We start from the raw sequence: 72,089 nt of genomic DNA, 5'->3' as shown, positions 1-72,089 counted from the left end.
GCAAGGTGTGTGCCCTTGGTCTCTTTGTTCTATGCAGTGCAACACTCGGGTTTGTGACATGGTTTAACCGCCTCTTATGGATTCTATAAGTCTAGTGGTTGTATCAGCCTTTTAAAGATCATTCTTTTGGTACAATGGCAACTGCACTTGTAACAAGTGGTATTAAAGCTTGGTCACAAGTTCAAACCCCTTTCTTGTGTTGGGGTGGATTGTTGCAAGGTGTGCACCCTTGGTCTCCTTATGTTGTCTAGCGCAACACTTGGGTTTGTGACATGGATTAACCACCTCCTATGGATTTTATAAGTTTAGTGGTTGTATCGGGCATTAATAGGTTGATCTTTTAGTACAACGACAACCACACTTGTAACAATCTATGTTTACATAAAACTTGCATAGCTTGCACTATATCCTTTTACCCCTTTATGATCATTTCACCATCTATACCATATGTTGGCATTATCCTTCTTCAACACTTTTAGAGGGTGAAATAATTTTAGTTTATGTCTCATTATTTGCTTGAAATGATTCTCATTCCCCTTTCACTCCATGTTAATACCACATTTTTTATATTAAATGTTTTTAATCATATTTAAATCATCCCCTAGAATCTAGGGTATGTATCTCATATTGCACATCCAATTCCATAAACCAATCCTATCTCTATAGTCACTAGGTACATATATAGAACATATGCCAAATTTATTTTCTCCCATATCTATGTTAATCCACACTGCACTATTGTGTGGGTATGTGCCATTATTAGAAACATATTGTGCCCCTTTTTTAGAGAATATAATTGCAGTCCCTCCTCTTCCTTTCTCATGTTCAGTGAAAAATTGTGTTGCATCTTTCAAGATGAATTTGAGATTGGTCTCTAGGGATAATCATGTATCCTTAACTTTAAAAAAAAAAAAAAAAATAGCACTTGCAAGTACATACCAAAGGAATGCAAGCTTGGAAACCCCAATTTAGTTAGTCATGAAAGTGGCACGAGTCAATAGGATTTGGCATGTAAGAAAAAATCAATAACTCCCAAATCTCACACCAAAAGTGGAGATTCATTCCAAGATGCCTTGTGAGAACTTCGAACACGTATCATACTCTAGAAAATTAAACATAGTAAAGAACTTGGGCAAATATTTAACAAATATTTAGGCCCTTATTACAAATTTATTTATTTAAACATAGCCAACTAGACCTTAGAAAGTAAAAAAAAACAATTAAATATTCACCATGGTTGCTCCTGCATCAAACACCCTGGGTAATAAGAAATGTTTCATGAGGGAAACTCATGAACATTTGAAAACTATATGTTGATATCAAATCCACTATTCATTCTTGTTTGCTTGAACATTCATCTTTGCCTTAGTTTGCACCTTTATGTCTCTTCCCTCTTTCATCCTTCCTCTCTTTTTCCCCTTTTGAACATAATCTATCTCCAACAAAGATGTACTATCAAAGTCTAGTAAGTTATAGGTATCCACTTTCTCTTCCTCAACATGAATGTTATTATTACCTATATTACTATTTCAACATATTTTCCATCATAGTATCCCATCTTTCCCATGGTTTTAGAAAGGCGTTTCTTTGTTGCAAACTCGTACTTCTTTACATTCAAAATACTATTAGCATAAAATATATGGGATTCATCATTTTCAATTTGCACTAAACTATCAATCTTTCTTATCTCCTCTTCTAATAGGAGATCCTCATCTTCATAGATTTCTTTATTAAATAGGGAACCATTAGGGAATCCCATTTTTTTGGTTCATTTTCTTATTCACTTCTAGTTGCACTCTTGTCTTCCAAAGTATTTACTATCATAATATACTTCTCCATCCCCACCTTATCCTTCTCATCATAGGAATCAGATTTTAGCTCATCCTTTTCTGCTAGAACTTATGATCTTCTTGCTTTCAATGTAGGTGTGCCATACCATTGTAACTCGCATTAGTAGATCATATTCTTTCACTAACCTTTTCATACCATTTCTTGTATTAGTGCATACCTTTTCTTTTCCTCCTTTAAGAGCTTCAACTTGTGGCGAACTTCAACCTTCCTCAAGGAGTAGGTGTTTTCATATCTATCATGTTTGCATATCCATCAAATTTCCACAGCCTCTCCAATAATATGTGACAAACATTCATTGGCATAATGTCACATAATACCTCATCATGGTAATTCCCAATCTCAAATTTCACCAAAATTTTCTCATTGACCAAAAATATATGGTCATCTTGCAACCATGCAATTTGGTATGGATTTGGATTTCTCCTTCTCTCCAACTTAAACTTACTAGACATCTCTTCTAACATGGTGGAATATTGTTAGTGCTACCACCTTCAATCATCACATTATAAACTATTGCTTTTCATTTGCACCTGGTGAAAAGCACTTTCCTCCTTTGAACTGGATCTACCTCTTTATTCACCAAGACTCTTCTAGTGCGACAAACTCTCCTCCTTTTGCATCTTCATAATGTGAGACTCACTTTGATCTCTATATGATTGACCTCTTCCTCTTTGATTGCTTTCAAATATTATATTCATCTTCTCCTCTACCTTCAAAGAAAGCTAGTATGCATCTTCAATAGTATACATTCTCACTAAACTTAGGTCTTCTTGGATACTAGGCTTCAATCCATTTATGTAATCGAAAACCTTCTCCTTTTTTGCCTCAGAATTTTCTATTCTAATCAAAACTTGGTAAGACTCCTCTATACACTCCTTTCTTCATTTTTTATCTTGCTTCAACCCTAGCTCTTTTTCAGGAGATCAAGCTCATAGTCCATAGGAATTAAATACCTCTTTAACTTATCCACCATTTGATCTCATCTTGTTACTTTTTTTTTTCCTCATATCTTCTCCGATTAGACTTCTTTCCACCAAATACTTGCATCACCCTTTATTTTGGTCTTAGCAAATTTGACCCTATCAGTTTCTTTACTTCTTTGTAATCAAAATACCTCTAGATCATTGATCCAATTGATCAACTCCTTGGGATTTAGCATAACAAAAAATGTAGATACCTCAATATTTGGTCTTTTTCCAATCTTGTAAATGGACCTTATAAACCTTTCCTCTTTAGGATTTCTTACTTCTTACTCTCTTTCAATTTTTTATTCTTCCTCTTCTAACTCAACATCACTTACATGTTGTCTTCTTAGGTATACTCTCGTATGCAACTCTTCCTGCATTGCATGCACTTGTCTCTTGAGGACTTTAAAATCCTCTTCTAGGACAACATTTATTTCACCAGCATTTCTTCCACTACATCTACCTCACATCACTTGTAGAGCCATTTTTTCCCACTTTCTCATGGTTGCACAACCAAAATCCCAATGCAAACTACTTCACATTTGGTGATTTGTTCACACACCCGAGAACTTTTCTTTGATACCACTTGATCATGAAAACTCTCCCACTCAAACCACATATGCAAATTTGCAAGGCAAAACTACAAGGAAATATCTAATCTTGAGACTTCAAATTTTAAAATAATCCTTCAATACTCGAGCCTTAGTTTTCTCCTTTAGATCTTATCTTCCAACAGCTTCAAAGATAAAAACTTCTAATGCAAAACCCTTTTTTAAAGATATTTTTAAGAGAAGGAATACCACTTAGTAATTCCAAAACTATCAACAAACCCACCTTAAAATTACATACCATTCTTGTGTTGGCATCTTCTAAATATACAATATTACCTTACATGACTTCCACATGATCTCCACTTTCTTTTCCAATTAAGTGGTTTTCATAAAGATACTTTGTAACTCCTCTAGGACCTAAAAAATAGTACTTACAAATTTACAATGACATGTCAAAGGAATGTAAGCTTCAATGCCCTGGTTAAGTTATCCATGCAAGTGGAATGAGTCAATATTCTTTTGTATGTAAGACAAATATAGTAACTCTTAAATCTCAAATCAAAAGCGGATATTTTCCAAGATGCCTTATGACAACTGATATATGTCTTACTCTATTAAATTACACATACTAAATAACTTGGGCAAATATTTAACAAAATATTAGGCTCTTATTACAAATTTATTTATCTAAACATAACCGCCCAAACCTTAGAAAGCAAAAAAAATGCAATTAAATATTTATAGGTGACGCAAGATTTCTCTCTACCCATGGATATTCCCATGTCATCCTTTTTGCTTTCCATGTTGAGAAATCTTTTGACAACATATTTCCTCTCAAGGTTTTCCAACCCTTTGACATTTCATAAAATGCAATCAAGGTCCATGGAAGTTCTTTTTTGTTGGTTCTCTATAGGATCCCTTAAACTATCATAGCATTTAGATATTCTATCTCCAGCTTCTTTCCTTTTCGATATAGGGCTTTCTATCACCAAAATGATTTTCTCTTACTTTTTATAGAGAAGCCTAATACACCTTTGCTAGAGGGGATAAGCTTCCATTTCTTTTCTTTTTTGGGCACAATAGGAGAACAAAACCTACAAACTTCCTATCCATTTGTGGTCATCTTATTAATTAAGACTCCACTGATCCCTATAGGGTTCTAGTGCTAAGATCCTCTAATTCAACCTCTCTTCCATCTATATCCATAGATTGCTCTATACCATCTTTTCTACATCTAGAAATCAACTCTTCTTATTTCTCTATATCTAATCGTACCACAAGACCATGCGATTCATTTGACCAAATGTATCCACAGCAAATTCAACAAAGTATTAATGATTTGAATGCAATCTAATGTTCCTAGATCAACTCTATTTCCTTGAACAACATCCCCCTTATCTCTAGTTGAATCATTAGGTATATTTTCATCTTGGGGGAATTTAGGCATAGAGGGTGTCTAATAATTTTCACTTGTTAGATTATAAGTAACCTTTGTGTCATTGTTAGTACATTATTCCAACCCCCCTTTTGTTCCAAGAAATATTTGTGATCAGTTGACTTACCTATAGCAATTTCAACATCCACCTGAATATTATCATCCCTATTTTTCATTAGGGAAAGAGGTGATCTGGTGTTGCATTCATTTGGATTCTTTTCCAAGTTGAGAAAGTTTGTATCAACAATCCTAACATCTCCATGAAGGTTAATAACAATTTTATGTTTGGATTTAATTTCCAATTTCATCTCTTTGACAAGAGACTTGATTTTTTTATTATTGATATTATTTACATCCTCTTTATACTTCCCACTTAAGTTGTTATCTATGTTATTATTAGGCACACATTTTTTCATTCTCTTTTTTTGAGTATTCTCCACAACTTTATTTTCTTCTAGATTATTAGTGTTGCTAATATTATTTAAACCTTTAATGGTAAAGTAGGAAACATTAATTTTAGAGACCCTAGAGTCATTATCAAGGGTTATATTCTTTTTTTTTTATCATCAAGTGCTATCAAGGTGCGGATAGCACCCTATATTTATCAGAAAAAAGATTACATGTAGTAGTTGACTGTTCAAACCAAGACAAACTAAAACAAACTAAAAAACTGATTACGTAAGCCTTAAAATGGTGGCCACACGCATGCCTATGGTCACCACCTTGTCAATACTCCCTTTTGACAGTCATTTGTCTTCTTTCATCATCATCCTTCTTAACGGACCCATATCTTCATTCCTAACTCCAACTTTGAAAACCTCCCACGCTTCAGCCATAAATTAGACCTTCCTCAATCTGAGAGCTTCGGCAGCAAGTTGGATTTCGTCCTCTGGGTCTGAACACTCTGCATCAGAAAGAATGGCCGCGGGGTTGAAATAAGGGCCAAGTATGCTAGCCCATTCCTCCTCCACCCCCAACACTGCTCCCCCCATGACTTCCACATCTTCTTCCCTTACGAAACCCTCTAGTTTCTCCACACAAGCTTCCTTTGATGGCAGAACATCAACCAATAGGAACAAGATAATCTCCTAAACATAGTCATCGCATCAGTGCCTCTCCTAACTGAATGCGTCGTTGAGCAATCCCTGAATGGATTTTTGGCCTTCGATGTCTATGTCAAATAGGCGTTCACATTGGGCTTCCAGGACCTCCTCGCGGCAGAGGTAACTTAGACCAAACCTATGCACCATCTTGCTTATTTAGAACATCGCACTCTGCTCTGGCTTCTCTTTTCTATAAAAAGATCTAGAACTTCTAGAACCCTCCAGTCTCTTTCCACTGCCTTCTTCTTCCTCTCACAGGATTTCAAAACTAGAATTTGAATGTCGAAGATTCTTCTATCACCCCGCGTGAACAAAATAGATAAGAGTGTACCCCTCTCATCCTAAGAACAAAAAAAGGCATAAATTTTATCCTATTCCCAACCTTGGAATATGAACATTGTCCTCGAACAATCTTTGTTGAATATCTTTGTTTCCTACATTCATAGGCGACAAGACTGTTGGCAAAGTCTTAGCTAACCCGTGATTAGCAAGGAGGTCTGCTACTTGGTTACCTTCGTGGAAGGTATGTTGAATGTGGTAGTCCATGAATTTTTGTAAATGTCCATAAATTCTTGGGATCCAAGCGTTTAACCACCAGTTCATGAAACGTTGATTGATGATCCCGCTTAGAATGAGATTTGAGTCCCCTTCAATCACCACCTTCGTGATACCATTAGCAGTCACCCATTTAAGTCCTTCCTCTTGTTAATGCATTGGTAGCTTCTACAAGATAAGATTTTCCTAACTCATTAATCTCCTCTATTCTATTTTGGTTTACTCATCTATGCTATTAGATTATCTGATTTATGCTTTCCAAACTAAATATGTTTATCAAACTGTATCTTTGATCTTGATTATGATATTGATATTGGATAAAGATGGATTAGATCGATGACCTTCTTAACATAGTTAAGCATCGATCTAAATGCTATCAGGCTAGTAACCCAATAGCATATTAATGTCGATTCATTTATGAATCGGCATTAATATACTATCGGGGTATTAACCCGATAGCATATAATGCTATTAGTTATTGTTATTGTTTATATTGATCCATTATAATATGCTTTAACACCGATTCATTATCGGGTATGTTTATATTGATCTGTTAACATATACAAATGGCACCGATTAGATATCATAAACACCAAAGTGAATCGGTAGACAGTCACGACCAAGTGACATCTTGGTCGGACATGTCTAAAAGACATGTCTGATCAAGGTGCCACTTGATCGTGACTACCTTGCTATATATACATCATTCAAAAGAAAAGGAATGACATTGAAATCGATACATGTTCATCCTTCAGACCTACAGAAAAGAAAGACAATATTATTATTGTCATAGTAATAATACAAAAATAAAAAATACACTATCTAGCATATAACTTGTTCATTAAATTGGAAATTGCAATAACATTTACATGGTATCAGAGCCAGGTTGATTGAACTTGAGGCTATTCAATTTTGTGAATAATTTAAGAACAAGGTCAAAGACGAGGCTATTTGTATGAGTTGTGCACAGAGCCCAACCTAGCCCTGATTCACGAAGCAACAAATGCAAATGAGGTCTGGCATAGAAGACTAGGCCACCTGAATTATAGAGCTTTATCATCTATGGGAAACCTTGTCACGGGTTTACCTAAGTTGCAGCAATATCATTCAGAGGCATGCAAGGGATGTGCCCCAGGTGAAAATATCAAGGGTGCCTTCCATAATAGTACTAGGAAAACAAGAAAAGTATTAGATTTAGTTCATTATGATGTATGTGGACCTATGTCCGCTCCCTCTCTAGGAGGATGTTTGTATTATGTAATATTTGTTTATGACTACTCTAGGAAAACTTGGATCTACTTTCTAAAGTGTAAAGAATCAGAAGAGTTCCCTAGTAGGTTTAAAGAGTTTAAATCACTGACAGAGAACTACTCAGGTAATAAAATCAAAACCCTAAGGACTGATAATTGGGGGGGAATACACATCAGAATTATTTAGAGATTTTTGTAAAAACTTAAGGATTAAGAGGGAGCTAACAATACCTTATAATCCTTAACAAAATAGGGTAGCTGAGAGGGAAAATAGGACAATTGTAGAAGCTGCCAAAGCCATGATTCTTGATCAAAATCTAAATATCAATCTTTGGGCAGAAGCAACTAACACTGTTGTGTATATCCAAAACAGATGTCCTCACTCACATCTTGAAGATAAAACTCCTGAGGAAGTATTTACCAAACTAAAGCTAGATATCAGCCACCTTAGGATATTTGGATGTCCTAACTATATACATGTACCTAAAGAGAAAAGACTAAAACTAGAACCTTCTGGAAAAAGGGGAATACTGGTAGGATATAGCGAAACATCCAAAGCCTATAGAATATATATACATGGTTAGAGAAATATTGAACTTAGTAGGGATGTAATCTTTGAAGAAGACTTAGCCTTCAAAAGACCCCTAAGTACAATAGAGCCTGAAATCTATATCCCCACTCCTAACATAGAAGAAGACCCCACTCCTGAGCTTCAGATGGAGAATCTTGAGGAAACCAAAGGTGAAACTTCAAACACACCTAGAGAAAACCTCAAGAAAAGACCTCTATGGGCCACCAAGATTGTAGCAGAAGCTCAGAAGTTTGCTGCTCCTTCAGGAACCTTCAGGGAAAGCAAAAGACCTAATAAATTCACTAGCTATGTTGCTCTTATGAATGATCTCTCTAAAACTGAACCAAACAATGTATCATATGCACTTAAACATCAAGTATGGAAGGATGCCATGTCTGAAGAGTATCAATCCATTATGAAAAATGATGTTTGGGAGATTGTTCCTAGGCCAACCAAGAAATCTGTGGTTTCATCTAAATGGTTATTCAAAATCAAACATGTTGCAGACGGCAGTATTGAGAAACACAAGGCCAGATTTGTAGCCAGAGGATTCTCACAAAGGGAGGGAATAGACTATGAAGAAACCTTTGCACCTCTTGCCAGGTATACATCAGTGAGAGCTGTATTAGCCATTGCAGCAGTAAAAGGATGGAAGGTACACCAAATGGATGTTAAGATAGCATTTCTAAATGGTGAGATCTCAGAAGAAGTCTACCTAGAGCAACCTAAAGGGTTTGAAATTTATGATGCAGAGTCTCATGTGTGCAGACTCAAGAAATCTCTCTATGGGCTTAAACAGGCCCCCAGGGCCTGGTATGAAAGAATTGACACCTATCTCTCAGGACTAGGCTTCTATAAAAATGATGCAGATCCTAATCTCTACTACAAAAGAAATAAAGATGATATGCTAATGTTGATTTTATATGTTGATGACTTATTAATCACAGGAAATGATCATCTTATAGATCAATGCAAGAATGATCTATCCAAAGAATTTGATATGAAGGACTTAGGACTCCTTCATTACTTCCTAGGATTGGAAGTATGGCAGAATTCTGACAATATTATACTAAACCAAGGAAAGTATACCTTGGACATTTTGAAGAGATTCAGAATGCATAACTGCAGACCTATGACGTCTCCCATGGAAACAAATTTACATAAACTTAGGGAAGCAGCAGCAGAGTCACAATCCACTGATCCTACACTCTACAGACAGATGATTGGGTCCCTGATGTATCTTGTGAATACAAGGCCAGATATCTATTATGTTGTCAATGCCTTAAGTCAGTTTATGTGAGCCTAAGGAAATTCACTTGATTGCAGTGAAACACATTATGAGATACATACAAGGTACTCTAAACCTTGGTCTCAAATATGAGAAAGTCAATCTAGACCTACATGGATTTACAGACTCGGATTGGGCTGGGAGTGTGTCTGACAAGAAAAGCACTTCAGGGTGTTGCTTCGATTAAAAATCAGCCATGATATCTTGGATCAACAGAAAATAGTCTTTTGTAGCTCAGAGTTCCACCGAGGCTGAGTACATTGTAGCTTCCATGGCTGCTCGAGAAGCAGTATGGCTTACAAAGTTGCTTGTGGGACTATTTGGTGAACCTATGAAACCCACTGTCATCCATTGTGACAACCAGAGCTGCATAAAGCTTTCTATAAATCCAGTATTTCATGACAGATCCAAGCATATTGAGATTCCATACCATTATGTGCAAGACATGGTAGACAAAAATGTGATCAAATTGGAATATGTTAGCACAGGAGATCAGACTGCAGATATTCTGACCAAACCACTCTCCAAAGTGAAGGTTGATCACTTCAGAAAAGGTTTAGGCATGATAGAAAGGTAATCTACTTTGTAAATAAGATGATTAATATGTAAACTTCTTTTGTCATGTTGGGACATTCTGGGTTTCACCCCCTGTGTTCATATCTAAGAGGTGACTATCTCTCAGATTATGAACACTTGTATGTAGACATCATAAGGTGATGATCTTATGATTCTCTAAACCAATTATCATGTTGGATCTCTGGTATGTCATGGATTTGCCATGATGGTGTTGTGATAAAATATTTGTATGAAATGTTTGTGCACATATCACAACCTGGATAAGATGAGAATCTAACCATCCTCGTATCTTTATCCTTAGTATTGCGTGCTTAGGCAATATTGATATCACGTGTTTAGGTGATATCTTGTCATAATGAAATGATGAATCTTATATATCACATGGTTAGGTGATACTCTATGTCACCTGCTTAGAGTGATACTTTATATTTGTATATTATGTCCTGATGATACTTCATATCATATGTATAGATGATATATATTCTTGGAAAATGACATTATGGAAAAAGAAATGTGATGCAGGTTACTTTATCTATCTTCCAAAGCTAAGAGGGAGTGTTAATGCATTAGTAGCTTCTGCAAGATAAGATTTTCCTAACTCGTTAATCTCCTCTATTCTGTTTTGGTTTACTCATCTATGCTATTAGATTATCTGATTTATGCTTTCCAAACTGAATATGTTTATCAGACTGTAACTTTGATCTTGATTATGATATTGATATTGGATAAAGATGGATTAGATCAATGACCTGCTTAACATAGTTAAGCGTCGATCTAAATGCTATCGGGCTAGTAACCCAATAGCATATTAATGTTGATTCATTTATGAATCAGCATCAATATACTATTGGGGTATTAACCTGATATCATATAATGCTATTAGTTGTTGTTATTGTTTATATCGATCCATTATAATTTGTTGTAACAATGATTCATTATCGGGTATGTTTATATCGATCTATTAACATATACAAATGGCACCGATTAGTTATCATAAACACCAAAGTGAATCGGTAGACAGTCATGACCAAGTGACATCTTGGTCGGACATGTCTAAAAGACATGTCTGATCAGGGTGCCACTTGATCGTGACTACCTTGCTATATATACATCATTCAAAAGAAAAGGAATGACATTGAAATCGATACATGTTCATCCTTCAGACCTGTAGAAAAGAAAGACGATATTATTATTGTCATAGTAATAATACAAAAATCGAAAATACACTATCTAGCATATAGCTTGTTCATTAAATTGGAAATTGCAATAACATTTACACCTCTAAAGCGGTGATTTCTGCAATATTATTGGAGACAAATCCCACTTGGCCACATACTGCCCCAACTAAGTTGCCCTCCTCATCTCTAACGACCGCTCCAAAGCCAGATAATCCTAGGTTTTCCTTGCTAGCTTCGTCAAAGTTCATTTTTTCCATTTGATAGGGAGAGGCTTCCACTTGACCTTTCTTCACTCTATTGATTTGACTCCTTAGGTGTGGCTACTGCTTTGTTTAAGCTTCCATACTTGCTCCATCTCCATATCCCACTTAGAATAGTATTTAAATTTGTTGTCGAAGATCTTACCGTTGATTGTTTCTTCTATAGCCACAAGAATTTTATTGATCAAAATATTGACCTCCAACTCTTCCTCCCTGAAAATCCTTTTGTTTCTCTCCTTCCACATGTGCCAGACCACCAATGATGGGCTAGTGATCCACAAGCTTCCCCATTTTGAATGCTTGCCCCCTGTCGGCCAAGCAAAGATGAAATCTTTGAAAGAATAGTTATAAACCATATAGTTCTGGAGTTGCAGCTGCAGCCAATCCCACCACTTCCTAGAAAAAGAACAATTGTACAATAAATGATCTACTGATTCTTCCTCATTTTTGCAAAGGCAACATCTGTTGGGCCTCGCTATACCTATTAATTTCAGTCTGTCACTTGTAAGGATTCTTCCATGCAAGGTGATCCAAAGAAATGCCCCCGCTTTGGGTAACACCCATTTGTCCCAACATAAGGCGGCAGACCAATTACCATCTTTCTGCCTCTTTCTTTGTAATTCATAACCCAAACTAACCTTATAACTCCCTGATTTGGCAGCATTCCAAATAAGGGTATCTTTTTCAGCTGTCATGTAGATAATTCTGCTTTTGAGGATATTGGCCACCTTCACACTATTTGCATTCTACATATCACCGATCCTTTTCCAACTTATTCGAGATTTTTTTCCAGATAGGCCTCGCCCCAGTATTCAATTGGTAGATTATAAAGATTGACCCATTTCGGGCATGAATAAGCTGCTAAAGGGATAGGGTTAAAATTAGGTGTCCATGATTGCGGGTACACCGTGTGCTTTTCTGCGAACCAGTTCTCTTGGTTAAGGATGTGATCTCTATCCGAATGATTTTCAAAGAGAACCACAAAAAACCCTTTCGAGATAAATTTAATTACAATGCGGTCTCCCCATCTTTCTTCCACCCAAAGTCTGATGTTTTTCCTTGACCAATTGAGGTCGATGATCCTTGCAATCACTGCGTGTTTTTCCCATAACTGGTTGTCTTCTTCTAACTCCTCCCTAAGATCCACCACCATCTCGTCTTCCTCCGAGCCTTGCCTCCCTTTCAGTTTACTTGTGTTTCCTCCTGCTCTACCATTAACATCCAACGGTATTTGCAGAGCCGGTTCCGCCATTTTTTGAAATATTGAGTTTAATTTGATCTAGCACTATTCATTCAAGGAATGAATAATAATATTAGTCACTTGATTTGAGGTGCTCTATATGCAATGATCGAAGGTATAGGGTTTACATCATGATCCTTTAGATACTCAAATAGAATACTAAATGGATTCGTAAGAAAGATATTGGCAGGGGTATTGGAAGATAGAATGGGTTCCTTTTCTATAATACATAAATTATTATTAGAATTATTCTTCATAGGAGAGTTAGGGTTACTAAATTCCAAATTCACATTTGGAAGGATTGGGAGGTCTTCATCATTAGGGACATCGAGGCCCATATGCCTCCCAAGAGAAGGGGGCTTGTTAGGGTTTAATTCATAATTAATATGGATAAGCTTAGTATTATTGTTATTAATATCTTGCACTGCTAAGGAGGGAACTCTTTAGGAAAACTATGCACATCATATTATTTGTCTTGTTGTGAGTTACTATGCTAAGAATGCTTGACATTAGTAGAGTCTCCATTTAAGACAAGGGATTCACATATATTAGGGTTAGCAAAGGGCTCAAATTGGGTGTTATTAGTTATTTGAAAACTAGAGGGGCTATTATTATTAACAGAGTCTTTGTTAACTATCAAGTTAGATGATTCATTATAGGTTTTACCCTTGCTATGGGTTTTTTCATTGAGGAATAAGGGACAATTTTTCTGAAAACGTGGTAAATAATTGTTCTACTTACTCATTTAATTTAAAAGTATTCATAAAAATTTGCAACTACTAATATTAAAATTTTCCTTCATAAGAATATAAAAAACCACTTATAGATATTTGTTCCGTTGTCTTTGTGCCTTTAATAACTTGGTCAACAACACATGAATGACAAGTACTATAGCTACTTTCATGTGAAATGGTGAAGATAAATTATTACTATTCAGAAGTGGTAATAAAGGTCAACAACACATGCATGACAAGCACTACTACTACTTGCATGTGAAATGGTGAAGAAATTTTCCCACACTCCTTTTGAATAACCATTTTTTGTATTTTATGATCTCTAATAAATAACAAGAATAACCTTTTTTAGACCATATGACAAATAAATTCATGTACCTCATTTCTTCTACCACACTTTCACAATCTAGTCAGCCAAAAACTAATGAGCGGACAATTTTGATAAATCTACAACTGCCATGAATATTGAAATGTTACTTAATCTAAGCTTTTCATTTTTAATAGCATTACACATTTGTATACTATAATTAATTTTTTTTCTTCGCCATTAGATATAAAAATATCACACTCTGCAATATTCAAATGTACCTACAAGAAATATGGATGACTATAAAAGAGTGGTAGTCTCATTATGCTTATCAATTTTACACCTCATCCTGATGAAAACATGGTAAATAATTTCTCTACTTACTCATGTAATTTAAAAGTACTCATAAAAATTTACAACTACTAATATTAAAATTTTCCTTCATAAGAATATAAAAAACCACTTATAGATATTTGTTTTTGATAATAAAAGCAGCCAAAAATGAGGGGGCTGACCCATGGGTACAATTAAGAGAACAATGGAAGGACCATTGTCTGCAAACAATCAACACAGAAGCAGCCTTTTACCTCTTTGTTGTGTTGTCTTTGTGCCTTTAATAACTTGATCAACAACACATGAATGACAAGTACTCTCGCTACTTTCATGTGAAATGGCAAAGATAAATTATTATTATTCAAAAGTGATAATAAAGGTCAACAACACATGCATGACAAGCACTACTGTTACTAGCATGTGAAATGGTGAAGATAAATTATCACTATTTAGAGGTGGTGATCTTATTATATTTAATTTCCTTTCAAACGATTCAAAATGATTGTGTATAAAGCTAGACACTGGTATTAAGATTTTCCTCCGTCACACCATCACCATTCACCACTACGCGTAGCAAGTACCTCAACACTGATTTTGAGCTTAGTCAATGTGCTCATGACAAGGTAATTGATGCTTGCAACATAAAATTTTGCTACTCAACATGCCCAAGTAACAAACTTGGCTTTCTCCTCCTCCCCAGCTCTTTATTTGCGATATTGCTGAAAGAAATTATTGCAATCTCTCAGTCTAAAGGGAAGAAAACCTACCGAAGTTAGCAGTTCTTTTGTATATTCTCGTCAGCATCGCCACTACAGCCTTTCATTACACCAATACCTCGTACTGTCACTGGGAGAATAAGCGAGAGGATCTATGTCCCCATGAAATAGATGGGAGGTTTCTTGTTGAAGAACCCAAATAGCAACTGTAGTCAATTGTTCTATATAGAACTCTCTTACAACAGCCTAACAGGAAGCACTCCCCAAGGACTGGGAGCGTTTCATCTATCAAATTACCTTTATCTGCAGTCTAACAGATTCGAAAATAGGATTCCTCCAAACTTGGGTAATTTCTCTTCCATGAATGTTTTGTTTATGGGCCCGATAATCCCTTATTGTCAGGTAAACTACCACCTAAGCTATGAAATTTTAAAGAGTTTTACCAGTTATAAATGTATGTACAACCTAATGTTGTGGGTTAGGGAATTGTAGTAGTCTCTTATGGCTAGATTTAATGTCTAGTTTTTTTGACAACATGGTATCAATAGTTTTGACTTTAATGTTGTTATTGTTGTTAATTATTAAGAAATAATGCTATAAACTCACATATATTTAATCCATTTTCTAAATAACTCATGAGAGAAAAGAATGAATACAAACTTACGAAATCACCATAATCCAAAGATAAAAATAGATAAGACACAAGATAACACAAGATATATCCTAGGAAAATCCTAATGAGGGAAAGACCCAGCGTCCAAAAGCATCCATACTCCATTGTATTAATCAGCCATAAAGCGACAAAAGTTACAATGAATGTCTCTAAATCATCAAGCCCTCCTATGCATTCCCATGTGTCCAAGAATGAATCCACACATCTCATGCCATGCTTCACAAATGCAAACCTCCAAAGGACTCAATACAATGGCAGACCAAAACCACCAGCCAACCTTAACGACTAAACATGTGCTTGCTTTTATAGACCTAAGCTCACACAAAAACAACTAGTTGTAAAGTAAAACCATGTGCTTACCTACCCCTTGAGCCAACATTTAATATTGGGTACTAATTTTTTATTTTTAAATATCTTTCCCCAATATTAAATAAATATAATATAATAATGTCAATGTTACAATACAATTCATCAAGTAGTCCCGAGAATATTCTCAAGGAATCTCTACATGTTACATGTCCATATGCAACATAAAATAAATAAATAATACATTACATGTCCGTGGGAAACCACATAATAAATAAATATTAGAATTACAACATTATTATGTGTTACCTAAGTTTTTGAAATTTTTGGTAAGTTGTAAACTTTTTATTGATTTTCTTCCTTGTTGTGTTTGTCACGACCTTTCTTAGTTTCTTAACCTCTGTCGCGGGGTTCTATATTTTCAAAAATTCCCGACCACCCACTATGTTTAAGGAAGGCCCGCGGGAGTTCGGTACCACGATAATGTCAAGTTTGCAGTTGTCTTTAGAACAAGTTCGAGGGTTGTGGATTTGTCTGACCTCCCGATTCCTCAACACCTTTTGCGTTAAACTTCATCGAGATCTCCGAGGACATCTCTTATTTTGAGGCAACCATATACTTGTTGATATGACTTCAAACTCATGTCGTAAGCTTGCTGAAGCGGCAAGACAGGTGGTGGTAAAGATGGATCAATCTCGAATGTCGTCGGAATTAAATGAGTCTGTCAAGGTGATAAGAATAATTGCCTCTCGAAGTTGCTTTTTCGATCCCATCAGTTGTCATGTCATGCACAGCTCCAGGAAACAAATCAAGGGAAGATTTACAAAGTATTGTCATTAATGACAATTGAACAATTAAGGACATGAAAAGGGTGGCAGCATGCGTTACAACATTTGATGTTGTCATTTTTGCAAAAAAAATTAATATACCACCCTTGGAGATGGCTAAAAAGGGAAGATTGTCATGATTGGCCTGCATCTTAATGGTTTTTCCTCATGACAGTGAGTTGCCATTTCAAAACCCAGATTTGAATTGGCCAGAGAAAGAGTAAGAGGATATAGTCTGACAGTGATGATCTTTCGCATGGAAAACACATACTGATTTCAGCTATATAGGAAGGTCATCGTTATATTAGGAAAGATTACAGAACAAGATGAAAACCACGAACAACGCTTGCAGGACAAGCTCGCAGTAGGAAGAAACCTGGATAATTGAGTTCAACAAGATGGTGCTTAAAGCTAAGAAAGGCTTTGTACTGCAGTCAGATGTTGAGGAATTGCAAGATGATATCCTCATGATCTTGACTAACTTTTTCCGAGCTACTGTATTCGACAAAGAAAGGTTTACAAATATCCTTCTGACACTGATTGAAGAAGAGGAAATAGCGGACGAGATTGACAAACAGATTGCAGAACAACACCCGATGCTGGAGCCTGAGTCCGGTGACTTTATAGGCTTGCGGTTTCATGATGTGATTTAGATTTTTTTGTTTAATGTATCTTTTTCTATTTTTAAAATGGTCACTTTCAAGATTGTTATCTTTAAAGAAATTGTTTCTTGAAACAGAAAAATCTTGGGAAAATGGTTATAAATAAGTTGATTAGTAGATTTAGAGGGATCTTTTGGGCAAACTTTGTTTTACTCTTGAGAGAATAAACATCTTTAAGCATATTTTTGTTTTACTATTTTGAATATAGAAAAATTGATGGTGGCTTTCAGATATATGTAATCTTTGAATTATGGTGTGTGGATGCCTTCTATTCTTTTGAATGGTTATCAATGGATGAATTTATATTTGAGATGTTGAATGGTTTAAATTTATTTTGATGCAAGGATATTATCTATGAATGATATTTTGTGGTAATCTGGTTGAATTCAAAATCTGAAAAATCTATAAATAAAAAAAGTGTTTTGTATTTTATGCATGACTTTGCAAAGCTTTCTGGTTAAAAGCTCTTTCCTTATTTTCTTTCAAGTTAAAAGTATTTTGGTTAATTCTTTATTCATTGAATATTATATGAAGGTAGTTGCCACCTTGTAAAATAAGCAAAGAATCAGTCAGTAGATAGTTTTATTTGGCTCGTTCAACTATGGTTACATTTGTCACCTTTGTGGGCATGAAAATATAGAGTTAGGTAATAAATTTGTTAACCAACATTATGAAAGTTGTACAACACCTACTTTCCCAACAATAATGACTACCCATAATCAAATTAAATGTATCCCTTAGTTGTAAAAAACAACTAATCATGTGATGCCACATCAGCTGCACAAGTAAGGGTCTCTTTTTTGCACAACCATTGGTCTCAACATTTTTTTTGGTTGTTTTGGACACCTTGGCAAAAATCATGCTAATGTGGCATCATATTTGATGATGTGTCCTTGAAATATTAGTTCTAAGCAAGGAAATTGCCAAGTAAGTTGTTAAAAATTGGGAGTGGTTTGAAATTTCCACATAGGATTTTGAGAAGCGTGAAGTTAGGGTGCTAAACTACTAGGTCCTCTCCCCTAACTCAAGTAGGAAAGATTGTTCTAAGAGACTATTTGTTGAGATTTGTCACTTATCCCTACAGAAATAGTAAAAATACAATTGAAATCTATTTTATGCATTCAATTTTTTTCTCCCAAATTTTAAGTTGGCAAAAAATATTTATTTATAACATCTCTTATGAAATTAATAAGTTTCTTTATAAAAGCTTCCTTGGTGTTAGGTTTTAGATGATTTAACTATTTTGATTATATTCTACTATTGAGATGGCCTTGTAAGTTTTAAAAGTTGTTCAATAGATAATGCAGAGAATGCTTGAAAAAAAAAATACCTATTTAAATTGCAAACATGAAAGGGATAAAATTGTAGTAGTAGTGGGTATTATTTATGTTGTGCCTATTTTACAATGATGTCAATTATAAAAGACCATGTGTGTTACTTTGTTATATTTGAATCGTAAGGTTATCAAACTCCATTTATATTGTCTAGATAATTTAATAAGATATTTTTTTATCAAAATATTTTCCCAATCAGATTTGTTAAAGCTCCTAATTTAATGTTATACATTTGCAAGCCACCACACATAGATAGACTTCAATGCACCATTTTTAACAAAGGTGGATTTTTGTATTACCTTCTTGTAAGATGGCATATTATTCTGTCTAATCAAGAAAACCATTGTTTCCCATATTCTCTAAAATGTGTCCAAAAAGGTAAGCTAGAAGGGTAATCTCATGTGTGAGAAAGGTATTAAGTTATAGGAATTTTAGTTAAGGGAAAACATATTGATGTTTGATCTTTTTCTACCAATAAAGGGAAAATATTATGAACTTTTTTATTAAATATAGAGGAATCAAAATTTTATAATCATACAAAACAATGATCAGCTCATTGTTTTTCCAGTTGATAAAAAGCTACTTGCTATGTAATATTCTATCCAAAAATGCAATTCACTATCTTAAAATTATAGTCATTGTTTCTACCATATCATATATCTATCACCATCATATAGAAATGTATCAATTGCATTGTGAGGTTGTATATATATCTAGTTGTTCAAAAACGGATAGAATGAAGTGTCATCGACAAATAATATTAGTAGTTTCTACTCTTGTTGTATGTGTTCCAATCCATTACTCTCATTAGAGGAGAAAAAATTGAAAGCTACTCATTCGATCTAGTGGCTTCAATAATGAATTCATCTATAGATGTGATGAAGTATCTTAGTCCATCTTCCTTCTCTTTATGTTCATCTACTTTTTTATTATACTTTATTTGAAACTTCGTTCATTCTTGATGACTTGGTGGATTAGTGAACATGTTGTAGGACAAGGTGTCTCCATGTCTCACCTCTTGCCTATTGATGGTTGCAATCCTATCCCCTAGCAACTTTAAGAACTTTTCTTGTAAAATCTCCATTGTCACAACCACATGCATAAGAATATTAATAAATGTGAATATTCTAGAGGACTCAATAAGTGTTCTCACATTCTCGTTCAGTCTCTCTTCATTTCTATCCTTCCATATGTATCATTAAATTTTAATTGATAAGTAAAACCAAAACATATTATGTCCCTTATTTAAATTAATATAACAAGTACATAAATAATGTATTTCATACAATTGCTTTTATTACTATTCCACTTCTTAAGACCACAAAAGATATACCTACATTCAAAAAAGATATGCTAAATTAATTTAGGTTTAACATAGAGAACAAATTTTAATACCATTACTCTTCATTTTATGAGGTAATTACTACAAATTAAAAATCCATCTAAAGAAAGCCTTTTTAGGTTCCAAAATATTAGACCAAATTTGCTTAAATATATCCTACCAATGTTTATGATTATAGTTGACATTCTAGCACAGGTTAAAATAATAAAGAATAGAATCTTCAGTTGGCAACAACAATGAAGTAAAACTGAGAGAGGGGGGGTGAATTAGTTTTCACCGGATCTATAAACTTAATCACAAAAACAGATATGATAAACTGCAGCAATAACAAAAATAAGTAGATAAATGGCACAACACACAACACCAATATTTTGATGTGGAAAACTCGGTTAAGGGGGAAACCACGGTGGGAACCTACCCACAATAAGATGATACTTTATAGTAGTATGTGAAAATTACAATGGGGAATTCACATGCATTTAGGCACACTGCCTAGAGTTCACTGCTCAAAAGATAATGACCTAAAAGGCTACAACCCTCAGGGAAGTCTCGTTGACTTACAACAAGATTTAGACTACAATCTGGAAGGAATGAACTGTAATAATAGCAACTCCAAATGCCTGATGACAGTTCCAGTTAAGCACAATTGTTTACTCTGCAACACCAATCTCTACTCAATCACAACGTCGAAAGATGAATCCCTTGTTTGCACATACAACACTCTCTGATAATGCAAACACAACTACAACACCTAATTTGCATGACTATAACACCTATTTATACAATTCATCAACCTTGACAACAAGGTCGGTTCAACCCACAACTCACAATTACAAATTTACATCACATGATACAAAGATCAACCACCAGACCAATAAAATTATATACATGACATAACATGGACCTAAATCAAATCTCGAAATACGCAACACCACCAGAAACAACGCCAAGATCAACTGCAACATGCTACACCACCAGGAAAATCGTATAACACGAAGGACATTACCGGTTCAACAAAATCACCAAAAACGTGCACAATGATCAATGTGAATTATCAAAACAAATAGGAAACAATTAGGAAACACCAAAAAGAACATTAGAATCATCAACAACTGTTGCATGAACGCCACTTATCAAATCTTCATCTGTCAACGTCTAAAACTCAAGAACACTCAAACAGCAGCAGCTGTCACGAAGAAAGATAACTTGCGGAGCTCCAAATCATGATCCATCTTAAATGAAGATACACAAGACCATCCCAAATAACATCCCAAAATCTCATCTCAAGATCTGATCACACCGGAATATACCGGAAGAAATACTGAACTCTGCAAAGCACTGATCAGATAAACAAACTACAAAACCGGATCATCTATATGATCAATTATGCTTCTCGGATCACAAAAACCAATACAGAAGAATATAATGATACAAGAAATACTCCATACACCAGACCATAATCCCAATGAACCAATATGAAATCACCAAAGCAGGAATATGTTGACATCAATGACAACAACATATCCTAGCAGCAGCAATGTCCATCAGCTTCATCAACTAAGGACTTATAAATAACCTTTGCCATAATATTAATTAACTATGTGCTATCCTCCCATTTAAAACATTTATAATTATCAACGTCATTGTTATACAGAATGGAATTCCCTTGCAAGCATTTCTCAAAGTGGAGTATGTTCTCCAATTTATAGAGGGTAAGGAAAACCTAAAGCTCAATGAGGCCCAATCGTTGCATTGTCCATCTTGTAGAATATAGTTAGCATTTAATACCTTTTTGGTACCAACTTCTAGTTGTGAAACCTTGAACAGAGTAAGAGGTTTGCTCTTATGTTCAATATTCCACTATACAAATCTTTGGGCAAACATTTTCTTGGTGTTATCATTAACAAAGTGACAATATCGCAATTTTCCTTTGACCATCTCTCAGGGATTCCAAAGGCTCTTAAGAACTATAAATGTTGTAGGGATAATAGAATATCTATTAATCAAAAGATCATAGAACGGCATATTTCTCCAAATTTTCCCTTGTTTTGGCATGGGAAGTTGGATGTTATTCCTTACCAAAAAATTCCAAGGATGTTCTCCCCCCCAGAGATTTGACTATTGATTTAACTGTTAAAGCAATCTCATGTTTTTTTAGATCTTTTAGACCTATTCCCGCTTGAATTCTCTCCTTACAGTATCGGTTCCATTTGACTGAGTGCTTCTTATTTTTTCCTTTTCTATCAAACCATAAGAAGTATCTAATTTTCTTTTTTCTTTTTTTGTCATTGAATTTGATAACTACTAAATAACCACACCAAAGCATAATAGAGAGTGTATAAGGACAAGATTTTTTTGCAGACTTGAGTTCTACATCTAACAGATAGAAACTGATTGTTCCACCTATCTAGCTTCACTTTAATTTTGATCTTACTCCACATCCACATATCTTGAAGATTGGGATTGATTGCAAAAGGAATCCCCATGTATATTACTTATTTTCTAGGGCCCCCTCTATTGAAAAATATGCTTCTAGAATAGTCAACTAGGGGCATTGTCATTCAATCCAAGCATTATAGATTTGACATTGAAAACTTTTTAAACACCTAAATCTTTATATTAAAACTCAAGCTTTTGAACCAAGTCGTCAACATTCTTTTCTTCTAAGTCCACAAAAATTGTTGTGATCAACAAATTGTATGTCTATTATCTCACTATTATGAGGAAGAGAAATACCTCTAATCTTAGGAGAAGTGATTGAGTTCCTAAGTAGATAGTGCATGTCATCTAACACAATTATGAAGAGAGCGGGAGAAAATAAGCATCCTTGCCTTATCAATCTCTCTAATTTAAAAACCTTAGATAAAGACCCATTCATATCTAGTTGTGTCACAACATCACTTAACAAAATATTGATCATCTTATAGGAAGAATTAGGAAATCCAAAAGCATCCAAGGTCATTCTTAAGAATGGCCAAATCACCTTGTTGTAGGCCTTCTCAAAGTCCAAGAGGAGGTTCTTCTTAGAATATTAAGCCTAGTTCATGGCCTCCCAGCTAGTGATCAAATTCTCAAGGATGTATCTTCCTTTGACGAATCTCGTTTGAGTGTTATTTTTAATCTAAGGAAGGATATCAATCAACCTTGTAGCTAAGGTCTTATCTAGGACCTTACAAGAAACATTTAATAATGTTATTTGTTGGCAATTGACACTCATTGGATTCATTTTGTTGTCATTGATAGCAACAAGATTTGATAGGAATCATTTACCAACATTATGAGGCATTTACCGGCAGACATTGGCTTTGGAGCATTCAGAGCTACACTGGAACCGGCATCCCACACTTCAGGAAGCCGACATTGGGAAGATTTATTTAGAAAATCATTTTGTAATTATTATATAAAGTTGACATTGTATATCTTTTGTAATGCATTGTAAGTTGACATAAGGCATATTGTTTGTAATGGGTATATAGGTTAGTGTGTTAGGACATTATGATATATAGATGGGATATGAAATCATTAAGGGTTATGCGAGGATAGAACTTGTGAAGATTGTGGAATGCAATGATCATTTGTATGTGAATGTTTTATCATGCAATGATCTGTAAATATTTTGTAAGACATTCATGGAGGGAAGGTAATACCGGTAGTAATGTTTAGGGTTTATGAACCGGTACAGAGAAGAGCTATAACCGGAACTCTATTTGGCATAGCAGATGCATGTTGTGAGTTCACTTTCTTTTTTTTACTTCAGCCGAAGCTTGTAGTTAGTGAGGCTCTTTAGTGATGAGCATTGTGCTCTAGGAAGTGTATCTTCCTGCATGTGCATGCCCCCATCATATGTAATATCTTTCATATGGCCAGTGAATTGATATTGTGGGTCACAAATCCCACCATGGTTTTTCCTCTTTAAGGTTTTTCACATATAATTTTGTGTGTTATGGTGTTCATTCATGTGGATTATTCATTTGCTTCTAGTTATATGTTTATTTGTTTAGCAGTTTATATGTGTTTGGTATAAAAGCATAAATCTTATCTTACCCACAGAACACTGATTCACCCTCCCCCCCCCCTCTTAGTGTTCAAGGATTCCAACAATTGGTATCAAATCATGGTACCTTGGAGAAAGTTTAATAGCTTGAGGAAGATCCTGAAACCAAAATCTTTAGGCATGGCTGTGGAGAAGCAGCTTGAGATGGCTCTTGACAATTATGATGCTGAAAGGATGAAGAACTTGAAACTGCAAGATGAACTGAATTCTGCAAATGAATTCATTCTTGTCCCACAAGAAAGGTTATCATCTGCTCAAGCTAGAAGGAAGGAAATTTTACAAAAATAAGGTGATGATAATGCTCTCAAGGAACAATGTCAGAAACTGAGTCAAGCAAACATGCTCACGCAAAATGAAATGCAAGACCTAGCAATGAGGATGTCTAAGGATATTGAGGATACAAAGAAGAAAGAAGAAAACCTTGCTACATCTCTGAAGAATGAATCTAAGGAATGTGACAGATTGGCTCATGAGAATGATATGTTGAAAATTAGTTTGGTGCAATCCCAGAATAATGAACAAGAACTTGAAAGACAAGTAATATCTCTAAGAGATGATCTGACTACTGCAAGTGAGTATAAAGAAAAGTTTACGATTAGTGTTGTGCAATTGGATGACTTGTTGAAAAGGCAAACGCATACTGATGATTCTAGAGGACTTGGATTTCTACAAGGTGAAAGCTATGGTACTGCAGATCAAACAATCGATGTGTAGAACTCATCAAAACAGAGGATAGCGGTAAGGAAATCTAATGTTTATAAATTCAATGGTAGATGTTAATTTTGCAATAAATTTGGGCATATGGATAAACAATGTAGAAATAGAGAAAATCAAAACTACAATTTTGTTCCCGGTCAATGCACAAATTGCAAGAAGTATGGTCATAAGTCAAAAAACTGCAGAATGAATGTTAAATGTCATGCATGTGGAAAGTTTGGACATTTCGCTAATGACTGTAGGTCAAGGAATGATATCAGACATGTCAAAGCAATTCAGAAGAACAATGTTACATGTTATGCATGCAACAAAATAGGTCATATTGCTAAGTACTACAGAAGCAAGACTCGACCGGATAGCAATGATAAAGATAATGAGAAAGGAAAGCAGAAGGTAGATAAAATACAACAAGATCACACCAAGAGATGGGTTAGAAAATCTGAAGGATCAAGTGGAGATGGATCTACACCAGTTACTCCACCGGTAGAACAGGGTATTCCTCCACCAGCAGGAAATTCCACCGGTAACTGAGGCATAAGCCTTAGGGGTTGGCAAAGTCATTGCAAAATCTTGCATATTACCCCAGAGGAGATCTAAGGAGATCTAAAAGAGATATGGAGAGTTGTGTTCATCATTGATGAAGGTTCACCCGACACAAGACTGTGAAACCGGCATCCGGTAGGGTTGTTCGTGAAGCATTTATTACAAAGAAATATTAGGGTTTTATTCGCTAATAAAAAGGGGTAAGTGTATTCATTTTCACTCACCAAGCATTCAAGAATTCATAGCGAAGAAAAGGTGAATTAAGAGCGAGAAAAGCATTATGAAAGGACTTCAAGCAGTTATCTAAGAATCACTCAATCTTCCAACCGACGTTCACTTTCAGGTATTCTTCGAAATGGCATCTGGATCTTCAGCTCCTATTTTCATTGCAAACTCCACTGTTGTCAAGGTTAAGGATAGGCTGAGACCCGTATTCAATGAGGTTCCCCAGATTGCTAAGAAGGAAGACTATGTGGGAGCATTTTCTAGGGTTCCTGACGGTGTGATGTATGTTGAAGATATAAGGGCATACATTCACTACACCCTGGAGGATCTAGGCATGGAGGAGATAAAAAGCATGTATCAATCCGTGATATTGGGCAGCTCTAGAACCATCAAACCGGAATTCAAAGCAATTGAGGATCTAGGGTTAATCGGTATTCTATACATACCAAAATTCAAGGATGAGGTCATCAGATACGTTTTGAGCAGGGTTCATAACGAGTTTATCTGGCTAGATTGGCCTTACATGATCACCAAGGAGGCTATTCAAGCAGTCACTGGCTTACCCAAGGTTGGTCAAGAACCTGGCAAGAAAATTTCCAACTCAGAGGTCAAGAAACTCACCGGTGCAACTCATGATCACAGATCAATGAGGATCAGCACAATCACCAAGACTGATGTGAAATTTGCAAGCATGATAATTGGTTATAAGGTAACTCAATCTAGCTGATTGAATTCTATTTTTGGTTCATGCATTCATGCAGTATATCAGATATTAAGGAATAATGCAAAGTATAATTTATGTAAATGGTTGAGGAGTGAGTTAATGATAAATCTTGGAAAGATTAAGGGAGTTAAGAAAGGAACTTTTAGATATGGTAATCTCATTGTATGTCTGATGCTTTACTTCATGAATGAGCTACCTGGTCTTGAAAAGAAGCGTTGGGCACATGACATACCGGTAGGTATGCAGATTAAGGAAGCAATCACTGGTCTTGGTATTGGCAGAGATGAAAAAATTTGGGGTTACTTCAAATCATTTCAGGAAAACATGAGGTAGAGAGAGAGGTTATCAAAGAACATTGTGGAGAAATACTCCACTGACATCTATTTTATGGTGAAGACTGATGAAACCCTTATGGAGGCAGTTGAACCAAGGACCGTCTGGGTCATAGAGCTTGGATATGAGGTAGATGACAACATCATGGACCTCTATACAAAAATGTTGCTAGATGCCCCATTGGATGACAAAACAGAGCATTTTGGCACGGCACAAGAGAAGGATTTTGAAGTCAAAATTGGTTTTAATAGGAAGAGAAGGGAGAATAAAATAGAGAAGATATCTACTTTTGTGCAGAATGTCTTGCACAGAATAGACACTGAAATGGGTTCTGGATCTAAACCGGCAAGAGAACCAGCATTGGCTAGTATTCTGGAAGTGAAGAAGCCCAAAGCCTTCATTTCCCCCATCACCTCTGATTCTGACCCTGAGGATAATGAACCTCTAGCTTTCAGAAGGGTACAGAGGAAGAAGGAAGATCAACCACCAGTAGAGAAGAAGAAGGCAGAGCCTAGGAGGAGACTTGTCAGAAAGGTAACAAAACCTACTACACCCCCACCTCTGGCAAGGAAGCTTACACAAAAGAGGAAACCAGTTACATCTACTCCGGTAACCCCAAGCAAAAAGAAGAAGAGTGATGATACTGAGTCTGGTAAGGCCAAAATGGCCTATGTTGAGCTAATTGATGAAATTACAAAAGATGGAATTTTGAAAAATGTATCTTTGTGTTATAAGAATTTTGAAAAATGTATCTTTGTGTTATAAGAATTTTGAAAAATGTATCTTTGTGCTATAAGAATTTAGAAGAAAATGAGCAGAATGAGATAGAAGAGACAATTTGGTTACATATAGACATTTATAAGAAAGCATTAGTTGAAATTTTGAAGGAAATACCTCTATCTTTGTATAATAAACTAGATGTTAGAAGACTTGACGCAGTCAAGAGGGATAGGGAGATCAAAGAGGTAGAACTTTTGACTTTGTGTGGTGCTATTAGTAATGATGAAATGAAGAAATGTATAGATGTTTCTAATAGGACAATTTTCAGTAGCAAACCCTGGCAGATAAGTTTAATGATGGGTAGAGTTAATGAAGTGATAAATGAGACTAGTGAAGGTTGGGCAAAATTCTTCCAGAAAAATCCAGATTTTCTTACATCTGAGGAAGAGTGTGTTAAGGCTACAATTTCCACCATTCCTGACAAATTAAAAGGGAAAGGTATTTTGGGTAGTTCAACTCCAATTTGACACAACCGACAGTAACTATAGATATACAAAATCAACCGGCTACGGAGAGTGTACAGTTCATACCAGCAGAAACCATTTTTTAGGAAGGAAATGTATAGGTTACAGGAAATATTGTGGATAATACTCCACCGGCAGTAACTGACACTGCACCAAGTGGTGAAGCCACTATTGCTAAAGAGGATAAGGTAGAAGGAACTGAGTCTATACCGGCAGTCAATATTGACTCCCTGGCAAAGGTTTTGGCAATTGACACTTCTCAGGTTGAGAAGAAATCGGTCATTGAGATGAGTCCAACTAAATTGATGATGATGGCTACTCAAAGATTATTAAAGGAAGGTATTGTAGACAAGGGAATAATTGATCAATCAGTTATAGTGTTACACAAATTAATCCCTGATTGTAAGATTGAAGATGGAGGAAGTCCTTCTAACAAGCTCAAAACATTAACAAAGCATATTTCTAACAATTTTCAATCACTGAGGCAGATAGCAGACCGACGGGCTTTAGAAAGATTCACTATAGCTAAAAGAGCAGCTTTTGATCAAATCATAGAAACAAAGAAAAAGAAAATTGAAGCCAAACTCATTCTTATTGAGGCTTCTTTAAAACAGTGTACAAATATCTACAGCGTTTGTTGTAACATTGAAGGAATTACAGCTAATGTAGATTGCAAATTTAAGGAATTGTATGATAAGATAGCTAACATTGCAAATTCTTTTGATGGATTAACATCACTGACAACATCTGTTGATGTACAAATTTTGTCCTTGGAGAACCAAATTTTTGCTTTGGAGAAGGAGAAAGATAAGATCATTCGGAGAGCAAGAAGTCTTAGAGGACTTGTAAGTCCTAGATTAGATTCATTGGGTGTACATAAAAGAGACTGCATGGACATGATTGCTAAACCCACACCGGTGAAGTCAAAGAGAAGGAAACACTAGCACACTTACTAAGTGGACTAGTATCCATTTCTGAAACTTTCAAAACCGGTTGGGATACATATCTTCAGCTATTGGATAAAGCTTACCCCAAAATTTTGAGGATAGTCAAGCTCTAGTGAAATAAACAATAGTTATTCATTCTTTTGTTCTGAATTCTTTCAATTCTTTCACCGGTCTTTGGCATTGATACCAAAGGAGGAGTGCAGGAACACATGGGAAGGATATCAGAATATCAGGAGGAGTGTATTGCTCAGGGGGAGCATACTGGTAGGATAGTCAAGCTCTAGTGAAATAAACAATAGTTATTCATTTTTCTCTCTAATCCACAGCCACATATCACTAAGGTTGGGATTGACTAAAAAGGGATGCCCAAATATTTGACCTTGTGATCTGGACACCCCCCCCCCCTGCCCCCCCTAATAGGATAGAGTATTTGCCAAGCCAGGGAGGAGGTTGGTGATCCCAATAAAGCATAATAGATTTAGCTAAAGATATCTTGCTCCCTAAGGCCCCACAAAATATGTCCAACTTTTCCATCAGGGAAGCAAAATTGTCTTCAGACAGATCAAAAATAATGGTCGTATCATCCACAAATTGAACATTGGATAACTCCTCTCTATTCGTCAGGGATAAACCTTTCACCTTGTGGGATAAAATATTGTCTCTCAATAGGTAATGCATTGCATCCGTTGCAATGATAAAGAAGGCAGGGGCTAAGGGGCATCCCTGTCACATAGATCTAGAGAGCCCAAAATTTTCAAACATGAGCCCATTCACCTCAACACAAGCACTAGCATCAATTAGCAGAGTTCTAACCATCTTGCAAAAAACTTCAGGGAAGCCTTGACCTTCCAACATCATGAAGACAAAGCTCCATTTGGTCCTATCATAAGCCTTCTCAAAATCGAGAGCAACATAACTCTGGATTGACCTAAGTCTTTTGCCCAGTTCATGGATTCCCAACAAGTGACAAGGTTTTCTAGAATGTACCTCCCCTTAACAAAACTTGTTTGGGTGTGATTTAACACTCTGGGAAGAATGTCTTTCAATCTTCTTGCAAGCACTTTTGCTAGGATTTTATAAGAAACATTCAGGAGAGTGATTGGTCTCCAATTCTTGATAAGAGATCTATCCCCCTCTTTAGGGAGTAGCTTAATGAGACCACTGTTGATCTCTAAATTTGGGAGAATTTGAATTTGGGAAAATTTGAACTAATTAGAAACTGGAGGGAAATGATATTAATTTAATTTAGAGGAAATAAATTAGATAATTAAGTAATTTCATTAAATAATTTAAAGAAATTACTTAATTATGGGAAATTAGAAATTAAACTCAATTAAATAATAACGATTATTTAATTAAGGTTGTAAAATCACAATTAATTAAATAATAATTAATTTTAGGAAAGGGAGGTTGAATGATTAAATGATTTGAGAGAAATTAAAAAATTAAAAATGATGAAAAATGAAGAAACATTAAATTAGAGAAAATGTGATTAGATTAATTAAAGAATTAAAGAATTATTTAATTAATTAAGATGAATAATTATGTTGTTAGTAATAGGACATTTTTAAGTGTCTACACCTTTTACTTGAGGAGGTGCAGTGTCTTAAGTTGGTAGGAAGTGATAAAGTCATATCTCCTTTAGGTGGAATTGAGGTCAGTTTATCTTTCAATGCCTTAGAAATGAACGATTTGAGATGATCATTCCATTGGATCATCATCATAGTCTTTGAAAATCAAAGATGGAATATTGATTCTAAGTATAGAGAGTTGTCAAACGAAGTGGAATGCTTGAGGAAAGGGTAGGTAGGGCTTTAAAAATTATGAGTAAACCTTATTAATGCAAGAAAATCCCTTGAAGTAGATCAAGCAAGTCACTGAAGCAACAAAATGAAAGAAATCAGGTCACTTCCAATTGACCTTGAAATCCCCAACCTACTTGTGACCACTGCTAGTTGGTCACAAAACCTCTGACCTACTTGTCAACACTTCCAATACGAGCCTAAAAGTTCGATTTGATTGCTATCACTTCCAGTAGGTTACCAAATCCATGACCAAGAGTAGAATAGAGAATTATCAAACCCTGAAACAGTTCAATTCAAAAACTTAAATCAAAATCAAGCCTTAAAACATTAAAAAGTCAAACATGAGAAAATAAAACACCAATCCATCCCATCAAGAGTGCATATCAAATTGAAAAGAAACTTTTAAAATTAGGTGGAATCGGTATACATCAAACATGTTTGATGTTTTCCTTGTTATTTTGCAAGCAACTAAGGAAAGAGGATGAAAGATTAACTCAAACAAGAAAAGGAATTCGCTAGAAAGCACAAGAGGGAGTTGATAACATCGCTAGGTTAGAATCATCATCACAAAATGGAGGTTAACATTATAAGGAAATAAGCATCAAAGATATAACTATTCAAGGAGATCATATCATTCAAGGCTTGCACCACAACATAGAGAAAGACTCCATCACATGGTGGAAGGTCCAAGGCATTGCAACACTCCAAGATTCGTCAACATTGCAAGGGAGAGATACTCACCATCATAAAGAGAAGGATATCGGCATCAAGGGTTTAGACATGAGGGAGAGTGAAAGTAATGAATGAAAGGAAGCAACCACGTGGAAGAAAGAGTAAGATCAATGCATTCGAGGCAAGAAAGAAAGAACAAGCATAAACATCACAAGGTATACATCAAATGCATCACTAAGGTGAAATTTCCAAACAAGAGAATGAAAAGTGAGATGATCAAGAAGAATTAAATCAAACTCTTGTGATGAGTTACAAGGAGAAAGCTGAGATAGCGTCCAATCATCACCAACTCACCTGCAAACAACATTCCAAGTTGAGGCATCCAAGTCCAATGCACCTAACTCATACAAGGCAAATAACTACAACATGTGGGCACAAAGTTTGATGTACCTACTCTCGTCATTCATTGGTCAACCATTCAAAGAAGGACATGTGTCCCATTTATTGTAAATTTATCATTGGTCAAACATTAAATGTTATGTAATGGGTGGAACAAACCCTAATTAGGGTTTTCACCTTGTAATCTTGGTTGTTGATTGTGAATCAATCTAAGCCACTCATTGTAAAGAACTATCTATATAAGGCTCAATTTCCTCATTTATAAAGGTTAATAGTTCAATAATAGTTATTAGTCAAATAGTTAGATAGCAACTTGAGTAGAGTAAGAGAAAAGGGAGATTGCTGTCAAGACTTTGTTGCAAGAAACATATTTTTTCATTGAAGATATGGTAAACTTCATGTGTTGAGTCAACATTTTGCATGGTCTCTACTTTTCATGTATTTTCATGTTGGTTAGATAGATGGAAGCTATTATGGGTGATTAATGGTGAAATTCTTATGTTCATACTACTAGTATTTCGCTAATTGTGAAGTATCTTGCATGGTCAACTGAACTCTCTTCATGAGCTTAACTTCAATTGCTACTCACTCATTGATATGCATTATATTGATGGTGTCTATGTCATTGGTAGTAACTTGAACATCATTTTGCTGTCCTTAGACGATCGCACTAAACTTTGTGGATTTGTTGTTTTACATGGCGAAGCAAAGTCTAGTTGAATTTCACCAAGTCATTCATAGTCTCTTACATTCTAGGATTAAATTTTCTTCCTAAACCCTATCTCTTTTTATCTTTTTTTAAAGTTAAGTGAATTTTCACATTCCAACGACATTCAAGCATTCAAGTATCAATGTAAGTTCACCTTGTGATTCCAGAAATATCACATCATACAATTGGGTCTATTCAAGAGCACATCAAGACCTGACATTCGAAACCTTGGAGTCATCCCATTTGATCATGCAGTTTAGCACTTGGGAGGATTTTGTTCAAGAGAGGATAGAAACTTTTTGTGTGTGTGTTTGTAAATGTCATAAAAAACACATTAAAAGGGACATTACAATGATGGGCAGTGAAAACTTCTCTTTGAATGAGCAAATTAATCCTTTGACTAGCAACCTCCAAACTCAACACTTCTCTTGCCTTTCTTCAAATCAGTGACAATTATTGAGAAAGAACAACAACCATCCTTTCTACTATTTGCAAGTGACTTCATCTACAACACTTCACTTCTACTTTGCTCTTGTCCTCACTCATTTATAGGATGGCACTCACCACTCCCCACACGTGAATCCGATACCATGAAGGAAAAAATGGATCAGATGAGAAACTCAAAATTGAGCTCTAAGATTGTAGTCTCATTCATTTAATTTATTGGTAAATACATCTCAAATTCTATTTTCATTGTAAATCAGAGTTAGCTACTGTAGATGGAGAAAATCGAATCTGAGATCTGTTGTGACGTATTCACACATCGTCCCATCACAAATGGGGACCCCCGCTTCTTTTAAGCATAGTCGTAGGATAGAGTGTCTTAATTTAAAGTTAGATTCAAAATTTAAAAATACAAAAGAATTTTAAAAATTTTAAAATACAAATAAATTCAAAAATTCAAAAAAAAAAAATTAAAATTGAAAATCATGAAAATTTGGCTAAGGCATGGAAAATAAGCAGTGCCTCTCAGTAGCACTGTTGCTTTTAAGTAGTGCCTCTTGATGTCACTGTTGCTTTTAAGCAATGCCTCTTAGTAGCATTACTGCTTTTAAGCAGTGCCTGTTGATGTCATTGTTGCTTTTAAGCAGTACTTCTTGATGTCAGTGTTGCTTTTAAGGAATGCCTCTCAATAATATTACCGCTTTTAAACAGTGCCTCTCGGTGTCATTGCTACTTTTAAGCAGTGCTTCTTAGTGTTACTATGCTCATTAATATCCTTACTATTTTTAAGCATTGCACTTTTTCGTGTATTTCTCATCACTGTTTAGTCGCCCAATCGGGATGATGATGGTTCACAATGCAACGATATCTCAACACTTAATAATCGCACAATACCTCTCCCGCATCACATTCGATACGAGGTTTTGATTAAAAGCCAATTCAAGCGTTCGACAAGGAAATTTGATAAGGACGACCATATGAAGGTGGGTATTTAATAATCGTCCCTTTGTAAAGAAATGAGGGTGGCAAGCTTAACAACAATATGTTTAACGGTGCGATGAAGATGGAGGATTGAATTCAGCTATGCAAGATCGATAGCACCAAATTACCCAAGTTGACAAACTCGAAGTCTTTCAAAAATCATTGGGGATTGTATTTAATAAGGGGCATCAACCATTATAGATCGATAGCAAAGCCGATTGATCATTGGGTGTCTTGCTTTGAAAATCGATGTGTGCGAAATCTCTCACGCACTCTGGTTTGCAGTGATCGTTTATATTTGACATCCCCATATTGAAGAAACCACCCATGTTTACAAATCGATAGGAGAAGTCGCATTTCTTTAAGGCAAATCATTTAATGGAGACAGAGGTCACAGTCAAAGGTGGTGACATGAGACATCATTTGTTTGTGAGTACAAACTGAGGGCGATTTTGTTCACTTTTGAAAGTGAAATTGTCAATGGTAAACATCAGCACCATATAACGATTTTGTTTTGAAAATCAATTCCACAATCAAAGGTGGCATTATAATCAATTGTTGATAATAATATATTAAAATGATCGTCGATAGTGACATATCAGGATCAAAACTATTTCATGAGTTCAGATGGTCAACTAAGTTTTGAAGATTTGCATATGACCGGTGATCAACCAGCATGGGTATACACTTGATTGAAATTCGGTCACAATGCAGAAATGTTGATATATGAGTTCACCTTAAAGTTATATGACAGATCTGAGACAAGTTTCTCATTCTATGGGGGATCGAACTTCATGTTATGACCGATAAAGTTTTCTTCATGAGGGTTTTGTTGTCTTCACTTAGTTATATTGGAATGATTTTGCTTAGTAAGGGTCAGATTTACAACTAAGAGTTTTAGCTTAGTGATTGATTATTTATTTGCAAGCAAATCTTATATCGAAACTAATTTGAACAAATTTCGCAGGTGAAGGTTGGCAATGAATGCAAGTGATCAAGACAAGAAGAGTTAATCAAAGTTAGAAGATCGATTCACATCAAGAGCAATGTTGAGTATCAAGAGATATCCTTCATTCATTCACACTTGTGATGAGTTACAAAGATCGAGCAAGCTGAGGTGGTGCCTAGTCATCATTTAACCAATCGCATCCAATCAAGATAAGGTGTCTAGATTCAATGAACCTAACTCATCCATTGAAGGGGACAATTGCTATGTGGACACAAAGTTCTATGTACCTATCATCATCATTCATTGGTTGAATTTCCTAAGAATGACATGTGTCCCTTAAAATGTAAACATATCATTGGTCAAGCATTAAATGATTTGCAATAGGGTCTCTATGTTGTAATATTGGCCATTGATCTCAAATCAATCTGAACCACTAAAATGTAATGAGATTACTATAAAAGGCCTCACTTCTTCATTTGAATGGTTAATAGTTAGAAAATAGTCAATAGCAAATAGTGAGCAGTTCAAGGATAGAGAATAGTGTAGCAGATAGCAATTAGACTAGATTAGGAGAAGGCAAATATTGTTGCCAAGACATTGTTGCAAAAGACAAGTAAACTTCATTGAAGATATGGCGAATTCTATGTGTTGATTCAACAATTTGCATGGTCTCTATACTTCTCAATTTAATTTCAAGTTAATTAGATGAATGGAAGAAATTTGTATGATCAATGGTGAAATTTGTACATTCATACTACTAACACCTTGCCAAGGGTAAAGTGCTTTGTGTGGTCAACTAGATTCATCTTAGCCAAAGCTTAACTTCAAATATCGCTTCTTCATTGATATGCATCAACTTGATGGTGTCTATGTTTGTAGTGGTGATTTGAAAATCATAAAGATGTCCTTAGAAGATTGCACTAGCCTTGTGGAGATGTTTGTTGCATGTTGAAGCAAGACTTAGTTAAAGTGTCATCAAAGATCATCCATTGCTCCTACATTCTTAGCGTTAGATTACTTTTCTCAACCCTTATCATTTTTCCTTTTTTTTAATCAAGTGAAATCCCATGTTTTAGCATCACTCGAGCATTCAGGAGTTCAACGTAAGTCCCCTCGTAGGTACAACAAATCACATCAATACAACTAAAGCTATCTAACACGTTAAGACCTAACATAAAAGAACCTTGAAGTCATCTCAAGTGATCCTTTGTGAATCTTCAGCATTGGAGTCTTTACTCAAGAGCGGATAGAGTATTCAATACTTTATTTTGTGTTCAATAGTGCATCAAAACACCATCAACAAGATCTTATGGCACAAGATCCAAAGGATATCAAATGCAATGAAATCAATGTGATAATCAATTAGATGATGAACAAAATGATCAAATAGCAAATTAAAATGCAAGAGAAAAGATTCAAAATGCAAGTATGCAAATGATAGAGAGATTTGTCAAGCTTAGAAATGGGAAGGAGCAAGGTATTTATAGATGTCCTTAGGGGTGGATCAAATACCAGAGTGAATGTGAGATAAAAGATTAGCTTGGAGGTGTTTGTCCCACATGTATTAAGTGAATGTAATTGATAGAGGTGAAATAAGATAAATAGGGGATGAAATAGATATGAGAGAGATTTAGGAAATTGATGGAAAAAAGGATTTAATGAAGAATAATGTTTAATTAATGGATTGTATTATTAAATGGAATTAATGGAATAATGAATATATTATTGATTTAATGGAATAATGATATGGATATGAATATTAATATAATGAATAGTATAATGGAGAATAATGGGATAATGAGAAATGAATATTATTAATGGATCCACTTGATGATGTTGAAAAATTAAGATTAATTAAGAACATTTTAATGAAAAAATTTGTGTCTACAGCTACAACATTAATGGTGGACGCATGAGATGAGATAAGGTTCACAAGATCAACGTGGAGCTATTGAAGAAAATGTTGAGCAACTGATGGACTTGTGATTGGTGACATCATGGTTTGTGTTGACAATCTTGGTGGGTGATAATTAATTTATCTTTCCAACATAAAATGACTCTTGATCAATAGTGTTCACTTTTTCATGGGAATGTTTCAATTAAGTGATAACTTTTCATTATTTAGTGACATTTCATTAAACAATACAAAAAAACAAATCATCCTTTTTTATGGCTTCAATTGTGTCACTGGCTAGGCTCTCAAACATGCCCACTCTCTTCATACACTCTCTTGTAACTCCAACTTTTTCATCTTTTCTCTTTGTAATCCCACATTGCTACTTACTAAAATAATTATTCCACACTAAAATCCACACGTTTTGATTTTGTAATTGGGATTAACACACACTCAAACTCTTCAATTAATGGTTACCTTAAGATTTGATAGATCTAGTCAAGTCAAAAGTTGTAATGGCAAAGCATCCCTATTTCCAAACTTTGATCAAGCAATACAACTTCCAAGCCTTCCTTTCTATGACTCCTTAAATTCATCTTAGTTATTTATTTGATCTACCAATCCAGTCAAGTATTCATTTGTTTTATCAATATGTGTATTTATTTTTTCAGATGTTGCATTGTAAATGAGCAATGAAATGATGTCTCTATTAGAAAAATCTCAATGTTCTCCACAACTTCACAATTATCATTTTCAACAACTATTCCAACATGCTCATCTATAATCAATTGCTTTCAAGGCGGCCAATTCTCAATAATTTTAGCAATACACCGCTTGGCAAACACCAATTTAGCTACCCTAGCCTTCTAGTCCCTTATGATCTTTCTCATCTCTCCTAACCTATTTCAATCTCTACTCTTCCATGTTCATTTATATTACCATCTTGATCTCTCAACCTTTGTCATGTGTCTTTGATCTGGAATTTCATTAATCCTTCCATTCATCTCCAATGTTGCACTCTAGTCATACCTTAACTAGTCAATTCTCTTTGGAGATCCCTTAGGGATTCCTTGCTTTCATCTATCATCTCCTATGTGCCTAAACCCCCTCTCACAAGGGTAGAACCTAGAGTATTCTGCTGCAAGCCACAAAAATTTGTTCCTTCTTAACAATAATCAATTCTTCTTTAACTTCACCACTGCAAAAGATTTTTTCTATGTTTTGGCCTTTCCTTACTACTTTGTCAGGTCCCAGCAATAGAACCATATGACCATATGGTGGCAAGAATTGGATGTAAACCTGAGATCTACTCTTTTATCTCTTGAAAGGTGTATTTATGTTGATGATATAGCGTTGGTAGAAATCCTACAGGCCGACTCAGCAAGATCAAATGTGTGAATGGCCTATTGGCACATTTGATGAATCTATCAAGTTATATTAATCCTTTAATATCTTTATTAAGTCACATATGCATTATCAGGTTTAATGATTAAACATACATTATCGAGTTTGACTTATCAGATTTGTTTCAAAGGGGCCAACTTTTGGTTAAACTCTGCCACCCCTCATTTGAAGGCATGTGATGCTTCATGAAGGTCGTGCCTCCTTGATGAGAGAAGACTCTTGGATATCTCCTTTCGACTGATATATATGGATGTGGTCTTCCCTCTATGGAACTGAGATCGAACAGCAAGTTCGATCATGTACAAGCAAATCAATTGATGGTGAGAAATTTATGTAGCATACTCGGGGGTGACGATAAGAGCTTATCGTCTATGGTTAGGAAGGCAACAAATCTCATGTTTGCCTGTGGTTAACGAGCACTACCTTAAAAAAAACATGGTATCAGAGCCAAGTCCAGGCTAGGAGCCCCAAGCATACTAGAGGTGTGACTTAAGGGGGGGTGTTGGTGTTGGAAATAAGCCACACTCGGACCGACGATGGACTGGTCCAAGAGGGGCCAGTAGCTCAGTGGTAGAGCACTCCAGCAGTGTATGGAAGGTCCTAGGTTCGAGTCCTTGTTGGTCCATGTCTCGACATGGTATCAGAGCCAGGTTCCTTCTATAGATCCTAACCGCTTGAAGGTAGATCTTGTGCTCTTAGGGGAAATTCAATCAGAAACAATTGCAGATTTATGATCTCTTCTAGATCGAAAAGCGACAGAGGATAATGCAACGATTACACTCACTAAGCTCTGCCCTTCACAATGGCATCGGTCAAGCGTTTAAACAAATCAGGTGCCAATCAGGTGATCGAGTCTCCCCAGGTTTCGAGAACAAGTATGATGGCCCAAAACCCTTTTCATTTCAAGTTCTGTGGGGGAACGCAGACAGCACCCTGTGCAAAAGTTGTCTGTTGCCCAGTCACAGGATTTCGCCCAAGATTTCAAAGCTCAACATTGTCAGCATTGAAAGATGTCGGCTTGTGACTCGAACTCGAGCTGCTGTGGCTGAAGAGGTTTCTGTCCTCGATACAAATTCTTTGAAGAAGAAGAAAGGGCTAGAGACAGAGCCTACAGCCCTGTGGAATTGGTACTTGGATTGGCTTTCTCAGCACAAGGAGCTCGAATTGTATATCAATGTCAGTTGAATCGGGTTTACAGATGAATTCGTGGAGGCAATGGAACCCAAGTTTCAAAGCGCTTTTAAGGCCTTAGAAGAGCTGGAGGCTAGTTTGATTGCCAATCTGGACGAGGGTCGCATGGTCGGGCATTATTGGCTTAGTAAGTCTAGTATTGCTCCCAATCCTAATTTGCGGTAGCAGATTGATAGAACGCTTGATGTTATCTGCAAGTTTGTTGACGATGTAATCAACGTCAAGGACGACCTCTCTGCTCAAAGCATCGCCCAATTCTTGTTGCCAGCTTCCCAGTGTGAATTCACTTTGAATTTGGAAGAGTTGCAAAAGGATCTGTGGGCAGCGCAGATAGATGCAAGAGTTGCACGTTGCACTGGCACTACTCTCATCGTGGTCACGGGGCTAGTTGGGGCTTGTGTGCCTGGCAGTGCTGCCAAAATTATGCTTTTCATTGGCGGTCCCTCTACCCAAGGTTCAGGCACTGACGAATCTCTTTTCAAGGTAGGAAGATTGCTTGCATTTCTTCACAGAGGAAGAATCAACATTCAGAGGGAGTCTAACATATCGTCAGAAGTAACCTTGGACGAAGAGATCAGAAGGTGGATATTTGCTTCAGAGGGAGCTTGTTTTTCAGCTTCAAAGGGAGCCTATCATTTCAACTTCAAAGAGAGCCTGACATTTCAGCTTTAGAGGGAGCCCCGTCATCATGAAGATTTGGTTAATGCATTTTTCTCTGTGATGGAGAAATTTGACGTGAAAGCCCTTGTTAATGAGTTTTTCTCTGAGAGAGAGAAGTTCAAGGTGCAATCCCTTGTTAATGATTTCTTCTCTGTGAGAGAGAAGTGTGAGATGCAATCCCTTGTTAATGAGTTATTTTCCTGTGAGAAGCTCGAGGTGCAATCCCTTGTTAATGCATTCTTCTCTGGGAGAAGTTTGAGGTGAAAGCCCTCGTTCCCCCCTCTACAAGTAGATATGGTGGATCCACCCTCTGCGAGTAGGCATGGTGGAAATGCATTCTTCTCTGTGAGAGAAGTTTGAGGTTTCAGCCCTTGTTATGCATTCTTCTCTATGGGAGAAGTTTGAGGTTCCAGCTCTCGTTCCACCCTCTGCAAGTAGGTATGGTGGATCCACCCTCTGCGAGTAGGCATGGTGGAGATGCATTCTTCTCTATGTGAGAAGTTTGAGGTTTCATCCCTTGTTCCACCCTCTACGAGTATGTATGGTGGATGTCATGTGAGAGACTGCATGACTTAGCATTTGTGTGTATTTAGCCTTTGGGAGTAGCCATTGTGGTCAAACATCACGATGAGGTGATACGCTTCTTTCATTCACATGAGTGTAGTCATTATGTTAGTCATCGATGAGGTGATGTGACTTGTAGAGATTAAGAAGGATTCCTCCCTAGCTAAGAGGGAGTGTTGATGATATAACGTCGGTAGAAATCCTACAAGCCGACTCAGCAAGATCAAATGTGTGAATGGCCTATTGGCCTTACACATTTGATGAATCTATCAACTTATATTAATCCTTTAATATCTTTATTAAGTCACATGTGCATTATCAGGTTTAATGATTAAACATACATTATCGAGTTTGACTTATCAGATTTGTTTCAAAGGGGCCAACTTTTGGTTAAAGTCCGCCACCCCTCATTTGAAGGCATGCGATGTTTCATGAAGGTCGTGCCTCCTTGATGAGAGACGACTCTTGGATATCTCCTTTCAACAGATATATACGGACATGGTCTTCCCTCTATGGAACTGAGATCAGACAGCAAGTTCGATCATAATCTGGCAGATCGAATTCATGTACAAGCAGATCAATTGATGGGGAGAAATTTATGTAGTGTGCTCGAGGGTGACGATAAGAGCTTATCGTCTATGGTTGGGAAGGCAACAGATCTGATGTTTGCCTATGGTTAATGAGCACTACCTTAAAATTGTTGTTTATAACTAGGGAAAATGGGTTCGGACCCATTTAGGACTGGGTCCTATCTTAAAGGGGTAGCGTGCCCCCAAGACAAATTCGGCTCCATCCTCCACGCCTCACTAAAAGCAACACGCCACAAATTGGCACCAAAAGGGACTAAAGTCGACCTAGGATATATGGGTTAAAGACCCATATAAATAAAGGTTAAATTGCAAATACAAATACAATTCAGTTATCCATAAAATCAGCGAATTAGCTCTGCAAACAAGAGGTGTGAAATCACTAAAGAAGGTTGTGCGAATTTATCCAAGGATTGTGTGAACTTGTCCAAAGATTGGGCGAACTTATTCAAGAGGATATAGGGCATTTTGGTGCAGTCTTGAAGCATGCAAAAAGGGCAGATCTGATATATAAAGATGAGATTCAAAAAAGCAAGCTAAGTATTGTATTTGTGCAATAAGAGTGAATACATAATCTGACCTATGGGTCTTTAATGCTAGGTTTTTCCTCCTTGGAGGTTTTCCCAGGGTATTTGTGTTTGTCTCTTGGTTCCTTGTTTCATTCTTGAATTTACTTGATTATAGTTTACTAAATTACAAATCTGATTAATAAACTAGGGCATAATCAAATGTTACAAATTTGATTAATAAACTAGGGCATGATTAAACGTTACAAATCTGATTACTGATCTAGGGCACAAATTTAACATGGTATCGGAGCTAAGGTTATACTAACCCTCAAATTTCAATAAGCTCTTACCTTCAGGTTGCTATTCGTCTTTTATTAAGATAATGACAGGGGTGAAGTTAGAGGGCATCATCGGGTCCTCATTAATGAGTCATTCTTTAATTCATTAAAGATTGTGGAGATTCGAGTGAAGAACCAAAGAAGGAAGTAACTGACATTTCTCCTTTCAAATTTTCAGATCTCTGGAATGCAAAGTGTATACTAAGGAGTTATTACCTTATTCAAACCTTCAGAGTTGTTGATTTGCAGAATTGGTCTAAACCTTAGATTGGTATATATTTCATGATTCTTAACCCTTGATGTGATCCGATCCAATTTTAATAATGATTGAATCTTTGATGGTATGGTAGATTTATTTTGCTACTAGACATGCAACTACTATTTTGTATTGCTAACAAAATCAGTTGTATTCCCACCAATCTTCAAACCCTAGTTGACTATGCTAAGGCACATCAAGAGGAGATTGTGAATTATGGCTTTTGAAGATAGACTACAAAGATAGTTTCTTTTGGAGAAGCTTTCGGTTCCAGTGTCAATTTTATCTAAACATCAACAGGTGTATTTTTCTTAATTCTTTATTAACTTTGTGATGAGAGACTTTATGATAATTGAAGGTTAAGTATTCTTGTTGAATAACTTTGTCAATTTGTTTATATGGGGTTTCTTTGTCAAGTTGTAATAATAAGGGTTTCATAATCAATATTTGCTTCTTATGGGTTTGTGCTTACTTAGTTTTGTAAAACCCCTGTTGGGTTGTGTGAAAGAAAAATGATATTCTCTTTGAATTAACCCGTGTTGGGCCAATCATGTTTTGAGGTTCCCTGTGACAGGTGTTTATCCTTGTAGGTCTACAAGCAAGTTTGTGCCTGTGTTATCTCGAGTTACCATCCTTATATCATCCATGTTGCATTCGAGCTCATGTCATTAAATGTTGTGACAAATGCAGTTTTATTATGTGTTAGTTATCTGTTAAAATAACTGCATGACAGGTTGCTTTCAGTTAATTGGTTATGATGATGCTCTTTCCTACATAGTAGAAGTTAGAATATATTGTTGTAAATAGCATATGTAGGAAGAGTGAATGATGAACAAGTCAATGGTCTCCCTCTGTGATTAGCATTGAGATCTCTTCAGGCTGAGGTAAGCATTTTACTCGTTAATTTCTTCTACTTCCACCAAAGCTGAATATAATTAGGATCTTGTTCAACAAAGTATGAAGATTATGTTCTACTTGATATTTATCAATCATATGTATGTAGACATACTATATCTTGTGATTGGGTTTCTAAGAAATCTCAATTTCAGTTGTTCAGTTTGAAAGATGATTTGGCTTATGTATTTTGCTTGCTTGAATCTCACGCCTGTTTTTTTTAATAAGTATATAAAGTGTAAAGCGGAAAATCGCGATCGAACCCTAAGTGTTCCCCCCACCACTCCAAGGAGAGAGAAAGGAGGTCACTAGGGTTGACGGTTTTCACTTAGGGGAGACTTTACATTCAAAAGAGGGGTTGAAACCCACAAGATCCAATCCCACACAATGCAAGATTGGATTCTAAATGAGTTTCAAGGGTTGTGACAGCAAGGCTACCCTCTTTTGTAAAGAATGTAGATAGAAGGATTGAGCTAGGAATGCATGTAAAGTGAGAAAGATTCACTTATAAACAAAGATAGGAATATAGGATGAAGCTGCGGACCTGGAATTAGCAGTAAAATGTCGAGACGATGTTGTCCTGCAAATTTGAGCAAAAGTTGACGGGACGATGGCGCCCAGCATGCACACGGTCCTCCGAAAAATCCGCGAAACGAAGGGGGATTTGTTCGTCTCTGCACAAGGATTCCAGATCTTCAATTACAGCCGCGTACCTGCAACCTACACACAGAAAAGAGAGGACGATTGGGGGGTTAGGGATTAGGGGTTTGCCCTTAGGTCAAACCCCGGTTTTGGAATTAACCAAGAAATGAGAATGCTGTAAATGTAAATGATTGTAATGTAAACAAGTACTGATACCTTGTTGTAAGAATGTTTGTATTCTTACATGCGAAGGTGTAAATGTTGTTGTATGTTGTATGTTGTATGTTGTATGTGATCTCCTCTTCAATGGTTGAATCCTTGTCTTGAATGCAACACTTAGCCTTGAATGGAGACTTAGAATGCTCAATTCCTTGAAGGAATGCTTGAATGCTTGAATGCTTGAATGTTTGAGTGTTTTAATATCGCTTCCGTGTCTTGCACACATATGTCCTTCCTCCTCAAAATGGGAGAGGAAATGTAGTTTATATACTTGTCAATTAGGGCTGATAGACTAATTTTTCTGACCTTAGGCCGACCAGGAAACATTATTTCCCGAATTGCAAACATAAAGACCTGAGGCCCAAAAGAGACCGGGCCCAAAATAGGTCTAAGGACCAAGGTGCTGGGCGCCATGGTCCTGGGGGACCAGGGCGCTGAGCGCCATGGTCCCACCTCCCAAGACAGTAGGGTGCAAGGAGGGATCATGCCAAGGTGCAGAAAAATGCAGTTTTCGATGTCATGAACAAGTTTCGGGGTCTCCATTCAGGTTCAGTGTTGTGTCGCCATCGTGAAGACCCAAATGCAGTCGAAATTGCAAGTGTCGCAATTTTAGGACGTTACATAAGGATCCTTTCAGGCATGGTTATTCGGATGGGAACTAGTTTGTATCTCACCCTCTCAAGGTTAAAGATGAAGGTTTTTTGAAAATCCACCTTGCAGAAAGTGAAAGTAAGAGAAAAGCAAGTAGCATCTTCAGTTTTATATGATTTATGGTTCCTTTATTGATTCTTATTTGATTAAGGATTAAGAGGGAGTCTAATCTTCAATAAAGACTTAGTATTCAAGAATTGACAATCATTTGTTAAGTCTAGAGTTTTGTAAAGTTCTAACTTCCTTTTTTTAAGTATTTTGGTTTTTGATGTGATGATTTAACTCTATTCTCATCATTGGAATATAAAGAATAATTAGTGCAAGGATCTAAATTTATTGTCTTCTAGGATTAGAAATATGTCAAGGATCTAACCAAATTATTCCAAGTCAAGTATACTTTTGATATTTAGAATAATGGATTGTAAACCTTTATGAAAACTAACATAAAGATTAAGGATGTCTGTAGCAAAGTCTGATTTGGCAGATCCATCTGAAGACAAGCAGCTGATTGGTGGATGCCTCAGCTAATTCATGATCAAGGTTGAAGCATGTTATTGCTACCAAGCATATCTTGTTGCATTTTGAAAATCTCAAATGATTGTGAGCAGAGGATTGTAATCACCTCAGAAGGCTAACTCGGATTCTGAAGTGTCTCAGATAAGGGAAGTCACTTCAATCTCTTGTTGTAACTTGGATACCCTATGATCTCTTAGGACTACAGCAAACAGTCCTCAGTCACACTGAGTATTGTTGAAGCTGAATTCATTGGAGCATGAACTGTATCAAGGAAATTGTGTGGTTTTTCAAATTCTTGTTGAATGGTTTCTTATAATTATTTATTATCAGAGTCGTATAGAGATACCTGAAAATTCAGTGTCTTATGGCAGGATAATCTTGTGTTGCAAATGTTCTCACCAAGTCTTTTGAAGCTTGAGTACTTCAGAAGATAGACTTGGAGCTGTGGAGAACACCGCCTTGATTGAGGAGTCTCAACCTCAGTGATGCATTGTGGTTCATCAACCACCCTCTGTGGGTAATGTAAGGTGGTAGTGTAATCTTCTCAGGGAGAAGAGTAATGGTTACCATCCTCTGCGGGCAATGTAAGATGGTAGAAAAGATGGAATTTCATCCTATGCTTGTGTGCTGGATGGAAAGTGTACAAGATGAAAGATTATGATTTTTTGATGTTACATTCTTCTCTGGGAGAAGATTGAGGTAAAGGTAATGCATTCTTCTTTGGGAGAAGATTAAGGAGAATACTCGTGTGCAAGTAAAGTTGGTGCTGCAATCTTCTCTGAGAGAAGATTGAAATGGAAGCTCTTCATCATTCTTAGCAGGCAATGAATGGTGTATATGCGTGATAGATATCATGGAAAGAGTCCATGATGTGCATATATATACTTGTGTTTGTATTCATGTCTTGCAGGTGTACATGATAAAGTTTTGGACTCATCCTCTACAAGCAAGGCAAGATGAATATTATAAAAGGATTCATGATGAGTTACCATTATGTGATTTGGTTACTTATTACTTATGGTTAATGGCCACTTGTTGTGATCCTCTCTAAGGAGTGTTGGTTGAGTTCAGATTACATATTGCACAATAAATGTATCAGGAAAAGTACTTCGAGTATCTGCTTCAACTTGGACTCTGCAGTGATCTCTTGGGCATATAGAAAGCAACCTTCCGTAGCATTGAACACTACAGAAGCTAAGTACATTGTAGCATCTGTTGCATCCAGAGAAGCAATGTGGCTTCGCAAACTCCTTGTTAGATTATTTGGTCACGCTAGTGGTCCTACCACCATTCATTGTGATAATCAAAGTTGTATAAAGATGTCAATAAATCCTGTGTTCCATGACCGGTCCAAACATGTGGAAACGCACTATCACTTCATTCGGGATATGGTGCAAAGAGGTGCCATTCAACTAAAATACATTAGCACAGATGATCAGGTTGCGAACATTCTTACCAAACCCTTATCCAGGGTGAAGTTCGAATACTTCAGAGACAGACTTGGTATTGTGGAAAATGAAACCCTAATTGAGAGGGAGCTCCAATCTCAGTGACTATCTGTTGTGCTTTGATCATTCTTTGTTTGTGTGCAAGAATGAAAAGTATCCAATCTATGCTTGTGTGCTAGATGGAAAATTGTAATTATGTAAAGACCCACATGTATTACACTTTCTATGCTTGTGTGCTAGAACCATCCTATGCTTGTGCGCTAGGTGGGAGATGTAATTCTATGTTTGTGTGCTAGATCCATTCTATGCTTGTGTGCTAGATGGAACTCTAAAGGTTCAAATTATGTATTCTCTTCTTCCCTAGTTAAGAGGGAGTGTTGTTTATAACTAGAGAAAATGGGTTCGGATTGCCTTAAGGCAACATCCGAACCCATTTAGGATTGGTTCCCATCTTAAAGGGGTAGCGTGCCCCCAAGACAAGTTCGGCCCCATCCTCCACGCCTCACTAAAAGCAACACGCCACAAATTGGCACCAAAAGGGACTAAAGCCGACCTAGGATATGTGGGTTAAAGACCCATATAAATAAAGGTTAAATTGCAAATACAAATACAATTCAGTTATCCATGAAATCAGCGAATTAGCTCTGCAAACAAGAGGTGTGAAATCACTAAAGAAGGTTGTGCAAATTTATCCAAGGATTGTGCGAACTTGTCCAAGGATTGGGCAAACTTATTCAAGAGGATATAGGGCATTTTGGTGCAATCTTGAAGCATGCAAAAAAGGCAAATCTGATATATAAAGATCAAATTCAGAAAGCAAGCTAAGTATTGTATTTGTGCAATAAGAGTGAATACATAATCTGACCTGTGGGTCTTTAATGTTGGGTTTTTCCTCCTTGGAGGTTTTCCCAGGGTATTTGTGTTTGACTCTTGGTTCCTTGTTTCATTTTTGAATTTACTTGATTATAGTTTACTAAATTACAAATCTGAGTAACAAACTAGGGCATAATCAAATGTTACAAATCTGATTAATAAACTAGGGCATAATCAAATGTTACAAATCTGATTACTGATCTAGGACACGAATTTAACAAAAATCAACAATTTATACATCAATTATAGTGATATGAGAAGGTTCAAAGCTTATACGGTGAATTACAAAAAAATGCAGCAAGATAATACAAGCAAAATTAAATGAAATCATATACATCTACATACATGATATCCTTCGCGTTCTATCAAATACTCAATATCCTATTATGTGGTCCTCAATCAAAATATGTTTCTCTATATAATGTCTAATTACAATCTTTCCTATCTCCTCCTTGTCTATTCTTTAATTGATCCTCCTAGCTTCATCTATCCCATCTTCTATTTGTATACAATCATACGGAAACGTGTCCCTTGTCTTTGTGATGTCTTTTGGGTGTGCTACAGTTGCCTGTGTCACATTTTGCTTGCAACATATTTAGCTTGCTCTGTTCCTTGTAATCGAATCTTTCTTGCCAACAAACGATCATCCACAAATATAATAATCCCAAAAGCAATATGTTCATCTTCACCTTCCCTAGGAGGGAAATTTCTCCATCAAACTTCTCCACCATCCTTTTTTTTTTCACCTATTTGACAAGTCATTTTTTTAAAAAATCCGAAATTGCCCACTTCAGTAAACCTGTATTTATGCTGCAGAATTTTCCAATCCCTGACCTAGCTCTCACGCTCTTGTTACAAGGAACTTAGCTCTAATACCATAATTAAAATATGACCTGCATACCAATGACAGAGAATGCAAACAAAGAAGAGGAGAACAAGGTAAATAGATGAAAAACTATCTTTTATTCAAATGATTTGTTGTATATAAATGAAAAAAACTTCTTTCATTCAAATTGTTATATATGAAACAGAGGCATAGAGATAGACTCCTCTAATCATGCCATGGATTAGGGATTAACAGACTGAAACAAGACCGCTCAAATTAGGGCTTCATTGACTGAAACAGGACTGAATGAATTACCACTAATTTAGCCAATTACTATACTACCAGTGGTTTCAGCCAATTACTCTATACAATATCGTACTATGTTGGACCCACAGAATAGAGACGGGACAGGAATATGGACCCATTCCCAACAATTGACAAAATACTTTCCCAAAAGGCGAGAGCATATATCTTACATGAAATCAATGCTAGTTGAAAGATGGAGTGGATGGAAGCTACTACATCATACAGTCCTGATCCCATGTTCTCATGTTTTCATACAAATTTTTAATTATGGGAAAAGGATAAATTGGAATCTTTCTCTATCTCAACAACTGCATATTGGAAAAAATGACAGATGGCTACACAAAAAAAATTAATCTCATTTAATAATACGATTTAAAATAACTGCTTAAAAATAAACAGCAAAATAAATATTTATGGGGTCACCAGCTCCACAAATTGCTGCTTAAAAAGTTAAAAAGTTGAGCAATAGCTGCTAACCAAAATAAACTAAGCAGTCGCATGAGAGCCTACACTGAAAAAAACTGTTGCAAATTAAAGAGAACCAACCGAATTAAAATTGTTGAAAAAAACTGTAGAGTGTAAATTAAACCCCTTTTTCATAACTATATTTGAGTGAGTAGCTTATGTGATAGAGACTGTAAAAGCTCTGTGATTTTATCTCTTCTCTGAAAAGTTGTGCGTACGTTACAAAGAATATTTGTACATATTTTTCTATAATTATTCTACAGGAAGCTTCTATTATGTGACTCTGACTGAAATACATAATCAATTTTGTGTACCCCTGCTGCACTAGCAGTTGAAAAGTGCACAATGCAATAAAAGGAGACAACCAATTGGAATCAGATCTACATATATGGATGTAGAAACTACCACACTATGCTTCCAAAACTGAAAATGCTAAATACATGATCAAAGACCATATCAAATCTCAATTGGGAGCTTTCATACTTCATGTTGCAACAATGTCATCAATAGACTTAAAATCTCTTATTACTTCCAGGACAAACTGCATGAAAACTGTAGGACATCATCTGTTCTACTTCTATTAGTAAACATGATATGCATAAAGCCAAAAACAACTTTTTACAAAGTTCGGAGAGGGTTTCCATGGAGAGGATGAGAGATCCCATTTTTAAATTCCCAGATGATCCCATGAAAGGTGCTAAATTCTGGAAATGCTAAACATAAAACTCCCTCTATTGAATTAGGAGCATTTACTGTTTTGGAGGAAAAGTAGCTGCTGCAAAAGGGAGGAAGCCAAAAGGTATGCTTCACCTGCTCAAGAGATTTTATTGCCACATAGCAATGCTTTCATTTTCCAATCGCATTTCTGATTAGTGAATGCAACATTGGCAATGGTTTCATGGATGAAGGTTACGGCAACTTTCTCAGATAACGTTGCGAAAAAATAGCTGTAGCATACAGCACATTTGTCTTATGAAACATGAAACTTCTACTCTTTGAACCTATGTTCAATTTATTCCCAGATTCCAGTGAGAGAAATCCGGAAACAAATCACCATCAAGAAGTTGGCATTTGATCATATATGATTTCTAAATTATTTCAATCAAATCTGCAAAGTTCCAGCCCCTCCTTCCCCAAACCGCTCAAAGTCTGCTGCCAAAAGTAATTATGATTACAATTATAAATTTCATGGGATCACCTGACCAGGGAAACTAGGTGCAGTGTGCCCGCAGTGGGTTTGCCTCCATACTACAGTTAATGGAGCTCGTAATATAATACATGAGACCGATTCATGGCAAAGAGCTCCTGAAATTTATGAGATAATCTACATAAGCTCTGCAGATTGGTCCAGGGTTGACATTAGTAATCATTAAACAGGACTCAAATAAGATTGTGATCTCTACAACTGAATGATTATTTATTATAAATCTAGGAGATTGTATACAATAAATAACCTTTTTCAGGATCTTAAGCATACAATGGCCAGAAGCTGCTCAGAAGAATAACCACGTTCTGCACCGAAACCACTTTCAACCAACGACGATTTTAAACTCAGTGCTTCATTACCCCACAACATTGGGTACTGTTAAGCCACAACAGATGTGCATCCCATACTTCATTATTGTTTGGTACCCAAAACCAAAATAAACTGAGCAGATACAATCTAGAGATCTAAGCAATCAACAATTTTAAACACAACATCTATCATATACAGCACCAAAAGAGACATCTAAGCAACAACAATTTTTACATCCAATACTTCCTCGTGTAAAGAAAGTAACAACAATCTCGCATACAACAATTTTTTGTTTCCACAACACCCAAAACAAAATACAAATACCTGATTTCACAAAATAATAAGTAATTACAAAATCCCTTTATTAGATACACCTACCTTTCGACCAAGAATGCTATCCACTGCAGCTATAGAACAGAAGCTAATAACCCTGTGAAACCTATTCACAGGCACAGGCAGTGGCGGAATTTTCATCCACCTACACTCCAATCTTTCTGAAACCTCACAAACACAGGCTGGATACATCTTATGGTGTTCCTCATTAAAAACATAGATCAAACTCCCCAATCCCACACACTTCAAACTTGCAAACTTGTCCTCCTCATCATTGTCAAACAAAGAATACAAGAGCTCCTTGGGCATGGAACCCACTTCACAAAGGCCCATTGTTTCTTCGTCAATTTTCCACAGATCAAACCCCGGGCCATCAGCAGTGTTCTTCAGGCCAGCTAGGATCAGCCTACCCTGGCAGGGAATGAGAAACGAAAACAAAATACCTGCTGGCCTCAAAATCCTTACCATGTCCCATGACCTGAGCTCCAAATCAAAGGCTGACATAAAACCAGAAAATATCCCGAACACATAAAACTTGCCATTCAATAGCGCAGATGTCAGCCACTGTGACGAATTCCCTGACCTAAATTCCGCAGGCAAGGGAGCACAGAGCTCCCATTCATCAGTACCCGAATCATAAATCTCAACAGCAAGCCTGTCCTCTATATCCACCAGGCCACCCACAAACCGTGAACCTCCCACTACAATGAAGCCATAATTTTTCTTCACATTGAACACTCCAACCAGCGGCTGCCTGCGCGAGAATCTCATAGGAGCAGTTTCCTTCCATGAGGCAGCAAATACAGGCGCATAACAGAATCTTGAACAATCTGACCCAGTTGTAGCGAACAAAAACCCTCCTGAACCTGCAAGGGAATCTCCCGCGCACGATTCTGGAAACGAAGATACAGGCAAACGGATCCACTTATGGGCTTCTGGATCGAAGCCAAAGGCCTGGTTGTTCTTCAAGAATATGTTGTTTTGGCCGTAAAGAAAAAACCAGGGCTTTTTATGGTCTCTGAGGCGTGCTCCAAAGGAAGGCTCAGTTGCAATCGCATACCACTGTTTGCAGACTGTGCAGCAGCTGATTATGGATGATATAGGCAGACAAGAGAGTATAAACTCTGTTGTATCTGGATTCAGGCGGCTCCAGCCCTCGTGCTCTGTACATCTGGGTTGTGAGCAGACTTTGTCCATTGAAAAATCTGAGAGTGCCCAAATGGAATGTGGATCGATTAAATATGTGGGTTGGGTGTAGAATTGGCTGAAACTGGGTCGACTGAGCGTATACGGATTTGTGCCCAATTGACAGAGCCCTCTTAATGATTTCCAAATGCAAAGAAAGGGAGACGAATTGAATACAGTGTGACTTGTGGCGTCAGTTTACGTAAGCTTGAATGAAAGTCGTGCAAGCAGCACGAGTTAAATAAGTATGTGGGTTGGGTGTAGAATTGGCTGAAACCGGGGAATTGGACGCATATGGATTTGTGTGTCGAATAAACAGAGGCCTCTTGCAGATTTAGTTAAATAAGTATGTGGGTTAGGTGTAGAATTGGCTGAAACCGACAAATTGGGCGCAAATGGATTGTTATGTCCAATGAACAGTGGCCTTTTGAAGATTTATATATCCAATTAAGGGGAAAAAATGAACAGAGAGACTTGTGGCGGCAGTTAACGTAAAGCTTCAATGAAAGTGGCGAAGGCGGCATTACAGAGAATTTGAATGGAATTCACCTTGGCTCCAAGGGATAACTTGTAAAGCAGGGGATCCTTCCCCCTAAACAGTCATAGTGCTGGTGGAGGTCTCACCTCGTGTCCATGAGTGGATAGGTTGTGTGTCCTTTATTTTTTAATTTTTTTTTTTTTTTTATTGACATGGTTTTTTTTTTTAATGATGTATGATGTGAGGCTTGCATTCAGCGAGATTTATCTCTTGTAGGTTCATTTGAAATCGGTTGTGTGCACTTCATTTTTTAATATTTTATTTGTTTTATGGACATGATTCAGCTTTATCTCTTATAATGTCTGAGGCTTGCACTCAACAAGACTTATCTATGATGGATTCATTTGAAACCATTCAATTTCACCAACTTCACTAAGACCGGGCCATTGATATTAGATTATTGATAAATTAAAATAATTAAAACAAAAAGAGGGAGATGTGTATATATGAAATAAACAATTATTGTTATTAAAATATAAATAGAATATAATTGAAAATGCAAGTTGAAATATATGGATCAATAATTAAAAATAGCAATATATATAATTACATAGGATATGGGTTCTTCTCATAAGGTGTCGGTTAAGTGGTGGTGGTGTTGTTATGATCACCTAGTTTCAAACCCCCATTGGACCATTGTATCATAGGCTTGTGCCTTCACTGATCCAATATGCTCGCAAGTTTGAGCCTCAGTTTGTGATCTCAATGATACATAGCTTCGGTCAAAAGTGTTTCACATGGTATCACCCCATTTGTGACATCAGTGGTGCCACATATTATGATATTGATTTCTCTCGTTGCCTAATAAAAGAAAATGTGTCATTACCACAACCATTCAGTATCATTTGTGGTTATCGACTCATTTAATTTTGTAGCTTTCTTGATAGACAAACACTTTATTATTTATCTACACAAAGTTGGCTAAAAGATTTTCTCCAAAGATTTTTTATAGTTCAAACACAAAATAATTTAAAAGTCAACAAAGCAAAGCAATTGTATGGAAGAGGATTTTTATTGAAGCCAAATTTATTTGCATATCAACTAATTCAGTTACTTCACAATAGAAAAGGACTATTATGATAGATATAATACTGATCAAATTCATTGAAACAACAACAAAACATTAATAGAGATGAAACTTGATCAAAATAATTTAATGCATTAAACATGCAATATAAGAAAAGATTAAAAATAATTAGATTTATGGACTAATTGTTCCCAATATGATCCACCAAGAAGAAAAGATAAATGATATTTTCTAAGGTTATATTACTCATCAGGGAGTAGAATCACTATAGTTTTATTTTGACATCTTGTTACAACTTGCTTCTTTGTTTTCTCAACTAAAATAGAAGACTCCCTACAACAAGATTTTGGAAGAGATCAAACCTCACTTTTTGCAATTGAATGAAGTAGATGTTAGATGTTGCACACATCTACAAAAGCTATTTAACTTTCAAGTATAGACTATGTTTAGCCATTGTATACTCCTTTACTTGCTAGTACTTGGTTTCTATAGCTAGTTCAACTATGTTTAATGTTGCTTTGTAAATTGATATCTATAACTCTTTATTATTTATCTTATTTGTTTGCAATTTCCTTTGAACTGTTATTATTTTTGTATAATTAACTTTGATCAATAAATAATAAAAATTAAAAATTATTAAAATAAACAAGTGTAACATTTTTAAAAAATTTAATTAAGAAAATTAGCACTCTTTCTATATAATTGTAATGTTGGGAAAGCATGCAAACTAGGAACTAAACCTACTTCCTTAACGATTACGTTTAGAAGGAGAATGGATCCACTCGGCCCAATCACAAATTTGATTGTAAAGGACTGAGCACAAGGTGAATTCAATACTCATTTGGTTGGTAGTTGAAAATGAGGAATGGAAATATGTAAAATGAATGTAAGATCTAGGGCTAAAGGTGTGAAGTTGATAGTTATCAGCATGCAATAATAGTCTCAGATCAAATATGCAAACATAAAGTATAAATCTACATACTTATGTTAGAAATTTGTACTCGAAAAATGTCGGACAATTTCACTCAGGTCACCCTTGTCTGGGAGCTTCATTGCAAGCAACAGATATCTTTTCAGAATCAAGATGTTAATCTGAGTGTTTCCTTGAAGTTTCGTTAAAAAGGTGTCAGACAAATTCACCTAGGTTGACCTTGTCCTCCATTTTCTGCCTCTACAAAAGTTGAGTCAATACAAATGTTTCAATACATAGTCACTCATTTTAATTCTAACTTATCCCCGTGATTGATAAAAATCAACATGTCATCACCACAACCATTCAACATCATTAATTATTATAGCCTCCTTGCATTCATATCTTCATAAGTAGACAAACACTTTATTATTTAGCTACTCAAAATTGACAAAGAAGATCTTCAAGATTTTTTGTAGAAAATTTTATGTCTTTTCATAATAAAATGAATATTATTATTTTTTATGGCACATCTAAATGTATAGATCTTGATAAGTTTTACGGAATTGTTGACAAATGGAATGAAGCATATGGACCCCTAATGTACACTAGGTCTATGAGTTGCAGTTACCATATAAGTCAATAAAATGGAATGGCATAGACATGAAGCTAAAAGATGAGGTATGACAATCAACATGAGATAAGAATAAAGAAACATTGAACTTAGAGGAAACCATTATTATGATGAGAGCGAATGATGTCAACATAGGTAAAGTGAAGAAATGTTTCATTTGGAGAAAATACAACCAAACCTAGAGATAATACTATGGAAGGGGATGAGGAAGGAGATGAAAATGAAATGGAAGAGTCATATAGTGAGAAAAAAAAGTTAAAATTTAGAGTTTATCCTTCCTAATGATGTGGTTGATTGAATTGTTGAATGTCAACATAGGTATGTCATTTTATTTTTTCAAATACCATACATGAATCTCATTTTACAAATGGGATAATTAAATTGGTAAAATAGGAGCTAGTAAATTAAAACCTTGAGGGGCTTAGGAAAGGGCTATGTGTCATGCAAGTTTGAATTAGCTAAGCATGCTCAATTTGTGCTTCAATGTGACTCTTGGTTTATCTATGGCCATATTTGTTACTTGCAATCTTGGACCTTGGATTTCCATCCTAAAAGTCCTTGAAGACCTCGATATCCTCTATGAATAGAGCTACCATTTTTTAATGTTTCCTTCAAACCCTTCTTCAAGGAAATAGTTTCACAACTCAAAAGAGTTTTATTGTGTAAAAATAACATAGACAAATTTAATAGCTTAAGGGTAAACCCTAGAATTTTCATGGAAATCAACCTAAATAATCAGTTACCCAAGAATATTAAATTAATTAGTCTAGGGTTTGAGTTTTATCAACCATTAGTATATTTAAATAAACCTAATGCTTAGATTTTTTTTCCATTGAAGTCAAATGATAAGAGATTATCCTATTAGAAACATTGGTTCCAAAACTTGCACACAATCAATCCAAAAACTAACATTGATCTACAATATATATTATGTAAATCTTGTGTCACTAAGAGATTTTCCTATAAAAACTAATAGATTTATTCAGCCATAAATATTAGCCTCCCCTAGTACACAACAAATACACGCCCCTTATCAACCTTCTATAATGCCTAAAGCTTCTTTTCATTCACAACAACAAGTCAAAACTTTTTTAGATGCTAAAAAATAATAATGATAAGTCTAATAATAATTCTTCCCTGAATTATAAGATTGTATTATGATGTATGGCAAGAGAATGATAAGGAAGAGGAAAGAACCTCCAAGGTCTACTAAGCCTCTAAATGGAGATACATCTTCCTAAAGTTATCCCACGTCATCACCTTGGCATAATTTGAGGACTAGTGATAAAACTTTGACATCTTCACCCTCATTTGTGAGACAAAGATCAAGGTCTCCTCCTCCTGCTTTAAAGAATAAAGACTTTTTGAGTAGTCTATTACCCTTGCTAATTATTTTGATGTTTTCCACAAGAGGAAGATCTTCATAACTTTTCTTAATCATGAATTTAAAAATTCTTTCTTGGAATGTAACAAGGATATCCCTCCCTCGTCTCAAATATGGGGTTGAGGCTATAGTTAAGTGGAAACATGATATTATTTTTTATAGGAAGTCAAACTTAATGTTTCTCGACTTGTTATGTTTTTATCCAACTGTATGAAGAGGTCATATTTTTCCATACATCACATAGAGAAGGAAGAGGTGGGGTTGTTATTGATATTTATTCATGGGCCCAGAATTTATGTATTGATAAAGGGGAGGACCCTTTACATAGTTGCATATGTGACTTGTCTTTTATCAATGGACAACCTATTGGATTTTGTTCAATTTATGCTCCTAATATTGTAAAATAAAGATACGAGTTATGGGAATGGATGCACAAAAACCTCTTGAGTGTTTATTGGGTTATAGGAGGCAATTTTAATGTGGTAGAACATTATAAAGATCCTATCTAGTCTAGCCATGTAAAGTTGATAGTGAGAAATTATATGAATGACTATATTGTCATAATACAATGGGGGTTATAGATCGAATTCATGAAAAGTATTCAAGTCATGGCCATAAGTGATACACTTGGACTAGTTTTAGATTTGGGATGATAAAATACTTAGCAAGTTAGATAGGTTTTATATATCTCCTAACCTAAAACTAATTTAGGATTCCTCTAGGAATTGTGTAAAAATAGATTATTTTACTTACCTCTCTAATCACTTGAATCTTATATTTTGTACACGTGGAAAAAAGTGGATTGGATTATCAATTATCTTAAAGCTTAATACTTCGCACCTTAAACACCCTTCTTACATTGTTGCATTGGTTGGCATTTGGAACTCTATTACTAAGACAAAAAAAGGGGGATTTTTATGGGGAATGGTGGCACTATGATATTTCTCAAGGGTATGTTCACAAAGATGGTGCACAAAAAGGGAGTCAAAAGTGGCAACTTTTTCTCAAATCAGCTAAACTTGAACTTGAAGGAGTAATTTGAGACTCATGTGCTTAGAATTTGAAGATACCTAAAGAGCAACAATTGTAGTACTCTAAACCTAGTTTCTAAACAACTAAAGTTTTTTTTAAATAGATAATACTGAGAGGATCAAATGCTTCATGCACACAAAATTGTTCCTATTTTTTCCAGCAAAACATAACATAGTGTTTGATGTGTGCCCCTCAATCTTTTTAGATGCATTTAGTATTTTGAAAAAAACCCATTGGTAGAAATATAGTTAAGTGTGAGTATTATAACTTGTATACATTTTTTGTATTTTTTTATTGAGTTTTTTTCCTAATTTTTCAATGTGGATGCATCTTGACAATCACATCACTGAGCATGTGTGACACATAACTTTGGTGTAAGAGCACCCTCAGGACCTAATATGCCTACAAGAGGAAAAATTTATATTTTTTCTTTGTTTTGTGTTGTTTAATGTTTGTAAGGTCATTTGTGACCATTCATGATCATTTTGGATCATTATGTCAAGTTGTTGAGTCATGAACCCGAGCCTCCGCATTAGAGTGGTATCAGAGCCCAAAAGATCTGGGTAGAAAAGAGTTTGTGTGTGGTTGGTATTTGTGTATTCGTTAAGGTTGAGAAGATAACCTGGTGAGTAGTTGCCAAAAGACTAGGAGGGCAGAGAGGAGGCACCTAGGTGAGGCAAGGACAAGATGAAGCCAGAAGAGAGAGAGTTGGTGAATGCATTGAGGAATTATTTGCAAGGTGAGGGTTCATGGAAGAAGAAGCAAGAAGAGGAAGAGAGAAAGAGGAAAGAAAAAGAGAGGAGGCAAAAAGAGATTAAAGAGTTAAGACAAGAATTGGAACGAATAAGGAAAGAGATGGAAGAATTAGAGGCAAGAATGCAGCAAAGTTGACACATGACACTTAAGAAGAAGATAGTATGGCCTATCCAAAGGCTAAGACAAAAGAGGAGGCAAATGAAAGAGGTTGAACCAGATGTGAATAAAGGAGCACCCCTGATGGAGAAAGGTGAAGAACAAACAAAGGAGGACAAAGAAGAGATATAGTTGAAGCAGTCAATGAGGGGGAATCACATTTGTGGACAGTATTTGTAGCCATAGAGAGAGAATGGTATGGAAAGGTTGGAGTGGAACAAATTGGGATGATGATAGAGGAATATATGAAGGATGAGGTTGATAAAATAAATGTTATTGGTGAACCAATGGAAAAGAATGATAGTGATCATATGGATGATCAGGTTGTTGATAAGGAATGGCAGGAGTTACCAAGAGGAATTGAGAAGCAAGATGTAGATTTCATTGTTGCTAATCCAATTATTTTTGTCAATGAATTTGTTGTTATGTTTATTCCAATGCAGGAACCAATAAAGGTAGGTTGGAAAAACCAACACAATTTTATTGACATGTCCAAATACTTAGGCAAGATAATGGGAAGACCAAGGGTGAAGATGAAGTATAAAGATGGTGCAAGTACCGAGGTTGATGCATGTTTCCAGTACCTAGTGCATTGGAAAGGCATACCAAATAAGAGGAGAATTTGAAAATCAAATCAGAAGGAGATCAATCATAGTTTTGTTGCAGGTCCTCACTTAAGGGACTTGAGTTTCATTTCCCAGGGGAGCATGGTGCAGGAGCACCCTCAGGACCTAATATGCCTACAAGAGGAAAAGTTTATATTTTTTTCTTTGTTTTGTGTTGTTTAATGTTTGTAAGGCCATTTGTGACCATTCATGATCATTTTGGATCATTATGTCAAGTTGTTGAGTCATGAACCCGAGCCTCTACATCAAACTTGCACCAAAATAATAAAAAATGCAAAAACAAAATAGTTTCCAATGTGTAAAAGATGAAGTGTAGAACAATATTATATTTCTTTAAAATTTGGATAAGTAGTTCCAAAGTTATTAAAAAACGTCTTTGATAATCATAGAAACATAAGGGAAAGAAATTAAAAATCAATATGTTAATGTAGTTAAAATCTTAAAAAATTATATGGTTAGAAAGATTACAAGACATGCAAAATTATGGTGGTAATTTTGTTAGACTTGTGTGAATATTGTTGATATTATTGTCATTGATGTCAAACTAGCTATTCGGTTTAGATCAGACAATATATGTAGCCCGAATTGGTCTGGATATCAGACTAGATGTTGTATGCAGTTAGTATGTGTAATTTTTTTTATTATAGATAGATGTTGTTATGGATAGATGTTATGATGCAATATGATGGGGGTAATATAATAAGGTAATCTCTAGAAGATCCTTGTTCCAAAATTTTGAGTTCTCATTGATCCCAATATCAGTTATGTGTCCTAGTACTAGTTGTTTTGATCGTATCAATAGTATCTCTTCGAGTTTCATGTTGCAGTATCCTTGGTACACATGGAGTCTATAGTTTGGAGATATTATGCTTAATTTTGTTATAATGGGTCAGTATTCTTGGGTCCAGATGACCCTGGCTCACTCTAATAATCTCGGCATATGCATGGAAAATGATGTATGCAAAGGGAAGCGTGTAGATATCTTGTGGAGACCGACATCAGTGTCTTGCTAACGTGTTGGGCATGGTTGACACAGTATTTTGTATTTGTGTCATCTGGTATCTATATGTAGTAGCATAAGGTATATGATCGTATGGTATGAAGGTGTGTGTGAGAAAGAGATTGAGTATGTTCTTGAGATATGCGAAAGAGAGTTAGCAACGAAGGTAGCAGTGTGTGAAGTGTGAGTTGTGGACAGCGAAGATAGACAGTGTTGTGTAGTGCAGTAGTCCTTCACTAGACCTACTGCAAAACAATTGTATAGAGATCTCTAACTAGATCTATTGTAAGAGTTTGTAAATTGTAATCTGAGCTTAAACTTCAAACTAATCATATGCATTTGCAGATGCAATCCTTTTCAATTCAACATTTTCTGTTGCAGTGAGGATTTTGGTAGTAAGACTTTCCTTTGTATCTTTGTAGTGAGCAGTTCGGCAATGAGCTACTTTTGTAATCTGGCAATGAGCCACCCCTTTTGTAAATACCATATAACTAGTTATATTCTCCTGAGATTTAACACTCTCCGTGGTTTTTCCCATTTGGGTTTTCTACGTATAAAATCTGGTGTTTGTCTTGTGGTTATTGTTATGCCCTGCATACCTAGCCCCATTAGTTTTCTTGTCTTTAAAATATGGGTCCCCCTTATTTTTCTTTTTGTAGCTTTGTTTTTTTTAGTTTTTGCCTTAACACTCTAGAACCCTAGAGTCCCAAGTTGCTCTTTGCCTATTTTTTTAAGTCTTACCCTGGAACCTCGGAGTTCCGAGGTAGGCCCTTCTTTTTTGTTGTGTTTTTACCCCGAAACCCTAAACCCCAGAGTTCTAAGGTAGGTTTTTGTCTTCTTGTGTTTGTAAAAACCTTGGAACCTCATAACCCTGGAGTCCCAAAGTCTTGCTTTGTCTTTTGTTGTTGAAGCGTTGGAATTCTGAGTTCTTCGTGTTTTATCGTTAGTCACTTCGGAACCTCAGATCCCCAGAGTTTTGAACTTGTGTTGTTTTCTTTTACTTCAGAGTCCCAAAGTTGTCTTGTCTCTTCACCTCGAAACCCCAGAACCCCGGAGTCCAAAGGTGAGTTTTTGTCTTTTTTGTGTTGTGACCTCGGAAGTTCGGATCCCTGGATTTTCGAGGTGTGTTGTTGGTTTTCTTTTTTTTTACTTCGGAAGTCTGGAACCCCGAACTCCCAAGGTGTGTTTGGATTTTATTGTTTTCCATCTTGGAAGTCCAGAACCTTAGACTCCCGAGGTCGTGTTTAAGGCACCATATGGACGGAATGTCGGGGGTATAAATAGAGGAAATGAACTTTTTTGAACTCATTTGTGCATTCAAGTTTTTCAACCTCCTAGCTCTGCCTCCTGACTTCGTGCCTCCGTGTTTCCGAGTTTTCGAGGGTTTTCTTCTGCCAAGTTGGTAGATTTTTTCGCCCTCTTTGTGTCTCTTGTTTAGATTTTCTAGTTTTTAGCTTAGATTTTCTTTTCCGGTTTTTTTTTTCTCATTTTGTGTGTTTAAGTTCTTCCCATGTGCCTTAGGGTTTTCAAACCCCAAAACCCCGAAGTTTCGGGCTCTATAGTTCTTTTCACCTTCAAACCCCGGAGTCCCGAGGTTGATCTTTTTTTTGGGGTCATTCTTTTAACTCGGAATCCCAGATCCCCGGAGTTTCAGACCACCTTTTGACCTATGGATGAACTACCCCTAACCTCAGAACCCCAGAGTTTAGAAGTTCTTTCCTCTTAGGCCACTGTTTTAACTCGAAACCTTGGATCCCCGAAGTTTCAAACCATCTTTTGGGCCTTCACTCAGACTACCTTGGGACTTCGAATCCCCGAAGTCTCGAATGAGTTGTGTTAACTTAGTCCACCCCAGAGTTCCGAGTTTATTGTTTTGAGCTTGTCCTACTTCGGAACCTCAAAGTTCCGAGCCATCTTATTTTAGCCCATCCTTGTCCTGGAACCCCAAAATTCCAAGGTCAATTATTTTTGTTTAGGAGTTACTCACCCCGAAACCCCAGAGTTCCGAAGTGGGTGATATTATTGATATTTTTGGATAATGTGATAAGCTAATTTGTGATTCTTTCATGCAAATCAATTGGATGGACCCAACCTCTAGCAAGAAAGGCAAGGAATTGGATAGACTCCCCAAATCCATGAAGTACCATTATCAAGGGCAGGTTTATGTTTCCAAATTGGATGATCAAATCAAATGGGTAACTGACATAGATGTGGGACATGTTGAATTAGAGGATATTAGAACACAATTGGATAAACCAAGGCTAGAGGCTCCTTATAGGAGAATCAAGAGATCAGAGCTAGTAGAAGCAACTATTTTTCCTCAATCTATTCAAGCCCCCAAATTCCTTATGACCGTGGCATAATTCTACAATGCAAACACTAGGAAGTGCACCGATGATCAAGGCAGGACAGTAATAGATTTGTCAGCGGATATGCTAGGATTTGTTTTTGGTATTCCTTCAAGAGAGGAAGAGATGTTGTTGACAACTGAGGAAGTTGAGGAAGTGTGGAATAGGGATATTGTCTCTTGTAAAAGACACATGAATGAAAATTGGCTCGAGGAGGAGAGGAAAATAGGATTGAATGCCAATGACATTATAAGGGTTGATTTCAAGGAGCCACAACATGACCTGATTATTATGATGAACAAGGCCTTTGGCAAGACAAATTGTTGACATTTCCAACCATGGATGTTTCACTACATGAGTACTATTTTGATTAGAAATAAATATTTTGATTGGGATCAAATCTTATCAAACAATATACATAAGCAATTGGTTGATGTGCATAGATCGAAGAAATTCTTCTTCGCTTCATATGTTATCTGGGTAGCTGCATGAGCAGGCAAATTTCCAAGGTTGCAAACAGAGGGCCATCTCGGAGATGAGGAAGGACAAAAGAAGGTGTGGGAATATTACACTCAACTCCCTCTAAGAAATGCAAAGGCACATTACAAAAGAATAAATGATGCCTTCCTTTTCCCTGTCATCATCAAACTCATAGTTGATACAGTTTATCGAATAAGCCCAGAAGCCATGGCAATAATCGGTGAATGAGCATGTTGGTTCATTCAGAACCAACTTTCCACATATATTAGGGTCAGTGGATTCACAGGGAACCCTATGTTGCTACCAAGATACTGCAATGACCTCATTATACTATTAGAATATGTCAGGCAGATGCTTGGGCTACAATCTTTGTTATCTTCAAAACATAAGGCAGGTATAGATTTTTCAGTTTCTATTGGTTACTTTTCTTGTTCCAAGATTTAGGTGGCCAAGACAGTGGAGTAAGAGTTACAAGATTTAAATTTAAAAGAATTCAATTATGCTCGAGAGTACTATGGCCCATACGAAAAAAACTGAAACAAATAATGCCAAAAGCTTATAATGGGCATAAGCCAAGATTGGAGGATTTTTGGGCCAACCTCCAAGATAATTTTGAAGTCAGAGAGAAAAGGTATTCCAAACTCTCGGTGCCACAAATAAGGAATTTTGAAATAAAGACCAATCTCCCTAAAGAATTGAGGGGTGATGGTGAATTGTTAGATCCTACATACAAGGAATAAGAAATTGATAAGAAGCCCCTCTCTCCAATCAAATGGTCAGGGCCTAAAGAGGTGGGTATAGATATAGTAACTCGGACTATTATAGATGGAACTAGGCAGTGGCTAAGTTGGTGGGAAGCAAAAGGAATCAACCTCTGGTGTTCCTCGGTCAAGGGCTCATAAAGAGTATGCCTACAGTTGAAGGTCCAGCTCCAGAAAGAATACATCTACGGACCCAGAAGAGGTTGTCCAACCTGAAGAAAGTACTGAGGAACTCTAGAAGAAAGTCAAGGAGCAAATGAGGAAGGCTGAAATTTTGAAGAAGGTTGTTATTTCAAAGTAAGAGAAGGGTTAGGAGTTGTGCCATTGGCAAAGGTACATCTCATTAGGACAACAATTGGGAAAAGTCTAGGAGAGGGAACTCAAGAGGAAGATGAACAAGGGAAAGCTGATGAAAGTACACAACCTTCTCCCAATACGACAAGTGCATTTACTCAGCCCCCGCCAACAACAACCACACATGCTCCAATTTTGACATCAACCACTACAACCCCTTTGCCAACACCACCCGATGTTTTTGTAACAACATTAGCAACATTACCTCCAATAACCACAATATTGACTCCCACTTTAGAAAAGGTAAGCATTCATAACATCGAGTCGAATTCTGACAAAGAAGATGAGCAACTTGTGGTACAGTTGGTACAAAGAAGGACTGAAAATAAGAAAGAAAAGAAGTTTACCAAGCTCAAGAAATAGGCATCGGTTGATCCCATGGACATTGATGAACAAGGTCTACTAGCTGAGCAACCACTTGGGGGAGAGAGGGAACAAAATGAGTCTGAGGATTCATAGGATGAAAGAATGGTCTTAACTCCAAAAGACTAAGAAGATCTACTAAAAGAGATAGCTGCCAAGCAAGGTATGGAGGAAACGAATAAAGGTGGTAGGGAGTTTGAAGAAGAGATAAGTAATAGGTTAGGAGAGTTGCATAAGAAACAATAGTTAAATGTTGATGTCACTCTCCAAACCGCCCAAATTTCATCGGCTACTTCAACCCAAGATATTAAAACTCAGAAGCAAGAAGGAGAGGAGAAAGATGAAGTAGAAGAGCAGTCAAACATACACATGGTGATTGTCGATATCATGCCACATGAAGGTGAAAAGGATAAGGATGTGCCACAATGGATAAACTTCACCTTCGAGAAGAAGAAGAAAGTTGTGCTACCAAAGATTACACTAGAACAAGCCATCACTGAAGAACCACAGAAAACAAAGAAGGCAAAGACAGTGCATCATTTGTCAAGAATAGGTCCTGGTGAAGTGATTGTTGATGTAGAAATTCCAAAACAAGCTAAAGGTCAAGACTCCCCAAAATACCAGGTGTCACAGGTCAAATTGGGTAAACAGACCAAGTGGGGAGAGCTAGATACATTGGAACTTTCTACTACTGTCACCAAGGGCCAAATAAAAAAGGAGCACATCTCCCACTCAGAGGTTAAGGCACAACTAGAACAATATAAGAAGTTATTGGTAGAGATGGGTAAGCCCCTAGATACACGTATAGATGACAACCTACCTTCAACCTTATCACTCCCAGAAGGAGATATAAAAGCACTGGTTGAAGTAAGATAGGTGGCAGCTACAACAAAGGCATGGGCACAAACAAATGCCTCTAAAATTAGATTATTTTTGCAAAACACCATGAGAGAATATGAAAAGGCCATGCAGGTTGGAGGAGTGTTAGCTTCTTGTTCTTAGCAGTGGGAGCGGAGGCTCAAAATTTTTGGCAAACAGTTTCAAGTTTTGAATCTTGGGTAAGAGTTTATACTAAGAGAAGACCTCTTAGGCGGAGAGAGTTGTAAAAATTTGCAATCCTACATATACATTTTGGAGTTGAAGATTAAAATGCTCCAATAGTATGGGAAGGATATAACAGGTATTCAATCTCCCCTTCTCAATGTAGTAGAGAAGTATGAGAAGTTTTTAGAGCAGTTGTTAGGAGTTTTTGGGCTTGGTATAACCAGTGCTGGACATATGGAGGAAGACAAGGTACTTCACCAATGGGATACATATGAGATACATTATTTTGCAGCTCCTGCTTAGTTTGATGTTGCGTTAATGGACAAGTATACGTATTTGATAACTTAGTGTCAACAAGCCTCAAAAAATAGTAGAAAAGTTGGAAGGTAGAAGAAAGAATGCGGAGGAGATTTTGAGGAAGTATAAGTTTAGAATCAAAGATGTTGCTAACCCTCTTGCTAAAATGATTGCATGTATCATTAGCAACTACAAGACCTATAAAAAGAAGTGAAAAATAAACATACAGTTGCTAATGATAGAATGACTTTTTGAAGGAATTTTGCATGACACTACACTGGAACTTCAACTGCACCTCCAACTTACACTTTAGTTTTGAACAAATTTTGCATGACTACGAAAGCTTGGCTCATGTAGCACCGTTTTCGTAATGCTCACCTAGTCCCAATTTCATAATAGTTAACTAGAGTCTAAGGCAGAGACTTGCATGTCAAGTGTAACTCCTTGCTTTTTAGTTCTTAATTTAGATAGATTTATTTCCTAGAAAGTAGGACAATAAACTCTATAAATTGGAGAGTTTGATTCATTTGTAAGGGTCCACAAATTGATGATTTGAAGCCCACTTAGAGATTTTAGATTATTTTATGCAGATTGTTATGAATTAGAATATTTTTGTGATACATTCTTTGAAGATAATACAAGAAACAACTTACAGATTGCCTGATCTATGCATATGTGCTATTAATTTATTCATTGCAGTCTGGTTATGTCTATTGTTTGAAATCAACAACTTGTTCTGGTCTTATGTTTATTGCTTTATGAATCATACTGCGCACGTAAGTGGTGTATGAGAATTACTGGGATAGATGATATTGTGGTGATATTCTTGCCACTAATTTGTGAGGTTGTTGACTTTGAAGGTTTATTGGAGGTCCGTTATCGAATGCTGGTTTAAAGAATATTGATGATTTTTGGATTGCAAGGTACTAATTGAGTAGTTCATTAAGTTGCGATTGCAAAAGTTTCATTGTTATTTTCTTGTTTCCTTGATCTATCCTTCACATTTTATTTCAAAAGAGTTTTGAATCATAAAATACAAAAAAAGTGAAGTTATTGGAAGTTATTGGGATTCATTCAACCAGCAGGCCCCTTAACAAGTACAGTTGCATCAACCATTGATTTGCACATCACCGTCAAGACCCAACTATAAAGACCTTGGAGTAGTTAGTTTCTTGAAACTTATTGCTTTTCAGGAGAGGTGGTGAGTGGTCACATAAACTCCATGACTGTTGGTGAGTGTGTTAAAACACTTGTCAATAATTGTGTTCTTCATATTTATTCTTCATTTGTTGTTTTATATATGTTAAGTTTGTTTGATGAAGATTGATATCTTTGTGGAAGATTAAAGTATGCAGAAGTTGAGAGAGTGAATCTTAAAGTTTAAACTAAGGCATAAGGAGGTTAATAATCAGTTGAAGTAGGCGAATGAGACTAATAAATATCTAATGAAAAATATTGAGGAAAAAGACAAGATAGATAAATTCCTAAAGGAAACAATAAAGCAAAAGTTTGATGAATGTGAAAAGCTTGAGCAGGAGGTGAAGAATCTAAAGGCAAAAAATAAGATCCTTGATAGTGTAGACACTCAAAATTGTCCAGTCTAATTAAATAAATCTTTTATTTATTTAATTATCTAAGCTTTATTCTTCTATTAATTAAATAAATCTTTATTTATTTAATTAATTCATTTATCCTCTTCTAGCCTTATTTCTCATTTAAATAAATACATTTATTTATTTAAATTATCCATTTCCTAAATTAAATAAATATCTTATTTATCTAATTGATCCCACTTCTTCTATTAATTAAATAAATCTTTATTTATTTAATTAATTCATTAACCTTTTTCTACACATGACACATGTCATTCATCTCTTAATTCCTACACTACCTACCTCTTTCATTATTTTATTATTTCCTCTACCTACCCTCTAATCATAGCCGACCTCCTTTTTACACCTCTCAATCTTATCCCTCCATTTCTTATTGTGTTTTCTATTTAAGGAGATGCTTCCTTCATTATCAAACCCTAATGACCTAATGAGCTAATCGACAATCTTGAGGACTTGGCTACACTACGATCCTACTTGCAACCACATTCCGTTCTTTGTTGAGCTCTTGTGCATATAAAAATCTGAGAGCAAATATATCAAGCAAGATCAATGGAGATAGGAAGAATGGAGATCAAAACCCTATTGGACATGTGATGGTATAATCGTATAATCTTTGTGATTTCATTTGATTTGCATTGTCTTAGGTAATCTTCATATGTTATGGTGGATCTTTGTTGTTGTTAGGCTAGGGTTTGGTGGTTGAATTCATTTAGCCTTTCAATTTTGTTATTATTGTTATCCATTTTCACCATATACATTTTGGAACGCCCGGTGGGACTCTTGTCCCTTTGCATTTAACCTCCTTGTTGCAGATTTTGTATTTTGAAGTTGCAGATCGAACGTTTTCGACAGCATTTTTTGGTATTTCCGCGTCTGCGTGCTTTCGGATCGCGTTTTTGATTTTCGGGCGCGTCTGCGACAACTTAAATCCCGTCTGTGTTATAGGCAACATTTTGTTTTGCAGGTTTTGAAACTTGCGTTTATGCCTTGGAATCGTGTCTGTGATTGTTGGAGCCGCGTCTGTGTTTTATAGCCGCGTTTGTGACTTATAGTCGCGTCTGTGTCTCACAGAACCGCGTTCGTGTCTCAGAACCGCGTCTGTGTTCTACAGTTTCAAATTTTGGGATTTTTATTTTGATTCAATTTTTGGATTTTCCATTTAGAGTTTCAGATCTGGTTTATTTTGCGCTAACATTTTCAGATCTAGCTAACAAAATTGGTGCAGCTTGTCTTGAAAATAAAACGTTTGGTTCAAGGCCCCTATTTTCACAAAGTCTTTTGGGTTTAAAATTTACCTAACTTGTGTGCTTGCAAGAAGGGGTGATCATTTGAAACAATCCAAACTAATAACAACCTTTTGTTGCAGGTCCTTGGCAAGGGTTTTGACTTTTATTGTGTGCCTTGTTTTCAATAGACTAGCAAACACTTCCATTGGTGCACTAAAATTGAATCATTGTCTTTTGTGTCTTGAGCAATAGGCTCTTTTTGTTTAATCTTTAGAGGGCCTGTCTTCCCGTGTGGTCATTAGGACTACTAGTGAGAAGAGAACGACCCAAGTGGTAGCGAAGAAAACCCACCTCTTCCGAACCACTATAATCAAACGTATTCATGGTGAAAACTATGAATAACGTGTGCTGATTAGTTCATACCGACACTATGTCTCCCCATAAACCCGTTTGAACAAATTTATTTGATCATTTGTAGGGTGTAACCCCTACCAGCTGGGAGCCTTCTGTATTAACAGAGCTGAAAGTGCCGCATGTATGGCCACACAAGCGGATGCCCTTACTAGCACCTTTTTGTTTTAGAAGCCCAAATCCTTCTAGTTGTTGGGGCAGGAGGTCGGACCTCTGGTAGTGGCCCACACACATACGGTTCTTAGTAGAGATACAAAGTTCGCCATGGGGAGTTTTCATGGGGACTAATGCTTGGCTAACCCGAGAAGTGAGTGCCAAGGGTGGAGCTAGTGAGGTCAAGCATCTAAGTATCTGCTTTGAATAGCGTAGGCTCAGGGGTAAAACCCTATGTGGGATCAACAACTATTGTCTTGGCTAGCCATAAGAATTGTGCTTGACTTATTTTAAACATTCAAACATTCAAGAACAAACAACAAAACATTGTGTCTTTTATGTCTTCAAGTGTATGCAAAACAATTTTACATCAAACAACACACTTTCTTGGAGTCATTTTGAGTCTAGACACTTGCAAACATTGAGTCCTCATCAACATTGTGTCCTCTTGTCACGAAAAACAGTCAAACTGTCAGATTTGGTCACAACAAAACGACTTCACAGATTGGAAAAAATTGCACAAATTTTACAAAAACGCGTCTGTGTCTGTTCTAATCGCGTTTGTGCCGTATAAGCGCATCTGTGAAGGGCAGAATCCCGTCTATGTGTATAGCAGCATCTGTGTTAAATAGAGACACGTCTATGTCGGGGAACCGCGTCTGTGAAGTATACAGGCGCGTTTGTGTTTAGAATTGCAAAAAAATTTATAGTCCAACAAACAAAAGAAATCAATTTCAAAATTCTTGAGCTTCCTAGGTTGTTTCTCCAAGTTTCATTTAGCATTCAACCTGTCTTTGGGTCTCACACAGTCCATTATTGCTTTACATCTTACATTACATTTACACTTGTCTAAACTTGAGTCAAAAGGTCGCTTGCTTGTCCTCATCATACTTTGTCAACACACTACATACAACAACACTTTGCTAAGTGGTCCCTCATCAAGGTTTCTTACCTTTGGGTCTCATTTGGTCTTACTTAGAGTCAAGGTCAACTTACCTCATCAAGAGAAACTATCCTCTCTTTGGAAGCCACACCTACTCTACTACATACATACTTGGTCTTACACTTTGGACATTGCAAGTACACCTCAGATTCATTTACACTCCATCCAACTCTTGGTCTTCCATACTTTTTCCATTTTCATCTAGTCTCACACATCTTGGTCAATACCTAGTTCATGGTTGAAACCCGTCTTCAAAAATCTAGGAGAGAAACTAAAGAGGCTCAAGAGTCCACAAACATGAGTTCTTATGAGTATGAGAATGATATATTTTTCAATACTGATCACACTACATTGCCTAACATGGATGTCTACAGAAACATTCCAAATGTTGAGAACACGGACACTACAAACAACAATGCTACACACAATGACAATATGGACAACTTTTCAATACATTCAGCAGATGTGGAAGAATCCATTATGAATCCCCATTTCAATCGGTTGGTTGAGGAAATAACGAGGAGGGATAGACAATACTTCTTACAAATGATGGCACAAAGTGGAACCAAGATACCTCATGATTTTGACATGTCTCAAATAATGGAAAATCGACCTTTGCAACAAACTCACTCCAACATGGATCAAAGGAGGCCTAATAGTGGAGGAAATAGAGGACCATATATTGTACCTGAATCACCATCGTCTTTGCTTCAAAAACTAGAGGTCCCACATACACATGGTCAAGCATATGATACTCACCTTCACCGACCATTATGGAAGTCTTATGCAGACAGATATGCTCAATCACATACTCAAGCTACGGATCAACCAAAGCAATTGGACATTCAAAGGCATGCTCAAAATTTGGACACAAGGAAACCCTGTGTCAAATTTGGGGGCAACACAACAGAACATGACATGCCTGTAGAGTATGGTATACATGCACAAAATAGATATGGTGTTCCTCAACATGAATCCATACCAAGTGGTCCATATACACAACATCACTATAGATCTCCTCCATATGAACATGTGTATGATCAATATCATCCATATATGCAACAAGCTCCTCCTCCAATTGGTGCCTCAAGCATGGGGTATGGTCCAAGAAGTCGATCTCCACCTAAGAGCAATTTGGAGCAACAAATCAGGGACTTACAAAAGAAAATGGAGGACATAAATACACCGAAGCCAACATACACAATGAGAGACATATGTCCTTATCCATTCGACAAGAGCATTCCAATGCCTCCATTTCCTACACACTTTGTGATGCCTAAATTTGATAAGTATAGAGGAAAAGGGGATCCTAAGGCACACATAAGACAGTTTTTCACAGCTTGCATTGAAGTAGCTTCAGAAGAGACATATTTGATGAGATTATTCCCACAAAGCTTAGGTGATCAAGCTATGGAATGGTTCTCCCAACTCCCACCTAGTATTAAGTCATGGGGTGACTTAGCAGAGGCTTTTATTCAACATTTCTCCTACAATATAGAGACAGACATATCAGTCACTACTTTATGCAACACCAAGCAAAAAGAGGGAGAGTCTTTTGCATCATTTTTACAAAGATGGAGAAATCTAGCCAGCAGATGCTCTTGTGAAATTCCACAAAAACAAATGGTAGAAATGTTCACACAAAATGTTAACAAAGACATTGGCTATGATCTAAGGAAAGCTTGTTTGTCCACCTTCAAGGACATTATTGAAAAAGGCTTAGCAACAGAGAAGGTCCTAATTGAACAAGGAGTCATTAAGATATTCAAGGAAAATAAAGATGACTTTAAAGGAAAGGACAAGCCAAGATTTTGGAATAAAAACAAGAACATAGTCAATGATGGTGTTGTTGATGCCAATACAGTGCGACCCAAATTCATCTTTTCGGGCTCAAGTTCTACAAACAATCAAGTGAATACTCAAACAACTTCTAGATCACGAAGGAAGTACACT

The 72,089-nt window shown here is 36.3% G+C and overlaps 1 protein-coding gene across 3 annotated transcripts; it reads right to left on the bottom strand.

Annotated features, from left to right (window-relative positions):
* Positions 1 to 47,642: 47,642 nt before the first annotated feature.
* On the bottom strand, positions 47,643 to 52,679 carry LOC131079593 (F-box/kelch-repeat protein At3g24760). 3 transcript variants are annotated; one of them, XM_058017592.2, is made up of 3 exons: positions 50,941 to 52,679; positions 50,501 to 50,628; positions 49,213 to 50,381 (listed from the first exon to the last, which is right to left on the bottom strand). In XM_058017592.2, exons 1-2 carry the CDS (start codon positions 52,090 to 52,092, stop codon positions 50,506 to 50,508), a joined length of 1,275 nt encoding a protein of 424 aa, XP_057873575.2. In that variant the 5' UTR covers positions 52,093 to 52,679; the 3' UTR covers positions 49,213 to 50,381; positions 50,501 to 50,505. The 3 variants fall into 3 exon arrangements, with proteins under 3 accessions (XP_057873591.2, XP_057873575.2, XP_057873583.2); XM_058017608.2 differs by lacking the exons at positions 49,213 to 50,381; positions 50,501 to 50,628 and adding an exon at positions 47,643 to 48,342 and having other exon boundaries at positions 50,941 to 52,677; XM_058017600.2 differs by lacking the exon at positions 50,501 to 50,628 and having other exon boundaries at positions 50,941 to 52,678.
* Positions 52,680 to 72,089: the final 19,410 nt, after the last annotated feature.

The sequence above is a fragment of the Cryptomeria japonica genome, chromosome 1 (genome assembly GCF_030272615.1).
Source record: "Cryptomeria japonica chromosome 1, Sugi_1.0, whole genome shotgun sequence".
NCBI classification, from domain to species: domain Eukaryota; kingdom Viridiplantae; phylum Streptophyta; class Pinopsida; order Cupressales; family Cupressaceae; genus Cryptomeria; species Cryptomeria japonica.
The sequence above is the reverse complement of the archived record's forward strand: the minus strand, read 5'-3'. Positions and strand labels throughout refer to the sequence as shown.

What these genes read in the sequence shown, in the direction of transcription:
- LOC131079593 (XM_058017592.2), bottom strand. Translation starts at nt 52,092, where the DNA reads ATGGACAAAGTCTGCTCACAACCCAGATGTACAGAGCACGAGGGCTGG. An exon ending in ATAGCATTCTTGGTCGAAAG is followed by an intron (nt 50,629 to 50,940) that starts GTAGGTGTATCT and finishes GTGGCTTAACAG; the next exon opens with TACCCAATGTTGTGGGGTAA.